The sequence below is a fragment of the Cervus canadensis genome, chromosome 14 (genome assembly GCF_019320065.1).
Source record: "Cervus canadensis isolate Bull #8, Minnesota chromosome 14, ASM1932006v1, whole genome shotgun sequence".
NCBI classification, from domain to species: Eukaryota; Metazoa; Chordata; class Mammalia; order Artiodactyla; family Cervidae; genus Cervus; species Cervus canadensis.
The window spans coordinates 22265349-22337437 of NC_057399.1; positions in this window are offsets into that span (position 1 = coordinate 22265349).

The window sequence follows — 72089 nt, forward strand, 5'->3', positions numbered from 1 at the left end:
GTGGGCAGAGATCTGGAGAGGCAAACAGATGATGCAAGGTATATTCCTGAAAAGGATTAAGCACTCTTTCAAGGCTATATTGACATCGTGTGTCCAACTCTTTGGAACCCCATGGACTGTGGTCTGCCAGGCTCCTCTATTCATTGGATTCTCCAGGCAAGAATACTGGAGTGGGTTGCCATTTCTTCCTCCAGGAGATTTTCCCAACCCAGGAATTGAACCCGAGTCTCTTGCATCTCTGCATGGGCAGGCAGATTCTTTACCACTGTACCACCTGGGAAGCCCATGTATTGATATTACAAGATTACATGATAGTTAAACTATCATGAAAGAAAAGAAAAGAAATGATGTCATTGAGACCAAAGACTTATTTATACAACTGCTCAAATGAGATGGAAATTTATCTCTCATATAATAGTTCTAGAGATAATGGTGATGCATTGCTTAGTTGCTCAGTTGTGTCTGACTCTGCGACCCCATGGACTGTAGCCCACCAGGCTCCTCTTGTCTCTGGGGATTTTCCAGGCAAGAATACTGGAGTGGGTTGCCATGCCCTCCTCCAGGGGATCTTCCCAATCCAGGGATTGAATCCAGGTCTCCTGCATTACAGGCAGAATCTTTACTGTCTGAGCTACCAGGGAAGCCCAGTGGTGATGGAGAGCAGATAGCAGCTCTGTCCCATGAGGGTATCCACTGACTCAGATTCATCCTCTCTTTCTGCACTGTTCAACACCACTCTGTTTGCAGTTGAATCCACAGAAAGGTCAAATTCTGTGGAGGGTAAGTAGTTTCCTCTTAAGGAAGTGACTAAGACATTGCACACATCACTTTCTGTGTAGGATGCTCGTTTTCTGTACCTTCTCAGATTCTCGCAATGTTAGACCCCTCTGTGACTCTTGGTTGTTTGATTCACCTTGGCCACCAGTGGCCTGAGTGGACTCTGGTTGAGTGGCTGTGCCCTTAGGCCTGATCAGTCTTTTGCTCTGGAAAAGCTGGGCTTTCTGCTTGACCCCCATGGGGGAGTTCTATGCATTGAACAGATGCAACTTTCTTGCATCAAGTGACTAGCTGTGTGTCACTGAAATACCATGTGACATCTTGCATGCCTCACTTCCTCTTATACTCATCCTTGGCCCCCTGACTTTACAACTCTCCAAAAAGCATTCTTGCTTCATCCTTGTTTCAGACTTTGTGTTATTGGGATCCTGGGATAAGACATACCTATTCATATCTAGCTGATCAGTCCTGTTCCATGATAAAACTTGAAATAGGAATTTCTTTGAATATAAAAAATTAGAGAAACACAGTTTATGCCAAAAGGAAACAAAATTAAATCAGAATAAGATCAACAAATAAACTAAGACACTAAGATTTTATTAAACTAAGATTTTAATAATAAAATGCATAATATTACCCTTTACACAAATAGAACTAAAGTTCGGTTTTAGCTTTCATAGAAGCTGGCATGAAAAAGAAAACACTGTTCATTCCTATGTTCATGATATCTGGGAGAGAGAGAAAACAAACTTGAATCCTAGGAGAATTCCAAATTCTTGATACGAGGCTCAATAAAAGTTTCTTTTTGAGTCCTGTATCTGTTACTATTAGAAGTCAATAAAAACATCCAAGTAATAATGACTTCATAATAAAGATATTTGATTATCTCACTTAATAAGAAATCTGGAGGGAAGCATCTTAAGGTTTATTTTGCGACCTTTCAATATCATTAAGAACCCAACTTCTTTTCATCCTTCATGCTCTCCCATCCTCAGTATATTGTCTTTGATCTTTTAGCTTATCTTTTCTTGGTGACAAGGACCAAAGACAGAAAGTATGGAAGGAAATACAGGGCAAGAAAGAAGTCTCCTTTCATGTCTCTAAGATTTTATTGGGATAAGGGAAGATATTTCCTGAAGTCCTCCCCTCAAACTTCCAATTATGTCACACTGGCCAGAATTGGGTAATCATGGCCACAAGAACCTGCAAGAGAGGCGGGGATGGCCTTTTGTGAACCTGGAAAACTGGCATAGGGAAAAGAGTTGAGAAAGGCTGATGGGGAGTCAGCGAACAGTGCTTTTGTGGGTTCTCACAAAGAGAACGGCTGTGACATAATGAATAATATCCCAGAGAACAAGTTTCACTGAGCACGGCCCTATTCTCTGTGGCTATATCTTAAGTGCTCTCCACTTTCACTGATAGCATTATACTACCATATGACACAATGCAAATCATTCCTCACGATTGGGACAGAGAGGATGAAATGGGTGCAGGCTAGCTACACAGGCAACTGATCTGACTTAAACATTTTAGAATATGGGATATCATGTTTGGGCTGAATGTTCTGAAAATCTGTCCCTGGATTTTCTCTCTCTCAACTACATATTCAAGGTATAGAAGCTACCTGCAATACAGGAGATGCAGGAGATGTGGGTCCAATCTCTGGGCTAAGAAGATCCCCTGGAGGAGGTCATGGCAACCCACTCCAGTATTCTTGCCTGAAGAATCCCACGGACAGGGGAGCCTGGCAGGCTACGGTCCACGGGGTCACGAAGAGTTGGACATGACTAAAGCGCCTGAGCACATGTACACATAAGGCTAATTTATACAGAACTGAGTTCCGGATTATGCCCCGTGGAAAATGCCCAGGAATGACTCCATGATTTTGCCAATTGTATACTGACCCAGCTACAAGTTAGGAGTAAAGCTACCCGTCTTTGAAAAAAACCAAGATATCTAAAGGGGAATATAGGCATGTTATTTCTGCTTGGATATAATCTTACCAGGGGGCCAGAATTCTGCTCAGAAAATTGTTTTGAATTAGTTTCTGTGTCTGCACAAATGGGCAATAAAGCCACCCAAGATATACTCCATATTGTACCACAGGCATAATTATATCTGAAGAATATTAGGGCAGGTGAAATCATATTTGCCTGGACAAAAGTAAGATATTCAAAGAATATTCATAAAATGCTAAGTTTTCAATAGTGTCATTTCCTGGTGTACCCTCTAAGATATACTGTTAGTGAATATGCACCAAAATAACTAAATGAGGTAATTCGTTGTATGGGGTTGTTATTTATATACCAATTAAAAGTAATAGAATGGCTTCCAAAAATAAGTACTTTCCTTTTAGAATAATTTTTCTGTGCTTCTTTTTGGCAATAATCAGCAAGTAGGATTGTTGATTCAAGCCACTACTAGTATGAAATCATAAAACTATGCCATCTTTATATAATAGAATCTTTGTCTTTTTCTTCCTAAAGGTAAAATGAGCTAACATTTATCAGTTACCTACTTAAGTATCTCAACAACAATGAAGTAGACATTATGTTCAAAATGTTAAGTGACTTACAAAAGTTGTGTCTAAGTTATACAGCTGAAAGTGATGGATCTAGGACAACAGACAGGCTTGAATCTAGCGAGTGCAAAAGTGAACTAGGATCGCTAGGAAATGAGAATGGGAACTGTCCGGAATCTCAGCTTGGCATAGATCTCTGAGTTCAAGATCATATAGCAGGGGAGATACAAAGTGTCCATCTTTTTCTCATACAATAACTATTTCATGAGACAAACCCAAGCAGAGTCATAATGTGAAGCCTTCATAAGTATTTTCACAATCCAGCTCCATCTGGTAAATGAAATTCCCACTCGCATTCCAGCATTTGATTGCTGGTGTTATTGTTATTTTTCACCTTTTTCCTGTTTTTACATGTGCCCCAGTGAAAAGCTGGATAAGACAATGTCAGGCATTGGTAATTAGAAACAGTTTTTAAATTGGAAGTCTTATTTAGTGGATTTTTAAAGTGCACTTTTATTTACTTTTCCCTATATTCTTAAATTCTTATCTCTGTCTTCTAAGGCTGTAACTCTAGTTTTATGTCTTATGTTAGCGTTCAGCACCCCTTCTCCCCCCACACACTTCACAGATAGCAACGACACAGCTCACATGTACAGACTATCATATACCATGCATACACATGATCACACACAGCTGTCTTCTTTTTCATACCTGCAGCTGTCATACACAGTTGGGCAGGAATTAGTGGCACAAAATGGCTCTTAGAGGTATAGTCTTTTGAAGTCAAATATCAGAAGTGAGAGAGGAACAGGGAAAGCTATACTAGCATTGCCTATGGAGAACTAAAGTTTTTCAAGACTTTCATCCATGCAGGATATCAGAGACAGAGACCTCTCTGAGTTCAGTATTCACCCTCTGTTAGGCCATACAGTCCAATGGATGGTGATGTTTTGCGATTAGAATTGCCTGATCTTAGCAACTTCTCCCCCCAACAGCTCAGAGGTCACTAGGTATCTACCCTAGATCGTTGAAATAAAGACTCTTCTCTGTCTCTCTCCATATAAGATTTATTTCTGTTCAGAGTAGATGGTGAGCATTAACAGGTACAACCAAGGAACATGTGTGAAAGCACATCCTGAACTTAGGCTGACAAGAATTGAAGAAGAACAGAGCCCCAGGATAAAGTGAATTGGGAAGGAGTCAAGTTAAAAGGGCACAATATCTCAGATTTATAATAGAAAGAAAAAAAGAAATATATATATATATATATATATATATATAAATGATGGAAGAGAACACAGGTAATTTGAAAGCCTGAGGACAAGAGCATGATCTCTTTATTTCCCCAATTAATAGTTTCTAGAGTTATTTCAGGTTTTACCACCCCATAAGATTGTCTCATATATCTGAAGCAAAGCTGTGCTTTTCCTTATTTTGAAAGATTTCCCTTTATATTCCCCAGGATTTACTGAACGAGTTTTCACTTTGCTGATGAAAGCTGTACATCCAATAATCTAGCAGACAGTAGTGATACTCTTGAAGCAAAATTATGGTGGAATAAATTAAATCCAATTTAGAATACCACATGATGCTTTGTATATGGTGATGATGATTTGGAAAACTGATATCGAAAAGCAGAATAACACAATTTTCAACAATAATTTTACATTTCAAATTATTTTATTTGGATTTTCAGGGCAAGTGTGTTAAGAGAGTGCTAAAACAGTACAAAGTTAGTGCAAAAGTATTGCAATAATAAAAAATATTGAGTATATTGTCCAAATATTTTTTTTGATCTCTTAGCAAAGAGGTCAAAATATATATCATCTTTTCTCTTAAAAGGACACTAATAAAGTCATGGAACCAGTTCTAGTGTAAAATGGTAGGTCTGGGTACAGTGATGAAATAGGATTTAATTCTGCCTAGAATATAGGGTAGTGAAAAGTGCTTTGTAGATGAGATAAAATTTGAACTAGACCTTAGAAGATAGTACTGGGGCTTCTATCTAGTTATGGTGAACTAAGTAATTTGAACCAATCTTTCCCTTAAGGAAGGACTTCCCTGGTGGCTCAGATGGTAAAGAGTCTTCCTGTAATGCAGAAGACCTGGGTTCGATCCCTGGATTGGGAAGATCCCCCAGAGAAGGGAATGGCAACCCACTCCAGTATTCTGGCCTGGAGAACTCCATGGACAGAGGGGTCTGGTGGGCTACAGTCCACGGGGTGGTATGGGGTCACAAAGAGTTGGACAGACTGAGTGACTAACACTTCCCCTTAAGGACAATTTCAAAAGCCTCTCAAAATCTTTTAAAAGACATCCTTAAATAAATCAAGGTGTTTGATGGAGACTTATCAAGTAGGATCTGAGAGGATAAGGGGATGAGCATCACCTTTGACAATCCACAGGCTCTTGGTCCAGGGACCAAGGGCATGAAAATTCCTTATCTTAGGGTAGGAAGCCCAGTAGGCTGTACCCTAGGAGTAAAGGTGAACCAGTAAGCTGCTTCTGGACTTGTATAAAGATGATCCCAGAGTGGTAATGCTCATTAGAACTTGGCAGATGCAATGACACATGCTCTCTGGAGAAAGATATCATCCTAGTTCTCAAATTATTTCCATAAACAGTTTCTATATAAAAGATTCAGTACAAAATAAAAAATGATCAGGCATTCAAGAAGATAAAATAGCGTGAACAAAACCTATAATATATAACAGATGAAAGAAACAGTCTACAAGGTTATTAGGTATAGACTTTAACAATGCTTACCAAATCAAAGGAGACAAAGATTAAAAAATTTAGCAGAGAATCAAATGGAAACTCTTGAAATGAAAAATACAATAATTCAAATTAACTCAATTGATTTAATAGCAAATTAGACACAGCTGAATGGAAGAATTAGTCATCTAAAAGATATGTCAGAAGAAAATTTCTAGACAGGTAATCAGACCACTGTGATGAAAATAAAAATTATAAGGTGATATAGAAGGGAGGTATTATATACATTATTTAGAATCCAGGAAGGAGAGGAGAGAAAGAAAAATGTGTGAGATACATCTTTTTGAAGAGGTAATGGCCTAAATTTTCCAAAACCAAAAACAAATATCAGGGCTATGATTCAAGAAACTATACAAACTGTGGGTAGGGTAAAAATCCACCATTAGACCTATCATAATAAAATTGCTGAAAATCAGAGGTGAAGGGAAAAACAATCTTAAAAGTAATTAGAGAAAAGAGGAAGACTTCTTTCAAAGGAACTGATTTCTCCACAGAAAGAAAGGAGGCCAGAAGAAAACTGAATGATGCCTTTATATTACTAAAAGAAGCCTAAGAATTCATCAGCCAACAAGGGTTGCAGGTGTATTTCTAGCACCATCCAAAGACTACAGTTCACAGAGGAGCAAGGGCAAGGGAAGAACCTTTGCTGGCAATGTTGTCATTTGTATGTGGGGGTTAGAGATGACAGAGGACTGAGAATGTTAATATACTAAGAGATCTTGTCCCTGATATACTTATGGTTGAGGAAAAAAAGGCTTCCTATGATAAAACTTGAATTTCAAGTGTCTTAATTGGTAGAACTCTAACAAATTCTATGGTCCAGATCTGAGAACCAATGAAACTGATGTCTCTCATAGTTTCTGTCCTAGGGGAATCTCATTCACCTCACCATGGACTAATCGCTTTGTTCTCCTATAAGTAAGCACAAGGAAATGTTTACATTTGTAGTCAGTATGACTGTTGTGATTATAATTCATTTGGTCAAAATTCATTTAATTGAGTGCAAATAATATCTGAAATTAAATAGTAGTTCAGGAGGGTAATTTATATTTAATTAGACACACAAAGGTTGTCATGAGCAATGATTAATGGACTTTACCCTTTGTATATATAAAAAATAATTTAAAAAAAACTTTATTATCCATCTACTGCCCACAAGCTTGAGTTATTTTAGTAACTAATAGAAAATGTTTAATCTAGTATATGTAGCAATTTTGTGAACTGTTTTTTAATCACAGGCTATATAGTAGCATACCTAGCCCTTCACTTTTTTATACATTTCTTTTTAAATTTTTCTCTCTTTGATCACAATTTTAATTTAAGCAGTATTGCATGCTCTTCGTATATGGTTAAGTTCATATCCATAGAGCATTTTAATTCCAGGGGTGAGCAGTATTAGTTGATGCAGTACATTTATTTAATGAGACAATAATACAGTTAATTATCTGTAAGAAACTCAGAATCAATATAGCAGGACTTTCTCTTCATAAGGAGAGCTACTACGTATATATTTATACTAGTCTCTGCAGTGTGACTAACACTGTAAAATCACTGTGCTTGTGAAGAAAAACAGTTTAGAGGCCTCTGCTAAGTAGGATTTGCTTTTCTGATCTATTGTTGATGAGAATGTCATCAAGCAATCTTTAGTCATAGGAAGTAGTAAGTACAGGAGGGAACCAAAGGAGTTGAGAGAAATTTTCTCGCCTAGACAGGTTTGCAATTCTAGGTGGTTTTGGGAGAAGCAAGCTGAAAGGAAGAAATATTCAATACAGAACTTAAAAATAATAAATTAAGTCAAGGAACTCATTTGAAATAGAAGATGATTTATTTTGGTTAAATGTATCTAAGATATTAGTGCAAACTTAAGCCTAGTGCACTTTGGAGAAAATATATGATGAAGATTTTTTTTTTTTCCCAGTGTGTAGGAGCAAACTAACAAACTGAAAAATCTGTCTTGCTTCAGAGGTATTACTATAATCCCTGGTGGGCAAGTTATTGTGATAGCAATTACAAATTGCTCAGGGGCCTACGGATCTTAGAAATCTTTAGAAATTATCTGGAGGGGCAAGAGAGGGCTCCAGGAAGAGCTGCTAAGCTTCCTCAGCCCTGTCAATCCAAAATCTACAAAAATACGGCTTCTCAGTTTCAAAGTCTTGAGTAGCAGGACAGCCATCTTAGAAGTGCACTTCTGCCTTCCCCAGTGATGGAAATGTACAGAGCAAAGTGGAGACGAAAACAAGCTGTAGATACACTGATACTAGCAACTGTGCTGGACATAGTCCTAGCACACTCTCAGCTGATGCTGTTAATCTGCAGATCCTCAGAGAAAAGACCACTTCAGCAAGTCACTTTTGACTTTTAAAGTGGTGAACTCATTTGTGAAAGGAGAAGTTATTATTAAGTCAAATTCAGCCATGAATTCATCAGCGATTTAAGGGAAGAAGCCAATATCTTTATTCTAAAGGCATTTCACCCATCCAGCAAGCCAAGTCTGTTTTATACTTAATGATGGTATTAAGGATTGAATGAATGGTTATTGTCACATTATATGGGTATAAAATTAAGGGTGAAGAAAATGAAAAACATACATCTTTTCAGGATCAAGGCTTGATGAATTTTCTTTGCTCCTGATCTGGGGACATTTATGATCTAAAATTCTCTTTGCTCATGAGGTGTTTCACATTACTGATGGTCCCTGCCTGCTGGAGCTTTTACTCCTGCAAATATTACTACTTATAACAGGCTGAAACTTTTGTTTGTAATTTTAGTCACTTTAGCAAATATAAGTAGGTGACTCAGCCTGTTAACAAAGAACATTTGAGAATCCTGTGGAACACAATCCTGTCTTTATGTTATCTCTTATCTCAGTACCCTTTGTGGGGAGGTCAGGAAGAGAAGATGATTAGCACACATCCCAGTCAATCCCATGTGATTATTTGCCTAACACAGAAATGTAAATGGCTTTAGTACAGCATGTTTGACTGTATTCATGGTGATCTTCTACACTTATCATTTCTAAGTTTTACTTAGGCTACAGCAGGTGACAGAGGTTCACACTTTTTTTCTGAAGGAGGGCAGGAACTATAACCCAGTGTCAGTCACACTAGAAATCTAATAGTTAAGAAAGATTCTAGACCTTAACAACCAGGAAGAAACACATAAATCCTAGCTGTGAGTCAAAAGTGACTCAAATCATGATAAGAATTGATTACCCTGTTAACTCACCAGAGAAATGGCATAAATCAGAGATTTAGGAGCTCTTGCGGAGTATCTGATCACAGATCCCACACACTTATTCTATACTGATCATCATCATCGTCATCACCACCATTTTACAATTAAAAAGTGCTATTAATTCTGCAAAGCAGTTTCATATTGATGATGTCTTTGATTCTCACAGATAAGCAGGTGGGTATTACCACAGTTCATTTTGTAGATGAGGAAATCAAGGCACAGGGTCATTAAATAATTTGCTTAATGTCACATAGCTAATTAGTATCAGATTGGAGCCTCTTCACCATCAGACTTGGGCTCTTAATAGTGAAAATTTTCAAATAAGAAATCAACATCCTAATTTTTATCCTATGCAAAGAGTGAGAAATATTATTAGTGACTTCAGCAGAGGTTGTGATAGAAGCTGGGTAATAAAACTGTGTAAAAATAAGTCTATCTTACCTAATTCAGATTGTTTGTAAGGACTATATTTAGAACAATATGTTCATTTGACCCCAAACCTACGGTGGAAGGCAGCAGTGTGGCAGCTCAAGCTTTCAGAACTGTAGAATACTGAACTCGGGTTAAAAAGATATTGTCCATTCAAATCAAATGATAGGTACTTACTGTTTCAGTTTCACTTTTTAAAAGACAGCTTTGAATAGGTAACTAAGTCCTTATCAGAATAGTTTTGGCTTAAGATGAAAAACTTTGTGGGGAAGATGAAGTTCAGTTTAACTTGTGTCAGTCAATGCCATGCTTAAGTAATTGTGAATAAATGTCTTTTGATCATTAAGGACATGTCCACTTGCTAAATTATCTAAATTTTATTTAACCTAAACTATCTGCTCCAGAGTACTTACTCTATCAATTGTGTGATTCAAGAAAATCACTTAATTTCAGTAAGTCTCAATTTCCTCATGGGGCTTTCCCTGGTGGCTCAGTGGTAAAGAATCCAGCTGCCAGTGCAGGAGATGTGGGTTTGATCCCTGGGTCAGGGAGACCCCCTGGAAAGGGAAATGGCAACCCACTCCAGTATTCTTGCCTGGGAAATCCCATGGACAGAGGAGCCTGGAGGGCTACAGTCCATGGGGTCAAAAAGAGTCGGGCATGACTGAGTGACTAAACAGTTTCCTCATATAAATCCAGTGTTGGCTCAGGTGTGTTGCATATTTGAACTTTGTACCAAGTTTGACAAAGAACAGAATCCTCTAGTTTTTCTGTAAAGCATGATTTCATTTTCTTTATTTCTTGTAGGAGGAAAGGTGGGAAAAGTTGTCACAGAATCACTTAATGAGTAATCTATTCTTCCTCCACTTTCATATTTTCAAATAACAACTTGAATATTCTCCTTCATTCCGTCTGATCCTAGGCTAGTTTGCTGTTTTCACTTGTTTCCTAAATGCAGTCATTACAATGGTTTTGTTGCTGTTTATTGGTTTTAGACAAGGTAAGAGGAAACATTGCCAAGAAATTTTCAGGGATGTGCTATAAACTTTAAGCCTAACAATTTTATCTTTATTTTATCCTTAGGAAAGAGAAAAAGAGGAGAGATAAGGAAGAAAAAGAGTTTTTTCCAAATATGTGATGCTTAATAAGATTTTTCTATTTTCCCTCACATCACATTAATTGTTTTTAATTTTTTGAGCTATCTTGGCATTCATGAGATATGACAAACTGAAGGAGCAGAGGGAGACATTTATTTCCAGAAGAGGTCAGAGAGCATAATCAGGGGACAAAACTAGTAAGTAATCAAGCATGCGGTACACACTTTCATTAAGGCCCATGTGTTACCAAACCACAATATTTAAATTTTCTGGTTCCTGCTGTTTAGGCTGAAGAGGTTCTGTTAGGGTTTATTTCAGTTACATTTTGCAAAGGATAAATGTGTGATATTTTCAGTCTTATTAGAGGTGCAATGTTTTATTCTAAGCTTCATCTTCACTTACACGAAAGGAAAAAGCTCCTCGTGATGGTTAAATAATAAAGAAGGCTGATTGCTTACAGAGTCAAGTAACAAGACTCGATTGTGTGCCATGATCCAATCTGTCCTTAAATCTTGAAATTCTTATCCAACTTAATGATGGCATCTGTTGGGAGGAGAAAATTTCCGTGGCACATCTTTGTAACAACCCCAAATCTCATGGAGAGAAGCCAGGAGAAAATTTTAAATGAATGTAATCCCCTAGGAAAGATACACTTAGAAATATTCTCTTAATGGGAACTTTGTTTGCTGACAGTGAATAGTCTACCCAGATAACACCAACAACATCTGCTGCTGTTGGTAAGAACTGACCTCTTAATCATGAGCTACTGACATCAAAATGACTGCAGGCTGTTGCAACAACACAAGTTTTCCTCAAGCCTGTCTCAACAATATCATGCAGACTGAAGGCCAAAATAATATTTTACCTTTTGTTTTACATGCAGTTTGCTAAGACAAGGTAAAGGGAACACATAGAACAGGGAAGAACAACAGATCAATCAATCAGGTGAGATGAAGGCGATTTGATTTGTTTGGCATCCGCTCTGGAAAAGAAATGCTCTGGTATGCCTTTATTTCAACTTAGATTTGTCAATTTGGGGGAATTATCTCTTTTTTTTCCCTTCAGTAAGTCCATCTTTACTGTGACTCTGCCTACTCTTTGTTTTGATTACAGGACATTGGGATACCAGTTTTCTGACCAAAATGTCTGTGAGAAGAGGAAGGATTATGGGGGCAGGGGACCACTGTGCTTTAAAGGTTAAAGGTCCTTACCTCTAAATCTCTGTCTCAGGCCGTTGATGTGACAGAATATGACTTATGTCATATAGTCAGGGATTTGATGGCTGTTTTATTTGTGTGATCCACAGTAGTTCACTTTGTCAGTCTGTTGTCATTTAAGGTAAAGCAGCAAAGTAAAAACATCTGTTGATCCTCGTGGCTAACTTAGAAACTGCATCTCCAGGCATAGTATTTTAGGTTATTTTATGTTATCTAATTCTAGAGTACAATCAAAGAATTTGAAAGGACCATAGAGGTCATCTAGTCCAATTCCATCCTTTCACAATATTCCTGGCAAAAAATCATCATTCTCGCTTGTATATTTCTAGTTACTGTGTAACTAGGAACAAAGCTTTACAACAGTGATGATAGGGAAAAGCCCAAGCCTACCTACCTCTAGATAGTTTCCACAGTAAAAGAAAAAACACCTCAATCTCTAGCCTATAGATCATCTCTTCAGGTAAATAGAGAATAGCAAAACAAGAGAAAACTTAACTATTGCATTCTCCCCACACTTAAGCCATCTTTTCAGGACTGTTGACAGGTAATTCCTCATCTGATGTTGTACGTTGCTAGATCCCGCTCTGTCCTGGCTTCTTTCCTGTGGACGCAACCTAGGGTATCTAGGATTATTTTAAAGTGTGTTACATGCAGAATAGAATAGAATGGAACAGAACAGACCTGACAGAACTAAAGGATTTCAGAATTGAAAGGAATATCCACATTTTTAAAAAGTAGAAATAGGACCCAGAGAAGTTGGGCAAATTGTCCAATGTCACAAATGGGTCTCCTCTTCCCCAAAACAATTCTCTTTTCAGTTATTTTCCCTAAACTGAGCTTTTTTTTTAACCAGATATAATATTTCAGATACTATCTGATCTGCCCAGACCTTGGGAACATATGCATTTGCTTTTTAAACAACCATATTATTTGGTTCTTTATTTTCTATTACTTACATGGTAGTTAAATCAAGTCATATACAATTATGTTTTCCCTCATGTTTTGTCTTTTGAAGTTTAGCAATGTGCAAGTGTCTCAAGATACTATGTTTGAATCCTTTCATCTAATCAGTATCATCTATCCTTCTTTGACTTGTGCAACTATTAATTGTCAGAATCTCTTGGTTCAGATTATTGTTAAAAATATTCAACAGGACAGAGGCAAACCAACAAACAAGCAAAAACAAATCAAAAAATGCAACTTTGTGTCATTATATTGGACTCTAGTTCTAGACTGAAGATTCATTCATCAAGACATTTTGAACCCTTGCTTAACCATGCATGTTTATGCTTAACTGTCTACTTACCCATGTTACAGTCTTCCTTCTTGTCTACAAACATTCTATGAAGGCGTCTTCAGAGATGCCCTACTGGAAGTAAGGCATTGTCTAGGATCTGATAATTTTATTTGAAAAGGAAAAGAGGTTACTGTGAAATGATTTATTCTTACATTCCTCAGTATCACTTAGAGATCTCTTCCTTTTCTATGTGCTCACAAATCTGTTTAGTAACTTGCTTTAGAATTTTTCCAGGAATTAGTGAAAAATCCATACATCTTTGGTATTATTTTTAAAAAAATCTTTTGGTAAATCAGTACCTTTCCCAGGACCTCACCTATTCACGAATTCTCAGAACAGTACAGTGTTTAGGAGATCATATGTGTAAGTGCTTAATAACTTGGTATATGATGTTGTTCAGTTGCCCAGGAGTGTCCTACTCCTTGTGATCCCATGGACTGCAACACTGCGGGTATATAATCGTACTGAGCTTAACTTAAACCTATTTAAAGTTTGTGCTCTGTTAGAAACTAAACCTTGGTGCCAGTTTCCTTTTACTAATGTTCACTGTCTTGGGGAGTACTTCTCAACTAAAAAAGGATATCGACCAGTTTAATAGGATTGTATTATTACTATTAGGATATTCATACAATGTGTGTGTGTGTGTGTGTGTGTGTGTGTGTGTGTGTGTGTGTGTGTGTTCAGTCACTCAGCCATGTCTGACTCTTTGTGACCTATGGACTCTAGTCCACCAGGCTGCTGGGTCCATAGGATTCTCTGTCATTTTTTAAAAAAAATTAAATACTGATTAGATTAAAAGAACCTTTATAAAATATATGTTGTTTATGGAGAAAAGGATATAAAAATACCCATGTACAAACACACAGTTTAATAATTAGAACATTTTCACTTACTGTGAAGTCATTTGGGCCCTCTACCCTAACTACATCTCTTTCCTTCTGCTGTCAGAAAAAAAGTGCTGTAATAATTCCTCCTCGAGTCTCATTTGAAGATGTGATTCTGTTTTTCTCTACGGGCTATCACTTGTATTTTCATACGCTACCTGGCTCTGATATGCAGTTTTCCTTGCAGTCCCTCATTTGGTGGAGTAGTGGTAGTCATATACATATATACATACATATATATATATATTTTTTTTTACAGTTTTGCTGACAGCTTTGAATTTTAGGAATTCAAATTTAAGTGGGTGTGTATATCTCCTATTTGACTTGCCATCTTGGTGTTGGGCCTTTATTTACTTTATTCCTATGCCTCGAGGAGTGTGAAAAAGCTCATTGGAGCTCAGGAAATCCCTCATTTTAGCCAGCAACTGGGTTTCTGCGGGATTTACTTATTTCTCTGGGCTCATGTTTGCTGCTGGTTTTTGACCTCTGTGTAGTTGTTATTTTCCAGGTCAGTGGTACATTTATAAGTATATGTTTTCTATGCCTTAATCAACTTGTCATTTTCAGTAGGAGCATTGATTAGGAAATGAAAGTGTGTTCTATACTTTCCACTTTGAGGTAATTCTTGATGGAGAAGATATGATGAAAAGAGGAGTTGAGTAAATAGTTCTATTATTGACTAATATCACACCACTGTGTGGCCTTATCTTCTGCTTTCAACACAGGTATTGTCTTAGGATCCTTTCCCTAGTCTTTGTTTATTTACTCCTTCTACTTTTGCACTTATCCTCAGTTCAGACCTTTCGTATTTGTATGGGTTATGTTCAATCTGATATTATAATTCCTCTCAGTTTTTGGAAATGTTTCACCTTTAAACTCTTTAGAGATGGAATGATAACTATCTTTACAAAGGTACAACAAAGTCTTAGAAACAGAAAATTTCTAAGAACTTGCATCGAATTAGTTATTTTTCCTGTTTTATGGACCCTCCTTACTTCATGAATCTGTTTCTTTATAAGAATATCTTGATCCCATATATTTTGGGACTTGAAAAACCATAAAGCATTCTCTGGCACATTATATAGCTTGATATTATAAAACATAAGCTGTATTCTTTGAAACCAGTGATTGTTCATTGTCTTAGGGAGTACTTCTCAACTGCAAAAGGATATCAACCAGTTTAATAGGATATTAGTACAATGTGTGTGTGTGAGTCACTTAGCTGTGTCTAACTTTTTGTGACCCATGGACTGTAGCCCACCAGGCTCCTTTGTCCATGGGATTCTAGGCAAAAATACTGGAGTGGGTAGCCATTTCCTCCTGCAGGGGATCTTCCTGACATAGGGATCAAACCGAAGTCTCTTGTGCATCTTGCATTGGCAAGCAGATTTTTTTTTATCTCTAGCACCACCTGTCTGCCCTCTGATGGAGAAGGATAAGAGGCTTATGGAAGCTTCTTGATGGGAGGGACTGACTGAGGGGGAAACTGAGTCTTGTTTTGATGGGCGGGGCAATGCTCAGTTAATCTTTAATCCAATTTTCTGTTGAGGGTGGGGCTATGTTTCCTCCCTGTTGTTTGACCTGAGGCCAAACTAATGGAGGTGATGAAGATAATGGTGACCTCCTTCAAAAGGTCCCATGCTTGCCCTGCTACACTCAGCGCCCCCAGCCCTGCAGCAGGCCGCTGCTGACCCACGCCTCCTTGGAAGAAAAGTTATGACCTAGACCTGGACAGTTTATTAAAAAGCAGAGACATTACTTTGACAACAAAGGTCCGTCTAGTCAAAGCTAAGGTTTTTCCAGTAGTCATATATGGATGTGAGAGTTGGACTATGAAGAAAGCTGAGTGCCAAAGAATTGATGCTTTTGAACTATGGTGTTGGAGAAGACTCTTGAGAGTCTCTTGGACAGCAAGGAGATTCAACCAGTCCATCCCAAAGGAAATCAGTCCTGAATATTCATTGGAAGGACTGATGTTGAAGCTGAAACTCCAATACTTTGGCCACCTGATGCAAAGAGCATTTGAAAAGACCCCAATGCTGGGAAAGATTGAAGGTGGGAGAAGAAGGGGACGACAAAGGATGAGATGGTTGGATGGCATCACCGACTCAATGGACATGAGTCTGAGTAAACTACAGGAGTTGGTGATGGACAGGGAGGCCTGGCGTGCTGCAAAGAGTCGGACACGACTGAGCGACTGAACTGAACTGAACTGAGCGCCACCTGGGAAGCCCATTAGTACAATATAGATAACTAAACTCGTTTCACTTATTAATGTACAGTCTGATTTCATTTGGAATATTTAAAGAATGACTTGGCTTACTCAAAGCTTTTTCTTATTAAAAAAATAAAGGGCTGTTGCTGATTTTCAGTTCTTAGTGCCCTACAAAGACAAGAAAGATGGGATCAGTGGTGTAGTAAGCAGCTGAATTCTGCCTTAATATGATAGAAATGATTCCTGGTATATTTCACCTAGTTCAGATTCTGAATACTACTGGAATACCTATGAGAGATGGGAGAAATTAAAGAAATAGATCAACCTATTATTCATCATATAGTGATCTTTTATAATCATCTCAAATCTTTAGAGTGTTGGTTTTGAACAAAAATTTATACCTTGGTGGTATTTAATCTGGAACTTAGAATGTGGCATTTAGGCTGATTCATCATTTGAGCAACTATCCCTAGTTTCAAAACATTTACTATTTATTATTCAAGCAACTGGCACTATACATTGAATAAGACTTAAAGGAGAGTTGAATTACTGCTGTTTGTAAATGTTTTCTTCATAAACTATATTAAATCTAAAATTTGATTAATTTTAATACTTATAAAACTAGGTGTAGTAAACAAAACTGACACAGGTATATTTTATATCTGTGAATACATGACTTTTATGCAATTCTCACTCTTTCTTACTTTTATAATTATGAATTTATATTTCTTTTAAGCTGGAAGAGTCTGTTGATTGTTTTGCTTTGCAAATCTTGGTCACTATGACTTGAAATTGTACAGAAAAACTGGAACCTAAATTTTCTGCTGTGTAATTTATGAACTCTAGATAATCTTGACTTCCTTGTAAATTTTATTAACTTTGGTAAAAATGTCATTTGTATTAAAGGAGGTTATATACCTTGGGAGAAGGAGAGTGGAAACCCTTAAGATTCTTTCCTTGAACTTAAAGAAAGTTAGGCTCTCCTGAGCCTAACAGGGGAGAAACAAATGGACACAAATGATAAAAGGAACAAGTAGAGAACTCAAATAATGAGAATAAGGACACCTATTTAATCTCATAGTTTGAAACTAAAATAATTGTGTTATGGCTTGGATTACTTTACAGTGCATTTCCCAGTCCCAGTGTGGTGACTTTCCTTGCAGACTAGCTCATGAGAGTGAATCAGATGGAGTGACCTTGGTAAATTATGCTCTAGTGATGTAAGAGATTTTGACATATTTGTTATAAGGTTAAAGAAGGAAAGAAATAATACTTAAAATCTGGTCTTTGCTGGGGCTTCAGCAGAACATAAAACATCCTTCAAAGGCTAAATGGTGAAGGAGCCATGCTTCCTCTCCTCCCCAGTTATTTGCTGTGTCTGGACTCATAGTTTCCATGGATAAGAACAAAATCGCTATCAGTATGGCCACTGTAGTCTCCATGGATATCTTGCATACTTACCATGTACCATTAATGACAGGAACCATGAGTTAAAATAAATCAGGTTCAGTTTAGTTCAGTCGCTAAGTCGTGTCTGACTCTTTGCGACCCCATGAATCGCAGCACGCCAGGCCTCCCTGTCCATAACAAACTCCCGGAGTTTACCCAAACACATGTCCATCGAGTCGGTGATGCCATCCAACCATCTCATCCTCTGTCGTCCCCTTCTCCTCCTGCCCCCAATCCCTCCCAGCATCAGGGTCTTTTCCAGTGAGTCAATTCTTCGCATCAGGTGGCCGAAGTATTGGAGTTTCAGCTTCAGCATCAGTCCTTCCAATGAACACCCAGGACTGATCTCCTTCAGGATAGACTGGTGGAATCTCCTTGCAGTCCAACGGACTCTCAAGAGTCTTCTCCAACACCACAGTTCAAAAGCATCAATTCTTCGGCACTCAGCTTTCTTCACAGTCCAACTCTCACATCCATACCTGACCACTGGAAAAACCATAGCCTTGACTAGACAGACCTTTGTTGGCAAAGTAATGTCTCTGCTTTTTAATATGCTATCTAGGTTGGTCATAAATTTCCTTCCAAGGAGTAAGCGTCTTTTAATTTCATGGCTGCAATCACCATATGCAGTGATTTTGGAGCCCCCCAAAATAAAGTCTGACACTGTTTCCACTGTCTACCTATCTATTTCCCATGAGGTTTTGGGGCCAGATGCCATGATCTTAGTTTTCTGAATGTTGAGCTTTAAGTCAATTTTTTCACTCTCCTCTTTCACTTTCATGAAGAGGCTTTTTAGTTCCTTTTCACTTTCTGCCATAAGGGTGGTATCATCTGCATATCTGAGATTATTGATATTTCTCCCGGCAATCTTGATTCCAGCTTGGGCTTCATCTAGCCCAGCATTTCTCATGATGTACTCTGCATATAAGTTAGATAAGCATGGTGACAATATACAGCCTTGACATACCCCTTTTCCTATTTGGAACCAGTCTGTTGTTCCATGTCCAGTTCTAACTGTTGCTTCCTGACCTGCATACAGGTTTTTCAAGAGGCAGATCAGATGGTCTGGTATGCCCATCTCTTTCAGAATTTTCCACAGTTTATTGTGATCCACACAGTCAAAGGCTTTGGCATAGTCAATAAAGCAGAAATAGATGTTTTTCTGGAACTCTCTTGCTTTTTCAATGATCCAGTGAATGTTGGCAATTTGATCTCTGGTTCCTCTGCCTTTTCTAAAACCAGCTTGAACATCTGGACGTTCACGGTTCACGTATTGCTGAAGCCTGGCTTGGAGAATTTTGAGCATTACTTTACTAGCGTGTGAGATGAGTGCAATTGTGCGGTAGCTTGATCATTCTTTGGGATTGCCTTTCGTTGGGATTGGAATGAAAACTGACCTTTTCTGGTCCTGTGGCCACTGCTGAGTTTTCCAAATTTGCTGGCATATTGAATGCAGCACTTTCACAGTATCATCTTTTAAGATTTGAAATAGCTCAACTGGAATTCCATCACCTCCACTAGCTTTGCTCATAGTGTTGCTTTCTAAGGCCCACTTGACTTCACATTCCAGGATGTCTGGCTCTAGGTGAGTGCCCACACCATCATGATTATCTGGATCGTGAAGATCTTTTTTGTATAGTTCTTATGTGTATTCTTACCACCTCTTCTTAATATCTTCTGCTTCTGTTAGGTCCATACCATTTCTGTCCTTTATTGTGCCCAGCTTTGTATGAAATGTTCGTTGGTATCTCTAATTTTCTTGAAGAGATCTCTAGTCTTTCCCATTCTGTTGCTTTCCTAGACTGCTACAAATATGCAGTAGCATAAATATTTAACATTATTGTATTTTCAGTGGAGTCAAACTTGTAATCCTTGCAAATAATAGTAAATAGGAACCTAAGAGAATTGTGTCTAATAGAAACATGACTTTCAAAGAGAACAAAAAAGTTTTCTGTATTGCAACCAGGAAGACTTTTAATACTTGAGTATTATATATTTAATTTATTATTATATATTTACTATATATTATATATAATATTATATATTGTATATGATATAATTAATATATATTATTATATATATTTAATACTTGAGTTTCTTTTTAATTGATGAATCTATATTGACACATAATGGTCACCCAGAGGCCATAGTTTACATTAGAGTTCACTTTTGGTTTTGTACATGCAATTGGTTTGGACAATGTCTGATGATATGTAGCCATCATAATGGTATCATATAGAGTATTTTCACTGCCCTAAAAGCTCTGTGTTCTATCTATTCATCTTTCCCTCGACAAATTCACTTCTTGGCAACACTAATCTTTCCATGTCTCCACAGTTTTGCTTTTTCAGAATGTCATGTAGTTGGGATGCTATAGTATGTATCATTTTTATATTGCCTTCGTTTAAAGTGGTGTGGTGGTTTAGTCGCTAAGTCATGTCTGACTATTGAGACCCCATGGACTGTAGCCTACCAGGCTCCTCTGTCCATGGGATTCTCCAGGCAAGGATACTGGAGTGGGTTGCTATTTCCTTCTCTAGCTTTTACTAAGTAACATGCTTTTAATGTTCCTTCATGTCTTTTCATGGCTTGATAGCTCATTTATTTTTAGCAATGAATATTATTCTATTGTCTAGATGTACCACAGTTAATTTATCAATTCAACTACTTAAGTATATATCAGTTGCTCCCAATTTGGCAATTATGAATAAAACTGATATAAACATTTGTGGACAGGTTTTTGTGTAAATACAAGTTTTCACCTTAAAAGCATTATTACACAAACAAATAAAAATACTTAGGTATAAATCTAACAAAATATGTAACAATATGATCTACATGAAGAAAACTACAAAATTCTGATCAATAAAATCAAAGAAGAACTAATGGTAGGGCCCAAGTAAACCTAGAACAAAGGTTACTTCAGATCATCCTCAGTGATCATAAAAAGAAACCTGAGGGCTTCCCTGATGGCTCAGTGGTAAAGAATCTGCCTGCCAGTGTATATATAAGATGTGTATAAAGAACACTTGCAGCTCAACAACAAGACAAATCACCTAGTTAAATAATAGGCAAAATATTTGGAAAGCATTTCACAGAAAGATATTTGAATGGTCAAACAAGCACATAAAATATGCTTAATATCACTAGTTATCAGGAAATGCAACATAAACCCACCATGGGATATTATTAAACAACCATTGGAATGACCAAAATTAGAAACACTGACAATACCAAGTGTTGATAGGAATGCTTAGACTTTGCTGGTGGAAGTGTCCAGTGGTCCAATGACTTTGTTAAACAATTTGTACCTTTCTTATAAAGTTGAACATACTCCTAGCATATCGCTTAGGGCTTCCCTGGTGGCTCAGATGATAAAGAATCTGCATACAATGCAGGAGAACTGGGTTCTATCCCTGGGTCAGGAAGATTCCCCTGGAGAAGGGAATGGCTACGCACTCCAGTATTCTTGCCTGGAGAATTCCATGGACAGCGGAGCCTGGTGGGCTACAGTCCATGGGGTCACAGAGAGTCAGACATAACTGAACGACTAACACTTTCACACACACTAGCATGTCACTTAACCTTTCTACTTTCCAGATATTTACCTAAAATAAATGAAAATATATGTCTTCCAAAAGAGGATACACTTTCCTTTAGTCATTTGTTTGTGGTAATTTTGGCATTGATGTTGTTTAGTTGCTAAGTTGTATCTGACACTTTTTGTGATCTCATGGGCTGTAGCCCCTCCAGGCTCTTCTGTCCATGGGATTTCCCAAGCAAAAATACTGGAGTGGATTGCTTTTTCCTTCTCTAGGGGAATCTTCCCGACCCAGGGATCAAACAAGTTTCTCCTGCACTGGCAGGTGGGTTCTTTACCCCTGAGCCATCAGGGAAGCCCAATTTTGGCATATAGAAATGAAAATTTTTAAAAGAGTCACAACAACGACTATGTCTACGCAAAGACTTATACAGGAATATTTCTAATGGATTTCTTTATAATAGCTAAAAACTTCAGAACAACCCAAATTGTTCATGATCACGATAGATAAATTATGATATAATAGCAAAATACTATCTGCAATAAAAAGTAATGAAGTACTGATACATACAACAACATGGATGAATCTCAAAAATATGAAGTTAAAAAGCCAGACAAAAGAGTATATACCATATGATTCCATTTACATGTACTTCTACAAAAGATTAATCTCATTTCAGTAACAGAAAGCAGATTAGTTGCTTGGGGTCAGGGTGAAGGGCTGATGTCAGGATAAGGGAATAATTAACGGACAATGAGCAGGAGAAAACTTTCTTGAATAATGGAATCATCTTGAATATGGTGGTGGTTATAAGGTTTACAGCCAACAAAAGCTATCAGACATACATTCAGAATGGAGCATGAACTATGTACCTTATTACCGACTCAATGAGTGTGTGTCTGAGCAAACTCCAGAAGATGGTGAAGGACAGGGAAACCTGACGCGCTGCAGGCCATGGGGTCGCAAAGAGTTGGACACGATGGAGCAACTGAACAACTATATACCTTGACACAGTTGACTTTTTTTTTAATAAAAGGATACTCTTTCCTCTAGTCATATGTTTGTGGTAATTTTGGCATTGATATTGTTTAGTCGCTAAGCTGTATCTGATTCTTTTTGTGACCCATGGACTGTGGCCCCTCCAGGCTCGTCTGTCCATGGGATTTCCCAAGCAAGAATATTGGAATGGGTTGCTGTTTCTTTCTCTAGGGTATCGTCCTGATCAGGGATCAAATCACGTCTCCTGCATTGGCAGGTGGGTTCTTTACCACTGAGCCACCAGGGAAGCATAATATTGGCATCCAGAAACTTATGTTTTCACACAGTCAAAATATAGTAATCTTTCATTCACAGTTCTTGAGTTTTGTGTCATGTTTTGAAAAACTTTGCTTGAATATTTCATCAAGAGGTCATTTGACAGAATGTTTTATAATGTAGATTCAAACATCAGATAGCCATCAAGAGACTATTCACACTTATGCAAATTAATCTCTATTTTATAATTTCATCATTTAAGAATATGTAGATAAAGTTTTTATTTTAAATGGTAGACAGTGACAAAATGTAGTTAAAATAGAATACTAATAGATACACAGAAAGGCTTAATTAAAACTAGCTATTTTTATTACTATAGTTCCATAGTGTTTATTATTTGAACTATTACACAAATGAAGAGCAGTCCATGGATTATAATGAACACCTGTGTAGACACTATGAACTCTTGTCCAATCTTCATTAACATTCTGACGAATTTGTTTCAGATGTCCTTCCTTTGAGGGCAGCTGGATTCCTCTTTGTACTCTTTGACTCCAGTTTTTCCCCAACTTATATACAATCCCTTTCCTGAAATTGATGTGCATTTTTCTCATCCACAAATATAAAATATATAAAAATAAAAAATAAATATTATTGGAATTTTCAATTTTATATAAATGTTTGCATTATTATATAACTTAATTTTCTTAATCAACTAATACAGTTGAGATTTATCTGTGATTTTACATGTCAAAATAATGCTTCATTTTTATTTTTCACATCTATGTTTTAACCTAGCTGGATTTTATTTCCATAGAAGTTATGATGTAGGCTTGTATTTCAGTGGTTTTGTTAATGGTTGTTTCTGTGTGTGTTAGTCGCCCAGTGGTGTCCGACTCTATGCGACCCCATGGTCTGTAGCCTGCCAGGCTCCTCTGTCCATGGGATTTTCCAGGCAAGAATACTTGAATGGATTGCCGTGGCCTCCTCCAGAGGATCTTCCCAACGCAGGGATTGAATCTAGGTTTCCTATATTGCAGGCAGACTCTTTACCATCTGAGCCACCAGGATGGCCCTTGTTAATGGTTAGCTGGTTTCAAAACTGTGTATAAAATCAAAACCACAATGAGGTACCATTACATGCCAGTCAGGATGGCTGCTATCCAAAAGTCTACAAGCAATAAATGCTGGAGAGGGTGTGGAGAAAAGGGAACCCTCTTACACTGTTGGTGGGAATGCAAACTAGTACAGCCGCTAAGGAGAACAGTGTGGAGATTTCTTAAAAACTGGAAATAGAACTGACATACGACGCAGCAAAACCACTTCTGGGCATACACACTGAGGAAACCAGATCTGAAAGAGACACATGCACCCCAGTGTTCATCGCAGCACTGTCTATAATAGCCAGGACATGGAAGCAACCTAGATGCAGCAAACGAATGGATAAGGAAGCTGTGGTACATACACACCATGGAATATTACTCAGCCATTAAAAAGAATTCATTTGAATCAGTTCTAATGAGATGGATGAAACTGGAGCCCATTATACAGAGTGAAGTAAGCGAGAAAGATAAAGAACATTACAGCATACTAACACATATATATGGAATTTAGAAAGATGGTAATGATAACCCTATATGCAGGACAGAAAAAGAGACACAGATGTACAGAACAGACTTTTGGACTCTGTGGGAGAAGGCGAGGGTGGGATGTTTCGAGAGAACAGCATGTATAATATCTATAGTGAAACAGATCACCAGCCCAGGTGGGATGCATGAGACAAGTGCTCAGGGCTGGTGCACTGGGAAAACCCAGAGGGAGCGGGTGGAGAGGGAGGTGGGAGGGGGGATCGGGATGGGGGATATGTGTAAATCTATGGCTGATTCATGTCAATGTATGACAAAACCCACTACAATATTGTAAAGTGATTAGCCTCCAACTAATAAAAATAAATGAAAAAAAAAAACTGTGTATAGTATTTTGCCTCACATATTTGAAATTATACTTATTGTTGTTTAAATTTTCTTGTTTCAATTTTATGTATAACTTACATACAGTACTGTATAAGTTTTGGGGAAGGAAATGGCAACCCACTCCAGTATTCTTGCCTGGGAAATCCCATGCACGGAGACACCTGGAAGGCTACAGTCCACGGGGTCGCAAAGAGTCAGACACTACTTAGCGACTAAACAACAACTGTATAAGTTTAAGGTGTAAAGCATAATGATTTGACTTATACACATCATGAGATAATTACCACTATAAGTTTAATGAACATTCATCATCTCATATAGATACAAAATTAAAAAAATATATATTTTTCCTTGTGATGAGAACTCAGGATTTACTCTTAACACTTTCATATATAACATACAGCAGTGTTAATTCTATAAATCATGTTGTATATTGCAAACCTAATATTTATTTTATAATTGCAAGTTTGTGTCTTTTGATCACCTTCATCCAATTCCTGCTTCCGTCCACCACTGCCTCTGGTAATCACAAATCTGATCTCTTTTTCTATGAGTTTGTCTATTTGTTTGGTTGTTTTTTTTGAGGTATGATTGACCTACCACACCATGTTATTTCCTGGTGTACAACATAGTGATTCAGTAATTCTATACGTTACAAAATGATCAGTCACTATGCTAAGTCTGGTAACCATCTGTCACCATGCCAAGATACTACCTTGTTATTGACTATATCCCTCACTCTGTACATTTTAATCGTGGGACTTGTTTATTTTGCAACTGGAAGTTTGTAACTCCTGATTTCCCTCAACTATTTTGCTCACTCCTCCCTCCAGCAATCATCTATTTGTATCTCTGTGTTTCTATTTGTTATGCTTATTGTTTTTTGGATTCCACATATAAGTGAAATTTTACAGCATCTGTCTTTCTCTTATTTTACTCGGCATAATAACCTCTAGATCAATCTATGTTGTTGAAATGAGATTTCATTCCCTTTTATTCCATTGTATATATACCACATCTTCTTTACCCATTTATCTATCGAAGGGCCCTTAGGTTGCTTTCACTTCTTGGATATTGTGGATAATACTTCAGTGAACATAGGGGTACATATGTATTTTCAAATTAGGTTTTTGTTTTCTTTGGAAAAATACCCAGAAGTAAAATCATGCCATTTTGTGTACTACTATATATAGACATATGTAATAATATGTTTAAAATGTATTAAGCATATTTGGGTTTAATTTTGTCTTCTGTTATTTTGATCTATATCTTGGATTCTGTGGCAATACCACATATTTCAAATATTTTAGCTTTTTACATAATGATTACAACTTATTACATGTATGTTTGAGTGTGGATATATATGGAATACATATATAATCATAATGCTGTAAATGATGTTAGTTTTTAATTTTTAGATTTATAATGTACAAAGCACAGGAGATAATTATTGCTGCAGAACAGATATAAACACTGTGAATCTTGACAATTTAAAAATAATATTATAAGTAACAACCCTGGAGAAAGGGAAGAGGGAAGACTGGTTGAATAAAGTTTGAGTGCTAAAATCTTAGTCTTTCCAAAGTGGGGAATCAGTAGGTCCTTTATAAGCTTCCTGAACAAGTCCAAATTTATTGTTTAAGTTTAAATGTTAACTATAAACCAAAATTGGGAAGTAGAAAAATAGTGTTAATGTTCTAGACATTTTATCTTTTAAAGGACTGTCAATAGATAACATTCAAGATGGCAAATCAAGATATACGGGCACATATATATTATTTAAGTTATACTGGAAACTTCCAGAAAATCTAGAAATAGAATTTATTAACAGTAATTATTCCTAGAGAACGGATTAGATATTGGGGAATAAATTTTATGTTTTATACCGTCACATGTATTACTTTCACCATAAAAATAATTTAAGAAATTAATTGTCTCCAGGGCTGCTGCTTTGATGGCTCGTTGGTAAAGAACCTACCTGCCAATGCAGGAGATAGGGGTTCGATCCCTGCGTCAGGAAGATCCCCTGGAGAGGGAAATGGCAATCCACTCCAGTATTCTTGCCTGGAAGATTCCTGGACAGAGGAGCCTGGTAGGCTACAGTCTGTGGGGTCACAAAAGAGTTGGATGTGACTTAGTGACTAAATAAACAACAATTGTCTCTAGACTGTATCGCTGGATTTTGGATAAATTATACCAACCGTATGCCACAAGGCAAAGGCAGATGATCCAGGGACTGATGTAGGATTCAGTAGATGAAGTCCCCAAACTAACCATTATAAGGAATCAGGAATTGTTAGATCACAAAAAGGTTTACAGGAAAAATAGCTCTGTAACTAATTAATAATCAAAGTCTTAGAACCAATTTCAAGAGAGTTAGTTGCAAACTATTTAATTAGTAGAATATTTATTTTTTTCTGGCAGTATTAAGAGAAGATTCTCTGGTGATACGGCTTTTCCTCTGATTATGAAGGCTGAAGAGAAGCTGTCTAGAGTAGGTATATCCTATTTTTTTTTTTATTTTTATGGAATCAGTTTTAGTTTGATAGGTGTTCTTGAAATATTTGACTTTCTTAGAAGATGAAGTCTTCAGTGAAGATGCTGATCTCCTTTCAAATTAGAGTCTCCCAAGAGACTCTGAATTAAAAATCAACACTGATTCATGAACATCTTTCATCTGACATTCAAATACCATCATTGAGATGAGAGTTATAGCAAGGCAAGTTGTTGAAGCTTGAGGGCTACCTTGGTAATTCTCTTGATATTATGTCAATTTCCTCTTATTTGATTCTGTCAGTTATAACTGAAAGTGAATTACTTCTTCAGGAACACCATTACCCTACTGAAACATTCAAATTACTGCACATCCACCCATTTTCAAAAGTAATTTCTCCTCTGGCCCTTTACTTGCTGAGAGGTAGGACTCCAAAGTGACATTCTACTTTCCACTACATTTCTGACCTCAAAATTTTCTGACTTCTTTTTCCTACTGAAAATCCTTAGGAAATCTACATTCTCTCACTTAAGCTCTACCACTAATGCTTTGGTTTAGAAAGCCAGTAAATACATCTTCTATCAGGAACTGGTTGGATAAGTTCTATTTTGGTCCAGTTGATCTGCCAGATTGGGATACATCACACAGGGTGCTTTCAGAGCTATATGAAGCAATGACCCTGGCTGATGATGAGCCCAAAAGTAAGAGCTATGAAAGGATATTTTTAGATCTGATAGAATCCCTTGGATCATGCTCCATGGGGACCGAGGATTATTTTAGAAAAACAGCTCATCGGCGTAGATAGAAAGCAACTTTATGTATCATATTTGTGAGAGACTTTAGAATTCTATGCTTGTAGATAAATACTAGTTTGTTTTTAAGGGTTTAGAACTTTTCTCTTTCTGGCCCTTGGGGGGAAAAGGAGTAGGAGTAGAGATAGGAAGGTATTTTGGTGAATTGGCCAAATCTACCCTTCAAAGTTCAGGGGCACTGCTGTCAAGCCCAACTCAAATGATAAGAACTATTTTATTCTGTTTTTTATATAATTCCCTGGCAAGCAGAATATGATATCTGTCTTAACACTTGTATTCTCCCTGCCAAAAGCGCAGGCAGTATGTTTGGACATATGGTCTCATTTTTATGATCTTTTAACCTTTATTTATTCTCCATACCCTATGGCAGAGGTAATCACTTGTGGGACTTGAATTGCTAGGAAAGAGTCCCATCTGGAGCCTCCTTGCTTCTGCACGGGAAAAAATTTAAAGATAAATAGAATCATTTAAATATGATCATTTCAGTTCCATTCTTGATGATCTTACATACTGGTATAATATGTGTGTGTGGCGAGGGGAATCTATGGGAAATTTTGCCTATGTCTCTTTCTGGAGTTTAGCACTATAAAAAAACAATGTAGTAGGATAAGAAACCTGTGCTGCCCACCAGTCTTGGTTAGAAAGAATGTTTTTAAAGCTTGGTCATAGAAATCTTGAACCATTTTCTCCACAAGTGGCTGTATCAGTTAGGATTATGTTTGCCAGAAATAATAGAGAACCCTGAACAACAATGGCTTACAAAAGACAGATACTGAATTTCTTCTCATATAAAACAAGTCCAGAGTTACAACCGTCAGACTTGTGTGATAACAATATGACTTACGCACAGACTCCTTCAGTGTTTCTGTTTCCTATTACTACAGTGTGGTCTTTGTCGAAAAGAGCTTCCAGAGCTCCAGTCATGACATCTGAATCTCAGGCAGTAGGCTGAAGGTGGATGAAGGTTGAGTGATAAGGGTTAACTTGTCCAGACAGAGCTCTTGCAGTAAAATCTTGAATAAAAGCAGTCACTGAGGTCATCTTTTGGGCTTCCCAGGTATCTCTAGTGGTAAAGAACCCACCTGTCAGTGCAAGAGACATAAGAGATGAGGATTCAATCCTTGGGTCTGGGAGATCCCCTAGAGGAGGGCATGGCAACCCACTCCAGTATTCTTGCCTGGAGAATCCCATGGACAGAGGAGCCTGGCGGGCTACAACCCAGAGGGTTGCAAAGAGTTGGACATGACTGGAGCGACTTAGTACAATGTCATCTTTGTCTCATTCCCAATCTTCATACATGTTTCAATCTTTTTGTAAATATATTATGGTTAAAACTGTTTTAAATTTAAAAATCAGGCTGAGGAAGTTCTTTTATTTTTAATTGCTAGTTTAAAAACTCTGAATGGGTGTTGAATTTTATCACGTGCATTTTTCTTGCAATTTTTGAGATGACCAATAGTTTGTCTAAGATATTGATTTGTATGGTGAATACCTCGGTTCTGTTTTTGAAGATTAAATCAGTTTTACACTTATGAGGGAGTAGGAGGAATTGGGAGATTAGGATTGACAGTATACACTATTGATAATATGTACAAAATAGGTAACTCATGAGAACATACTGTATAGCACACGGGACTCCACTTAATGCACTGCGGTTACCTGCTGGGAAGGAAGTCCAAAAGGGAGATGATGTATGTTTATGTGTGGCTGACTCAGTTTTCTGTATGGCAGAAACCAATGCAACATTGCAAAGCAAGTATACTCCAATAAAAACTAATTTAAAAAGTCAACATTTATGGAATAATTACAGCTTAATCATTACTTTAATATATGACTGGATCCAATTTGCTTATATATTGTTTAGAATTGGTATTTATGAGAAAAAGTTGCCTATAGTTATCCTTTATTGTATACTTACCAAGTTTTATTATATTAGTTTAATAGAATGAATTGGGAAGTGACCACTGTTTTTCTCTTTGTTAGAAGAATTCTGTAAGATTGATATTATTTCTGTCTTCTATAGTTAGAGGAATTTACTGCTGAAACCATCTGTAGGCTTTTTCATTTTGGGTGTTGGTAACTCCTGCCTTCTTTTTTCTTGATCAGTATTACTAGAGATTTATTAATTTTGTAAGTCTTTCCAAAGTCAAATAATTGACTTAATTGGTTTTTCTATATTGTACATTTGTTTTCTATTTTATTATTTTTACTCTTATATTCATTACTTAATGCCTCCTATGTTATTTGGATTTTATTTACTGTATTGTTCTAATTTTGGAGACTGCTATTTAGATAATTTAATTTTAGTGTTTCTTATCTAATCCATGCATTTAATACAAACTCCCTTCTAAGCTGTAGTTTTGTTGCATCCCACAAATTTTGATATGTGATACTGTCATTATTATTCAGTTAAAATATTTTATAATTTTTCTTGTAATTGCTTCTTTGACCATGGGTTACTTAGAAATTACTTAGAAATCTATTTGGATATTTTCTAGTTATCTTTTTATTTCTTTCTAGCTTAATTTCTCTGTGGTCAGGGAACATAATACATATTCTTTTAATCTTTTAAAATTTGGCTAGACTTGCTTTGTAGACCAACATATGGTCAAGTTCAGTTCACAAAATAAGTATGCACCTGTGTGAAGCATCCCATAGATGCCCATACATGTTAATCACCTGAATTTAAATTGTTCATATCTTCTGTATCCTGATGATTTTATGTCTACTTGATTTCTCAGTTATTAAGAAAGGAGAATTAAAGTTTTCCACTATGATTGTGTTTCTCTTCCTTATAGTTATGTCATTTTTTTGTTTTATGTATATATTATAGATAGATGTTTGGGTTTCCCAGGTGGCACTAGTGGTAAAGAACCTACCTGCAATAGTGCATATAAATTTAGCATTTTGAACTTCCTTAGACTTGGCCTTTTATCATTATAAAATACTTCTCCACTTCTCTAGTACTGCTTCTTGCATCAAAGTCTATGTTAACTGATATTAGTATAGTTACATTGACTTTCTTTTGTGTAGTGTTTGCATGGCATATCTTTTTTCATTTTACTTTCAATCTTTCTGTTTTCATATATCTAAGGTTTTTCTGTTATAAACAGAATATAATCATATTTTGTTTATTACCTTTGTCTTACAATCTAAACCTTTCAATTAGAGTGTTTAATTTATAAGCAAAATTATACAAATGCAGTTATTTCCAGGGACAAAATTATATCAGACATTACTATTTGCTTCCCTTATATCCTGCAAGTATTTTATTCACTTCACTATTTTATTCACTTCATCACCAAATTGATGGACATGGGTTTGGGTGGACTCCAGGAGTTGGTGATGGACAGGGAGGCCTGGCGTGCTTCTCTTGTATGTGATTTCCAAGGGTTTTATTATGTTATCCCTAGTTGTGATTTTTTTCTCATTTATCCTTTTTGGAATTTCATTCTTTAAATCTGTCTTAATTTTTTCACAAGTTCTAGACTATTCCTGTTTACTCTTTCTTCAAATATGCTTCTGCTTCTTATTCTCTTTCCTTATATTTTGTATTTCCAATTACACATATCTTAGAGCTTTTCACTACATTTCATAGCTCATTTATATTCTTTTTATATCTACTCTATATCTTTTGCTCTGTATTTTTAGCTTGGTTATCTTCTAATATTCTGCCTTCTAGACTACAAACTTTCTCTTCTGATGTGCTCTTTTTGTTATTAAGCTCGTCTATTTATTTTTAAAAATTCAATTGTTGGGTTTATCTTTGATTTCTTGTATAACATAGAGTTGCTTATGAGTATTTGCATCTTGTCTATGTTCATGTACAGATTAATCACACTTAAGGTGCATGATTCAAAATTCTGATATATGAAAAAAAATTCTGATATATGAATTGCATATGGGGTTATCTGAATTATCTGTTTTTTCTCTTGGTCTTTTAATATACCTGGTAAGTTTTTATTAAATACTAGCTATTTTGTATAAAGGTATAGTAGTTATGAGCAACTGAATAACAACAACAACAATAGTAGTTCTAAATTATACTTTTTCCTTAGAGGATAGTTACCCTATTCTCTCATGGAGAGCTTAAATAAGATCAGAATACAATTTTATTCAGAGAGTGAGCTAAGTAGAGGCTTATATTATTTATAAGCTTTGATCAACCTCTGGTTTGTTTCAGCCCCTAAAATGTAGTATTCTTGAATTCCAAACATTGGGCTTAATGTTTAGTAGGGTCTCTATTTTCAAGTCTAATTATTATTAATATTATTTTTTCCTCATCACTGTGAAACTGTTGACAATTATCTTTACTTTTGCGTCTTTCTGTTTGGTTTCTTAGCCTTCTCCCTAATGCAGTCAGTATTCAACAAATACTCAAGTGAAACAGTGTTAAGTGCTGAGCTCAATTCACTGTTAATTCCATTTCTTTTGAATTTTTGCTCTGTACATTCTAGTTTTTTTGAAAGCCCTAAACTTTATGTTTTATCTCCACAGTTCTATGAGAATGTCAAAGCTCTTCTGGATTTTCTATCTCTTAGCAATGTCCTGTTTCCCAGATTCCCAGCCTCCCATCTGCACCAAAAGTATAGAAATGCCTTTAGCAGAAGAGTAGCTAACAGAATATATTAGGTCATCATTCTGTCATTCAACTGTTTCCCTCTCTCTGATATGTGTGCCTGTTAAGTACTGGTTTTTGGAAAGCTGTCTGATGCTTTCAAATAGGTTTTTGTTTCAATACAGATTTTAAAAATATTTTCAATGAATGTATTGGGCTTTCAACAGCCATGGTATCTCAACTGGAAATAAAGTACTTTCCTTAAAAATTAATATTATATTAATCTTTGCTGGAAGCTCAATTAATGAAGAAAGTGACTAGAAGTTAGAGATATTTTACTGGTGGGAAAATTGAGGTTAAATAAAATATTTATGGAGGGCTTACTATGAACAGAGCTTCCCTGACTGCTCAGTTGGTAAAGAATCCACCTGTAATGAGGAAGGCCCTGGTTCAACTCCTGGGTCAGGAAGATCCCCTGGAGAAGGGATAGGCTACCCACTCCAGTGTTTTTGGGCTTCCCTTGTGGCTCATCTGGTAAAGAATCCACCTGCAATGCGGGAAACCTGGGTTCAATCCCTGGGTTGGGAAGATCCCCTGGGGAAGGGAAAGGCCACCCACTCCAGTATTCTGGCCTGGACAATTCTATGGAGGAGTCCATGGGGTTGCAAAGAGTCGGACATGACTGAGCGACTTTCACTTTCACTTACTATGAACAAACGGTGGAATTTATACATTAAATGATATAGTCATTATAATAATTACTTATAATACTGATAATAAAAGGCATAATAAAGTCTTTTTTCTGCTAAAGCTTATAGTTTTATAGGAAACACAAAATTAATCCACTGAACTATTAGAGAAAAATGTCAGAGCATGGTCATATGCAATAAAGTATGTTTATATTCTAGTTGAGGAGTTGGTATAATATAGCCAGAGGGCCAAATCTGTCCCATAGGCTGTTTTTGTAAGTAAAGTTTTGTTGGAACACAGACACAATCATTCTTTTATATATTGCTACAATAGCAGAATAGTTGTAACGGAGATTGTGTGGCCTGAAAAGCCAAAAGTATTTACTAAATCACTGTAAAACAGAAATAATTTGCTTTCTTTTTGTAATTTTAGTATTACTTTGGGACATCAGTTTTTTCTCTTCTAGACCACATAATTTTAGTTGATGGAAAATTCAAAAATACCTCCCCAAATTAAATCATTTCCTTCTTTTGTGGCTATTTTAAAACCATTTATCTTTGCTGGTTCTGTTGTGAGGACTTCAATTCTGTGGTTGTAATCTTGAATTATTACTGTTACTTGGACTGAACCTACAACAGAATTCATTTTGTTTGCAACTGACAAAGACTTCTATCTCCTGTACAAAATTCTTGTGACTTCAGTTGTTGCGTTGCATCTTTTCCTATCCTGGATACCATTTATCTTGCTGAGATTACAACTGAAAAAAAAAAAAAAAGCATTTTGAACTGTTGCCAATTTTGGAGTCAGAAGGCTCAAAGGGGAAAACAATTTCATGTCTGGAGACTTGCCATAAGGCATTTTACTTCTCAAGGACCATCTCTTAGGGAATATTGGGCCAAGTGGAGTATTCCCAGGAGAAAGAGAGGGCTCAAAACAGCTATTATCTATGTAATTGTCAGCTTAGAGTTCTCAATAAGGACAGATTTTCAAACCGTTATTCTTTCCTTTCTGGCATCTTCTCTTCCACACCCACTCACTCCTTCATTTTTATGGTGCTCCTAGAGTGGTAGCACGCTCTATTCTCCCATCCCCATCTTCCAATTTTAAGAGAATTTTTAAAGTGCTGGCTCGTTGATTTGAATTGCTCTTTGGGGCTTCGATCTGTCTTATGTTTTGTAGTAACTGGTACTCATTTTGGCTCTGTGTGTAAATAATTGCAGAGGCCATTAACAGAAGATTAATTGTTGACAGTTTCATTACTCTTCGAATAAATAGAAAGTCCATGAGCTGAGATTGAAGAGGCAACAGAATAGCTTTGAAAATGTAGAAGACAGATTTCCAGAATATAGTTTTGAGGTGCCAATGTCAGACAAATAGATATTCCTAAAATTCCCACCCTAGTGTCCCTAAAATGACATAAATGAATTGATGGGGAAACAGAAGCCTAAAACCAAAGGAGGAAATTGATTTTCAAGGCAGGAGTTCTCTCATTAGTGAATGCAATAGCATATTTGAGGTAAGTGAAAAAAATTCAGTTTGTCAACAAATTGTCTCATCAACATAAAGTCATACTACCAATCCTGATAGATTCCCCCACTAACTGCCCAAGTTGATTGTTTATATTATAATGTGAAGTTAAAATGTCAATTCTTGTCAGTCTTCCACCTGAAGTAGTACCTCCTGATGTTTCTTTGTGGGTGAATTCATCAGGTAGTATTGGTGACCCCCCAAAACCTCAAGTGTGATTTATCAGCTGAAGTTCTAATTGATTATATTGCCAACAGCCTTTGTAGTCAATTATGCAAAACCACAGGGTCAGGTTAATTGATGATAGCACTTCAGTCCAGCATGCTGACATTTCACTCTAATCCAAGAGGAGTAAATACCTACATAAAGATTACCACACTGGTCAGTACAGAATAACCCTAACAGCCCAAATCTTCATAAGTAAGAAGTGGGTATGACCCATCACAATTGATCAGAGTCATTGGTTGACAATCCATGTTATTGACAAGTTCCTCTTGACCACTAAATGACTTCTTATTTCTATTAGATGTGAAGGACTTATAACTCGGGCTTAAACTTGGACATTCTTCTATCTAAAGAACCATTTTGTTACCCTTATATTGCTTTCCTTTCTCACTAAAATGTTGTGATTTGAATGGAAGGCAGTGTTTGCAGTGTTTGAAACAGCTAGTGAAAGGTTTTTAGGGAAAAAAGCATCTAATTACTAGTGGGAAAATTCCTTTAGCTCTCCTCTATTTTTGAAAGATAAATGAAAGAGCTGTAAACGTTTAACTCCAATTATGTTTCCATTTAGTTCATGCTATTGAGGTTGATTTGTATGTAACCACAGTGAGTTGTTCATGTCCAGAATCAGGGTTTTTTCTTGTAATTGTAGAGATCACAGTGGCATTTACACCTGCTAACCATAGGCTTTCATTACAATGATTGATTGCTTGCATTGATTTACTTGATATGTGGGCATTTCTATGGTGTGAGTTTTCACTTTAAAATGTACACAGTTCATCATTTGGGCTCTTCTCTTGCATTGCCATTAAGGAAATTTTGGGCATGTATGCTTCCAAAAGGCTTTCCTTGATTAGGTAAAAATGTATTGCCTTTGAAGGAATAAGATATGAATCACTGAACGCTTTTCTGGGTTGGAGTGGTGGAGGGGACACTTAATGAAAATCATTACTGTTAACATTTAAATGTCTTTTTGACTTGATAGCTGAAGGTTGCCAGTTTATTCAGACATCTGCTCCTCTGGTTGAAAGCAGACTTAAAATCAGAGGAATGTTCAATGTTTACCACTTAAAAGGGTAGCATCAACTCACATTGGTTCTTCCTATGCCCTGGATTATACTCTGAAGCTCCTTTTGAGCTATCATAAATGAGGTCATTGAACTAAATCAATCCCTGCTCACTAGGAAATCCCATTTAAAAAAATCTTTACTAGATTTGTAATCTAGTAAATTGAAATTGTAAGCTAGATTTGTAATCTAGTAAACTCTAATTAGAAAGCGTGAGAAACTTACATACTTACAGTGAGTTGTATTGTGTCCCCCAAAAGACATATCCATGTCCTAACCCAGGTACCTGTCAATGTGACGTTATTTGAAAATGGGGTCCTTGCAGATGTAATTTAGTCATGTTTCTAGAGATGAGATCGTTTTGGATTTAAGAAAGGTCTTTCATCCAACAATTGGTATTCTTCTAAGAGAGGGAGATTTAAAACACACGGGAAAGGAGGCCGTGTGAAGATGGAAACAGAGACTGAGTTACGTTGCCACATTCCAGGATGCCTGGGGTGAGGAACTAGAATGTCGGGAGGTACTAGACGCTGCAAGAAGTAAGGAAAATTCTCCCCTAGGGCCTTTAGAGAAAGTGTGGCCCTACTAACACCTTGATTTGGGACCTTTGGGCTTCCAGAACAGTGAGAAATATTTCTGTTGCTGTAAGCACCAAGTTTGTGGTGATTTGTTGCAGCAACACTAGAAAATGAATACAATGTTCATGTAGTCTGTGTGAACAGCGTCCTCAGATTTGTGTCTTGTACCACCTGTACTACTTGACTGGATAGCCCTGACCTTCATGCTTACAAACTACCCACTGCAAAATTTACTACCAAATATTTGCATTCATGCAACTTGATTCATGGACTCTCTATGTTTATACTTTGATTTATTTTGAAACCTTAGTCAAGAAATTGTAAGACCGTATAAAGTTTTCCTAGGCTTCCCTGGTGGCTCAGTGGTAAAGAATCTGCCTGCCAATGCAGGAGTTGTGGGAGAGGCCAGTTCGATCCCTGGGCCAGGAGTAGAAAATGGCAACCTGCTCCAGTATTCTTGCCTGGGAGATCCCATGGACAGAGGAGCCTGGTGGGCTGCAGTCCATGGGGTTGCAAAAGAGCTGGACGTGACCTAGTGACTAAACAATAACAACAAGGCTTTCCTAGTTAAATTTCAATCGAATTAGTCTTGAGAACTGGGTATTTTACTTAACTTACTTAACAGGTCACTTTATGTTTTCTATGATGGTCTCTTTAACTTTTATACAATGCTTACGAATTTAGCATTTCATATAATTGTATTTTTCATTGTTCTGCCCACAGAGCCAGTATATACAACAACAAAATGAAAACACATACAAGTGAAGTCTCTTGCCCATAAATAAAGAATGACAGGGACTCCGGAAGAGAACTCTCTTCTCAGAACTCTTATTGTCAGTATACTCAGGTGAGCACTTGGCTATGCTAAGATGGGTTTCATCTCAAACTGTTTTTTGGGTATGAATCTTATTGCAACTATGATATAAACTTTCTGATAGAAGCAACTGCCTTAAACCCTTCATATGACCATTGCCCTCCCAGGGTTATTCCGGGTGGTGGTAGTGTTTTAGTCGCTAAATCAGGTCTGACTCTTTTACAGTCCCACAGGCCATAGCCTACCGGGCTCCTCTGTCCATGGGATTTCCCAGCTGGGTTACTATTTCCTTCTCCAGGGAATCTTCCTGACCCAGGGATTGAACCCAGGTCTCCTGTATTGGCAAGGGGATTCTTTACCACTGAGACACCAGGGAAGCCCTATTCCTAATGTAGTTGCTGGATAAATGCTAATCCAACTAAACTGATGTGTGGGCTTCTGACTCAGCGTTGGCACTTTAAATCATTTTCAGAATTTCCTACAGGATGTAAGAATGTATGATAATGAAAAATCATCAAATCCCCCCTCCAAAACCTTTTACTTAATACTTTCAAGTTTTGGTGAAAAAAAAATTAAACATTATACAAACAAGAGATTTTATAACTTTTATCAATTGTTTAGGAGGGTACTAGCCTCAAAAAAGAAATCCACATAACCTACTCCTGGAGGAAGGTAACTTAGGAAGCTACGTTTGTGATAAAGGGTTTTTTTTGGGGGGGGGGAGAAGACAGGAAAGAATAATTTGTAATATTAAAAAAATAGTTGTGTAGACTGAAAATTGGGCAGCTCTTTTAATTCGCAGGAGTGGACAAGATGGGTGACTTTACTCCCGTGAGGGGAAGGGGCAAACTCAGATTGGCCACTCTGTATTGAACCTGAGTATTTCTTATTTTAATTGACAACATTCACATCTTTGAGCTTCTCATTTAGACTTTGATAAAATCAACTTGCAGAGGCAGATGGCAGGCTGTTATTTTTAATTCACAAGCCATGTTAAATGTATGCCATATGTTATAGAACTTTTCAGGCTCAGCCTTTTGAGTGCTACCACAATAAACTCACCAACTTACAGAAAAGGAAATCTGACAGGAAGAATTATGCACTTGCGGGTTACATTTTTGAAAACTGAAGTCAGTTACTTGTCTCTTTGCCTGACTTAAGGAGGGGTAGGTGGGGAAGAAAAACCTCTCAGCAAAATGAGAAACCACACATTGAAATGGTAATATCTGAGTAAAAGATAAGTGGGATTAGGGGCTCTGATTGTAGCTTTGTACTCAGAAGTGATATGTCACATCAACAGTACAACACTTCCCAAGAATAGATGAGCAGGCCATTATAATCCATAAAGGGACTGAAGCATGAGTTCTAATTTGTATACTGCTAACCATACTCAGCAGGGGGCTCAGTTCTCTGGCCCTCAGTATTCATATATCAAAATTTTAAAAGTTGAATTAGATAAATTCTAAAGTTTGTTCTAGAATTTATATAGCGCAGATCACACTATGTTTACTCACAGTTAATCATTACCGCCTTTACAGGGGCTATGTTATTGAAAATTGGTCCTTTTAAAAGAAGCTCTTCACTTGTCAAGACTCTCAATTTCATGGGCCTTTTGCAAATTTCCATTAATGAAGGTCAGCACAGTTGTTACAAAAAGATTTTGAGTTACTTTTATGATATCTGCTTACTTGTTCATCTCTATGTCGAAGACAATCTCTGCCCCTTCTTGGTTTAATATCTGAGACATCTATAGTGGTGATTGAGATACAGCAAAGCTTTTGGTCACCTGCCTCTGTTTGTCTGGATACAAGTCACTTCCCAGAGACATCATTCTAGTTACCTGACCAGAGTGTGGGGAACTCAGGGATCATTATCCAATGATGAGAAACCTTGTGTCTCCCTGTTACAAGATTTAATATGAGAACTGACATTCATCTTAAATATCTATTAAAATGAGTTTTAACTTTTGCTTTTCCTTTTATTCTTACTTAAAATAGGAAATGCTTCTGCTCCAAGAGTAAAAGACAAGGGGGAAATGTCAGACAATATTAGAAATATTTGAACTAGTTGGTTGGAGGTCTAGGAGATGGAGAATGGAGATTGCTTCATATGAGAAACACAAAACAAGGCTATAACTTTCAAAGAACAGTTTATAGGATGCTCTTCCTTGCTTTTCACAAGCTCCTCATCCTTTTATTCTCTTCTTACTCTTGGAACCATGAATGTAACAACCATGTTCAGTAGGAAGCGCAAGAGGTTAAGTCAAGGTCTTCCTGGTGTATTTTGGGAGGGGTAGAGGCAGGCAGAGGAGTGTCTAGTGCTGAGATCTCAAATTCCTTCTTAAAGGATTTATTTGTCTGAATTAAGGTTTTAATTGTCTGTCCTCTATTAAATGTGGGCATTGCACAGGAAATGTACCCCCTTTCATAACTCAGAATTACCCTTGTCTAACACTCAGACTCTTTCCTTATTATAACTTCCTGGTTTCTATCCCAAGGTGCTATGCTAAAGTAGCAGCTCTCTGAGATGATTTTCTTGTTCCTATCTGGCCTGACTTTTGCCACTGCAAACAGCATGTAAAGAGAGCTTTCCCTTACTCCTCCATGCCTACCTCCACTCCTCCATGCCTGCTTCTTCTTTGCTTTCACACTTGTGTGCATGTGCACGCATGCACAAAGCTGTGTTAGGCATCTCATGTTATAGTTACCATCGTGGCCTGCCCGTGTACAGAGTGTACTTCCCTATGCACATTACTTTCATACCCATTTCTTTACATGTTTGCCTTTCCCACTTTTCTGAACCTGAACTCCTCGAGGGCAGCGACCTTGTCCTATTTATCTTTGTTTTCCCCGTATCTAGCTGAATCTGGCATATTAAGAGTAAGGATGCAAGTAGATGTCTGCTGGGTAAAAGAGAGGAATGAAAGTGCAGTAAAGTATGATTTCGTAAACATCTAGTTAGGTCAAGAATTACTTTAATTTCTAGGTCATTTACTCATTCAGTCATTCATTAGACAACCGTTTCGCTGATTATTTTATGAAAGAGGTTGTCATCACTGCTTACTATACAGAGTTTGCTGTTTGTGTATGTGTGAGTGCCTTTAATCTACACATGTATATTTAGAATGAAATTAACTATTAGATTGGAAATTATTCATTTCACAGTGTTAATCATTCCTACTAATCTTTTTGTTGCCTTCAAAGTTTCTAGAACATTTTTATATATAGATATCTGGTCAAAGTGTGCTGCACTGCCAACTGTAGTTGAGATCTGAGAGTCCAGAATAGATGGACCAGATGGGCAGCTTCCCTCACAGCAGAGTTTCCCAAAGTGCATTCAGCAGAATACTTGTTTCATGGGGTGTTAAAGGGATGTTACTAGGTGTGATAAGAAAAGGAACAGAGATAGAGATAGAATTTGAGAGAGAGAGAAATTGAGGAGATTTATATCCTCACATATATTCATGTACATATATATATATGAATATAAAATATATATTCATAGTTCATACGTACATGAAACATTTGGATTCAATGATCTTAAGTAGACTTATTACTTTAAGATTTTTTAGAACTTTTGATTCACTAATGTGCTTTGCAAATAACTAAAAAACAAATTAAGTGTATAATATCTAGCACTTCTCAAATACATTTTTTTCATGAAATTTAAAACTTTTAAAGCATTTTACAATAAATTTTGGTTCTATAAAACTTTAGAAAATAGCTAGATTATTACATTACAGCTCAAGGTCACACTCCTATCTGGTTATGCCACATTTTATGAATCCATAGATTTATGATATATTTGTGAGATCTCAGTTTGTCCTGAATTCTGGTATACATGTCTTTGTAATTTTTCTGGATTTGATTTTATTTTGGAAAAGGAAATGGCAACCCACTCCAGTATTCTTGCCTAGAAAATTCTATGAACAAAGGGGTCTGGCGGGCTACAGTCCATGGGGTTGCAAAGAGTTGGACATGACTGAGCAACTAACACACACGCTGAGAGACCCGATGCTGAAGCTGAAACTCCAATACTTTGACCATCTGATGCGAAGAGCTGACTCATTATAAAAGAACCTGATGCTGGGAAAGATTGAAGGCAGGAGGAGAAGGGGGTGACAGAGAATGAGACGGTTGGATGGTATCACTGACTCAATGGACATGAGTTTGAGCAAACTCCGGGAGATGGTGAAGGAAATGGAAGCCTGGCATGCTGCAGTTCGTGGGGTCACAAAGAATTGTACATGACTTAATGACTGAACAACAACCAACTAGCTTTTGGATACAGTACTAATTGTTTCCATTCATTTCCTTGGCCCCCATACTTCCTCCTCTTTATTAGGCAGTATCCTATTAGGAAATCAGAAATGTCTCAAGATACTTCAAGCAGAATGGACTCAATTTAGGGTATTGCTTAAAAGGTTTTGGAAAATCTTGGAAAGCAAACAGAAGTAGAGAGGGACTGGAGCAAACCAAAGAAGGGTTTTCTCATTTTTAAATTCAAGATCTGTAGCCACTAAATAATCCTAGGCTGGAGCCACCCTGTCTTTCATACTGAATTGCTGGAGGTGCTGCCGTAATTGGAACCATGCTGATGTTACTGAGTTGGACCTATCCAGGGAGCCAGAACCCACTGCTGCTGCTGAGCCTCCATGCACAGAGCTAAAGCCCAAAGTCAACTGTGGTTACTGCCATTTGCCCACGGATGCTACTGCTGTTACTGAAAGAAGAATGGGCTAAAAGAAAAAAATGGGCTAAAAGAAGAAAAAAAATGGCATCTCCTTTCTCCCTAATTTCAAAATCTCCAACTATTGCCTTCCATTGACAAACCTATCAGGAACTCGACTGGCAAGAGGATTTTAGAAATGCAGCATGTGGGCTTTCAGTCCTCGTGGGATGGAGAATACAGAAAGGCAAGCATGGGGATGAAAACAGCAGACACTGTTGAGCACTGTCCACTCCTTTGGATACCTGGCATCCATAAATGCGTTTCTATTCATATTTAAGCTTTCATACAAGAACAAGAGGCACTGAACCTCTACTTAACAAGATATACTACCACCTTTATCAAGAGACCCTAAAATTGAAACACTGGTAAAATTATTTGACTTCATAAAATTATGTGCTATACTGGCCCAGGGTAAAAGCCTCTGCTGACCTTCATTTGCCTTATATAGCTTACATTCTAAGTTCATTATTATTACAAAATTTCTCTACTTCTCAGCCTTTCTCTATGTTCCTTAGTAAACCTCAATCCTAGATGAACCCAAATCAGCTAACTTTTTCTGTACCTATTCCCTATTGCAGATTAGCGTTACTGGAGAAAATCATGTAAATTAGCTGACTTGTATCAAAATGAGTTAAAATCCCCAGCCTCAAGTGAGCATTCAGTATTGCCCAGGACTTTTTCACTAAAGCTTGTCCTCTCTTCCTTGTAGTAATTATCTCAGACTTTGTGCTCCTTTCCCCACATTCTTACCATGATACTGGGAAAAAGAAACCAACAGCTGTGAGTTCTGTCATCTTCCCAAGAGAAACTCTTACATAAATCTGCACCTTTATGTCACTGACCTTTCATCCCTCTGCCACAAGAAAGGAACGACCTTCATTCTCTTGAATCTGTTGCCTTCTGGAACCCAACATTTCTGTTTCTCAGGATCTCTGCTTTTCTTTAAAAGCATATTTATACCATTATTTCAATATCTGCCTTTGCATTATTCCCATCACCGGATAAACCTGACCTAGAATTTTAAATCACAAAAAAGTTAGACAATCCTTCATTGTCTTCTTTTACCTTTTATCTTTTTCTCTGTTACATTTCTGAAGTTGTCTAATTGAACTGCATCTTCTTCCTCATTTTCCAGCGACTCTTTTTGTACCCAAGTTTGGCTTCTGTTACCAACACTCAGACTGCTCAAGTAAGCAATGAACTCCATTTAAGAAAAATAAGTGGACAGCCTCTTTCATGGTCATTTTACTTGGCCCAGTTGACTTTCTCCATCTTGAAATTGACTTTTATTTTGTTGATTATTTCTCAATGCAGTCTCTCGCTGAAAAAGTACTTCTCTGTGTTGACGATCTTCAGGCCATATCTTAGGAAGATGTTGTCTTTCTTTATACTCTTTTCATAAAAGAATTCATTAATTCCCAAGGCTCTTGATGACTCTAAAATCCCATCTCCAGCCAAGAGCATGCCTCTGAACTCCACTCTTGTTTACATAACAAAATTCTTCAAAATTCCACTTAAATATCTCTAAAGCATCTCAAACTAAAAATCTCTAAAATTGAATCCATTGGTTTCTCTTCCAGATCTTTTTCTGTCACAGCCTTCCTCATCTCAGAAAAGGATCCTATCCATGTGCAAAACAAGACATTTGGAAATTATCTTTTATTATTTTGTTTTTATCTTCCTCATTTTTACCAGTATGATCTGTGAGTTCTACAGAAATCTGTTTCTCTCCAGCTTTACTGCTACCCAACTTGTCCAGGGCTCCCAATTAGATTAAAATCCAACATCTTACCATGTTTTACAAGGCGGAGCATGATACAGTCTTGATACATCTCTCTGACTTCATTTCCAGTCTTACTCTTCTCCTCATTTACTGCCTTCCAGCATCTAAATAGAAACACCTCTGGTTCCTCAAATACACCCACTTCTTCTCTGCTTTAGGATCTTTTGTACTTCTGTCTTCCCTTCCTGGAGCTCCCTTCCTCTAGTACTTCATATGGTGGCATTTTCTTGTCCTTTATAATAGTCAATGATGTTTACCCATTGCCTTAGTTAGCTCCTACAAGTACCTTCTTACAGCATTTATTTCACTTCCATTTGAGCACCTATTTCAATATCTAATTATCTAGTTTGGGTTTTATTATTGAATCCCTTTCTAGGTTGCAAGCTCCATAAGGCAGAAACCTTGTCAATTCAATCTAGTATTAATAATAGTAAGTCCAGATGGCTGGATGGCATCACCGACTCAATGGACATGAGTTTGAGTAATCTCTGGGAGTTGGTGATGGACAGGGAGGCCTGGCGTGCTGCTATTCATGGGGTCGCAGAGTCGGACACGACTGAGCGACTGGACCAAACTGAACTGAAGTCTAGTACTTAGAAATAGTAGGTACTCAACAGAATTTGATGTAAGAATGAAAGCATGAAGCTCAGTCACTCAGTCATATCTGACTCTTTTAGACCCCATGGAATTGAAGCCTGCCAGGCTCCTCTGAAAGCATGAAGATTGATATCTATATGAAATTGTAGAAGGATCTTGGTAAAAGAGTATGGTTATTTTAATTTCATCTGTTGAGGTCTAGCAAGAAGTACAGAGGGAGAACTCTTTGCTTTGGAAGATTAAATAGAGGGAAATAAGATTTTTCCACTAAAATTTGGACATTAAAACTATTTGTGACCAATATCAAGCCTGTCCTCATAGAAGAAGTTGCTTGTCAGTCTTCTGACAAGAGGCTCTGAAGGTAATTGTGGGCCAAGCCCCCAGAGACATACCATCATAAAATTGTTGGCAAGTGTCTAGTAGGAGTACTAGTTTCTCTTAAAATACCTTGGCTTTTGCATGTAGTTTTATATGCACAGAATTCTGATTTGTATCACTTTGTCTTGTAACAGAGGTCTAGAACATTTGATATTACTGAAAGCATTAAGGAGAAATCAAAACAAATTCCATTTTGAATTGTCTGTTTCTCTTTTCTCATGAAGTGGAAACTGAATAGAAAAAAAGGATGCCCGAGAGGTAACAAAATATATTATTCTCCTTGGCCTGACAATTCTTGGGGCTGGGCGGAGGTTGGGTACTGTTCTTCTGTTAACATGAGAAGATGAAGGACTGTATGAAAACTTTCCTTTCACTTTATTCTATCAATACTCCTTCAGTTTCCATGGAAATAAGAACTGAAAGGCCAGTGAGAGAGTGAGTTCTTCCTGGCGTTCTTTGGCTGCTTACAGTCAAGGGCTTGTAGGAAGTGTCAACTACCAATTTAAAGAAGATTTAACTTTTTGTATTTTGCCCATTTTTTTTAAACTGTGAAGTTTCCCTCACATCATTAACAAAAACAGAAATAGGAAATAAAAGATAAGAAACAAAATTTGAACAGGATCTTTCCATGACTGTAATTTGGGGACATTTGTTTGGGTCTGAACATCTAGACTCGATTCCTTTAAAACCAAAGGGACTTGTTTGAGTTCTGCTTTTGGGGACAGTGAGAAAAGGCTGAAGAATTTGGAAGACTGATTTACACTTTGCAGTCTGTTTTAAAAAGCGATGAGAGCCACTCCTAGCATCTCCCCCACACTTCCATAAGAGATGGAATGAGTGGTAGTTTGAATGATAAAAAGAAAATGAGGCCAAAATTTGAAGTCAGTGGTCTTGCAGGAAAAAAGAATGAGCAGAGAATGGGTTGAGAAGTGACCCAGGAGGTATGAACACTGTGAGGCTCACTGGGTCTCTACTATTTATTGCATTTATTTTTTATGTCATAGCTTTTACACTTTCTCTTGAGAGTCTTTGCAAAATGTGAACCTGAAAACTCTAGAATGCACTTATTCAGGGAAAATGGGATCTGGTTTTCAAATTATCAGAGTACAGTTTATCCATGTCTTATTATTTGTTTCTCATTTGTTTCCCCAATTGAGGCTCATCATTGACACCAGGAATTGAAGATCACTGCATTTTTCCCTGTGGATGAAACATCCATTATTATTAAACTATAACCAACCAGGAATGTTTAGAGACTATCTTAACTATCTCAAACATGGCCCTTTTTCATCTCAATTAATGAGTCCCTTCTTTTTCCTACAGTATTGTGTGAAGTATAGAGTTTGGGTCAGAACACTAAATGCAGACCACAGGTGCCTATACTAATGCTGGTTCTGAGTTCCTCAGCCTTCAGAGTAATGGTGTTATTGGTATTAAAAGACACAGAGTTCTAAAGAGTAAAGAGTAAAGATTGTCAATTGCTCAGAAGAAATAAAGAATTATTTTTTGGTCCTAGGAACCCAAAGCAGTGTATCCTCAGGATTTTACACAAAGTATACACTCTGTAATAGAGACAAATATATCCGCAATACCCTTTCTATATTCCATCTGGCAGGGAGTTGTATATGCAGAATCGTTCAATGTCCTTCAATATATTTTGGCTACATCATGCTAAAGTAAGACTGCTTGCTTGCTTAGTCACTAAGTTGTGTCTGACTTTTTGCAACCCCATGGACTGTAGTCCACCATGCTCCTCTGTCCCTGGGATTTTCCAGGCAGCAGTACTGAAGTGGGTTGCCCTTGCTTTCTTCAGGGGATCTTCCTGACCCAGGGATCAAAACCATGTCTCCTGCACTGGCAAGCAGATTCTTCACCACTGAGCCACCAAGGAAGCCCAAATTAAGACTGAGTACAGAATAGAAACCCCAGAGATAAATCCACGAACCTATGGACACCTTATCTTTGACAAAGGAGGCAAGGATATACAATGGAAAAAAGACAACCTCTTTAACAAGTGGTGCTGGGAAAACTGGTCAACCACTTGTAAAGGAATGAAACTAGAACACTTTCTAACACCATGCACAAAAATAAACTCAAAATGGATTAAAGATCTAAATGTAAGACCAGAAACTATAAAACTCCTAGAGGAGAACATAGGCAAAACACTCTCCGACATAATCACAGCAGGATCCTCTATGACCCACCTCCCAGAATATTGGAAATAAAAGCAAAAATAAACAAATGGGGCCTAATGAAACTTAAAAGCTTTTGCACAACAAAGGAAACTATAAGCAAGGTGAAAAGACAGCCCTCAGATTGGGAGAAAATAATAGCAAACGAAGAAACAGACAAAGGATTAATCTCAAAAATATACAAGCAACTCCTGCAGCTCAATTCCAGAAAAATAAATGACCCAATCAAAAAATGGGCCAAAGAACTAAACAGACATTTCTCCAAAGAAGACATACAGATGGCTAACAAACACATGAAAAGATGCTCAACATCACTCATTATCAGAGAAATGCAAATCAAAACCACAATGAGGTACCATTACACGCCAGTCAGGATGGCTGCTATCCAAAAGTCTACAAGCAATAAATGCTGGAGAGGGTGTGGAGAAAAGGGAACCCTCTTACACTGTTGGTGGGAATGCAAACTAGTACAGCCACTATGGAGAACAGTGTGGAGATTCCTTAAAAAACTGGAAATAGAACTGCCCTATGACCCAGCAATTCCACTTCTGGGCATACACACTGAGGAAACCAGATCTGAAAGAGACACGTGCACCCCATTATTCATCACAGCACTGTTTATAATAGCCAGGACATAGAAGCAACCTAGATGCCCATCAGCAGATGAATGGATAAGGAAGCTGTGGTACATATACACAATGGAATATTACTCAGCCATTAAAAAGAATTCATTTGAATCAGTCCTAATGAGATGGATGAAACTGGAGCCCATTATACAGAGTGAAGTAAGCCAGAAAGATAAAGACCATTACAATATACTAACACATATCTATGGAATTTAGAAAGATGGTAATGATAACCCTATATGCAAAACAGAAAAAGAGACAGATGTACAGAACAGACTTTTGGACTCTGTGGGAGAAGGTGAGGGTGGGATGTTTTGAGAGAACAGCATTGAAACATGTATATTATCAAGGGTGAAACAGATCCCCAGCCCAGGTGGGATGCATGAGACAAGTGCTCGGGCCTGGTGCACTGGGAAGACCCAGAGGGATCGGGTAGAGAGGGAGGTGGGAGGGGGGATCGGGATGGGAAATACGTGTAAATCCATGGCTGATTCATGTCAATGTATGACAAAAACCACTACAATATTGTAAAGTAATTAGCCTCCAACTAATAAAAATAAATGAAAAAAAATAATAAGACTGAGTAATGCCAAATATATGGAGGGCGAAAGAATGTGGTCCAAGAAATACTCAATTGATTTAATAATAAAAATATACAATACCTAGGAAAGTGCATCATATATTAGAAACACTATGATATAATACCAGAAAGAAAAAGTAATTCTCTTTTATTCCACTAGAAGATGTTCAAATAGTAATTTGGACTATATTTTTAGCATTTTTTGGGCAGAATTTGGAGGCAATATGGACTTCCCTTGTGACTCAGCTGGTAAAGAATCTGCCTGCTATGCAGGAGACCTGGGTTCAATCCCTGGGTTGGGAAGATCCCCTGGAGAAGGGAAAGGCTGCTCACTCCAGTATTCTGGGCTGAAGAATTCCATGGACCGTTTAGTGCATGGGGTCACAAAGAGTCAGACATGACTGAATGACTTTCACTTTCATTTTCACTTGAGGCAATATTGACTCCTTATTGCTTGAGATGCTAACAAAGCAAAAGAATTTTTTTGGTAAGATTAGTTTATAATTGTCTTATTTAAGAAAACAAATATAAATATTACTATAAGGATCATTTTCTGACTCCAATGATAATGCATTTGAAAACACAACACACATACATACACAGCCACAGAGAATTGCCAATTGATGCTAAACTAAATTTTTAAAATTTTAGATTATAATTGAAAGAATTTTACTTACAAGTTAAATAAGGAGTATTGTTATCAAAGAATTATTTTTCTCTGTATGTTTTGGTAAATACCAGAATTCCCTTTAGGAATGAAATGTAGCTGGAGATCCATCCATTTTCTCTTTTATAATGGAGATATATTTTAGTCTCTGTAAATCTCACATAACCCTTAAAAATCATGAAAATGGATAGACTCTATTATAATATTTGTAGGAATTGACTAGAGAAAAGGTTTTCTTTGAAGAACTCCTAGTAAGACATGCTGGGCTTCCTGAAGTTACTTCATATCCATTTTAACTTGGATTGTGATATATCATCTTAAGTATTATTAAGGCTTTATTCACTAGATCAAAATATAATTGAGCCAAATATAAAATTTTTACATTCAGTTCATATTAAGGATTTCCTGTTACCATGAAACATCATAGCATAGCATTGATTTTCCATCTTACCCAATTTTAGTAAAAATTTAGTACTAATGATACAGCTTAGAGCTTGGTTATCTCCAAGTGATAGTATAGTTAGATGGTCTGGACATATCTAAATCCTCCTACCTGTGAGATTTCTAAGGCAGTTGTGATAATGTGAATGGAAATATATCACTCATTCAAAACTTTTCATCAAATATCTACTTCATGTCAGGCACCGATTTTGGAGTGAGCAAAAGTGACAGAAATGCCTCATTAGAGCTTACATTTTAGTAACCAAATCAATAAAACATGGAACATGTTAGACTGACTTAAAAAACAACAACCATCTAGACGATTTCTTAAATGTCTTATTCCAAAGCAGATCCCTGTGTGAGGACTAGACCGAGCATGTGGCTCAGGCTCTTCTTTTTCTTTACCTTCCCTGCTCCCCATCTGACCACTGTGCTTACAGTGATGAATGTACTCCGCCCACAGCACAGAGGAGAGGAAAAGCTGAGAGGTTTTATCGCAGATCTTGCCCACCATTATACAGTCCCTATGCTATCAAAGTTGGACCAGTCAACTTTTCAACTCCTTGGGACAGAACTGGTATATTGTAGAGGCGGAGATTCTGGCTAAGAGGTCATGTGAGGAGAGCACTGCCCACCCTTCCCTGTTGCATAAGAACACATGCATTGCCCCTCTTGTGCAAAGACTTCTTAGTCGTGTAAACAAAAGGATTCCTCCTATCCGGGCCACACTTCTCCACGGGCACACACAGAGCTGGTAACTATGGTCTAGTAATGTCCCACATCCATAAAATATGGATGCCCACAGCCAAAGATAGCTTGCCTGTGGATGCTCTGTATCAAGAGACCCTCCCTTCAATGCACTCTCACAGCTGTGGTTTTTCTTTTTAATTTTGATAATAAATTTATTATTATTAATATGAAGTGATGAGAATAAGGTTTTTATTCCTCTAAGATTACCGTTGGGTAAAAAAATTTCTTAGTATACATGGTGATTATTTTAGGAATATATAATTTCTCTCAAATTGGCTGCTCCTGGTACACTGATTCAGAAGGCATTAACTCATCCACAAATAGGATCATTAGAAGCCAAGCCAAAGAGGTAGCTGATTTGCTTGGTACGGTATATAGAGGCTGCTTCAGGAGTTCTTTCTCTCTGTCTCTCTCTCTCTCCTCCTTTCTTGCTCTTTGCTCTCTCATTTATTCCATTTCATGGCTGCTGCAGCAGGTAAGGCATTTTTTACTCTCATCTCATTAATCACTTGTGGGTTGCTGAGGAGAGCTCTATTAATACCTGGTCAAAAGACAGGATAATCCATAACATCTTCCAGCAGCAGCAGAGCCAGCTGTGGAAGCAATGTGTTCCTATGTAACCAGGCTGAAGTGATTTATGCAAACTAACATGACACATCTCTAAAGGAAACCTGCTTGCTCAAACCAGGAGAGACATGATTACTTTAACCCTTGCTGCATGACTGGCCCTCTGCAGAACTGTAACAGATCAAAGTTGACTTTTGGACTTGGAACACTTTTTTTTATGTGTCTTCTCTCTCTTCTACCTCTTCCAGACACTACAGGATCCTATGATTTCCACTAACTGCTCTCTCAAATTTTTGATTCAGATTTTTCTTTAAATGTATTACTCCTTCCGTAATTTTTTAAAATTATGGCTAAATTTTCAGTTTAGATGTTGGAATCTGAAGGTGAAATCATATTAGTGTTATTTGAAACCTGTGAAAAGCCATATAGACTACTGCTTTTTTAACCAGCTCAACACCAAAATCTTCCATGATCCTCACAAAAAGCTGTAGGTATCGAGCATTAATGCATTTTATAATTTAAAAAAAATTTTTTTATTTTTTATTTTTTTATTAGAAAACCCTAAAGACTCTACCAGAAAATTACTAGAGCTAATCAACAAATATAGTAAAGTTGCAGGATATAAAATTAACACACAGAAATCCCTTGCATTCCTATACACTAACAAGGAGAAAACAGAAAGAGAAATTAAGGAAACAATACCACTTACCATTGCAACAATAATTTTTTTAAAAAAAATCACAGACATGATAAAATTGCTCTTGGATTATTTGATGCAGGAGATCAACATTCCAGCTAAAAGCAAAGCATGTTATCACTTAGGTTAATTTTTACGAACTTCTTAGCGGAGAAGGCAATGGCAACCCACTCCAGTACTCTTGCCTGGAAAATCCCATGGATGGTGGGGCCTGGTAGGCTGCAGTCCATGGGGTCGCTGGGAGTCAGACACGACTGAGCGACTTCCCTTTCACTTTTCACTTTCATGCATTAGAGAAGGAAATGGCAGCCCACTCCAGTGTCCTTGCCTGGAGAATCCCGGGGACAGGGGAGCCTGGTGGGCTGCCATCTATGGGGTCGCACAGAGTCGGACACAACTGAAGTGACTTAGCAGCAGCAGGGGAAATGGAAGGATGTACTAGATATGAATGTTGAAAATTGCTTTGAGGTCCCCATGACTAGCTTCATGGATCTCTGCAATATATGGAAGCTTACAGTAAAGCCCAGGCTTCACACCCGCCAGAGAACCAAAGGTGCAGCTCTAACATGGAAGAGCTTCCATTTTGGAAAGTTGGACAAATGGTGTTTCACGTTGTTACTAAAGGAACTGTGACTGAAGTATTAAGAGACTAATACGGATTAAGGTGTACGGCTGGGTTATCTTGAATGGAGTAGTTAGAACAAGTTCCACAGCTATATACATATTTGTACATTTAAAAAACTTAAATATTACTAGAATTTGAATATGACTATGGTTAGAAAGTCGGAAGTTAATGGCTGCATACTGACTGGTGTCAATTTTCCTGCAGTTCCGCTTATTAAAGCTATGCTATAGCATATTTGTCCTAAAACCTGCATGCCACCCACAGTCTGGGGCCACGGTTTCCCACTGAAATTCACTATACGTGGTGTGCTTAATCTTTGAGGTGCCATAGACTACTGTGGCACCCTGGTGAAGCCCAAGAACCACCAAATACTACTGTGATTTTATTACTTCTCACAGACTTAACTGAAGGAAATGATAACTTTTAGAGGCTAGTTGAAAATAAGAGTATTATTTTTCCCCATCTCAATACTTGGACTTCCTCAACTCTATTTTAGATTAAGAACCTCTGCAAGTGTAATCCATTTTCATGAGTTATTGAAGCACAGTGAAAACTGGGTATGCATTAAGTTGCATATAGAAAGATAATGCTGAAGATTTTTTAAGCTGTTAAGTCCACTCCATGATTGCATAACCAGAGATACAGAGAAGCAGCTCTCTAATGCTTCCTCAGCCTTTACCGTGCGGTTTCCATTCTGTATTCTGACTTGTCCTGGATCTATCTGATTGTTAACTCTTTTTACAGTTAATATATGACCACTGTCCCTCAGATTAGGAACTCCATAATGATTTCTTTGTTAAAAAAAATATCCCTTCCCTTTGTGATCCCCATTTTCCTTTGAATTCCCTGCATGTGGACATTTAGTCTGTCTCTGGGCCACTTTCCATAGCTCTACCTCTCACAAATGGCCCATCTCCAACCCCACAGAGGAATTTAGACAAATGAGAAGAGAAGCAGTTTCTTATATTAATTAGGGGAGGTAGAAGCTTAATGAAAATTTGACACAGTACTTTGCCTTTTGCTATGACTTTGTTTTGGCAGACAGAGTTAAGCAGTGAATAATTTTAACTATATCAAGGATTGATGCAATTTACAATACCATGTTCACTTATATTTTGGAATGCAATAGAGAGGTTCTAATGCGGTTCAGGTCATCATCTCCATTGCAATTTCTGCAGTGGCTCCTAATTACGAGGATATAGCAGTGAACCAAAGTCTAGCACCCTGAAGTGATCTGACTCCATGTTGCACTTAGTTGGCAGATAATATATGAGTTAGTTTGTTTACTTTTGAGACAACAGACCCCACCCCCCACCTTCCTTGAATCAAATTTACTTTCTTGAACATATTCCATGTGTCTCTCTAAGTTTTCCAAAATTTTATTTAGGGTAATATACATATTAGTTGATTACAGTGGATTTATAACTAACCTGGTTTAGGTGGTAGAACCTCTGTAATTGAGAGCAATTTGTAAGACCCTCTGTAATTGAATAACAATCTTCTGCATTATTCAGATGCACAGTGACCAAACCAATGATGATAAATGTCCTATACACTCCAGGATTATCTGTCCATGCTTGTATAAGGATGATAAGAAGGCATATAGGGGAAAGGGACATGATGGACCTGGAAACTGTACCACAGGTAAAATGTTTGAGGGAACTGGGCTGTTTATCTTGGGACACAATAGTAACATTTAAGAATCAGAATAACTGTCTTTTTAGAAAATGTTTTTATTTATTTTATTTTTGGCTGTGCTGGGTCTTTGTTGCTGTGTGGGCTTTTCTCTAGTTGTGGTGAATGGGCTTCTCATCGTGGTGGCTTACTTGTTGCAAAGCACAGGCTATGCAGCATATAGGCTTTGATAGTTATGGCTCCTGCGCTCTGGAATACAGGCTCAATAGTGCGGTGTACAGTCTTAGTTGAACTTCAGCATGTAGGATCTTCCTGGACCAGGGATTAAACCTGTGTCTCCTGCATTGGCAGGTGGATTCTTTACCACTGAGCCATCAAGGAAGCCCAGGAATCAGAATAACTGTCTTGGGTAAGTGGGCTTCAATCCTGAAGGACTCATTGCACAAATTTAAAATAGGATGATGATGCAAACTGCACGCATGATCAGTCACCCAATTGTGTCCGAATCTTTGTGGTCTCACGGACTATAACCCACCAGGCTCCTCTGTTCATGGGATTTCCCACACAAGAATACTAGAGTGGACTGCCATTTCCTTCTCCAGAGGATCTTCTTGAGCCAGGGATCCAACCCACATCTCCTGTGTCTCCTGCCCTGGCAGCAGATTCTTTACCACTGCACCACCTGGGGATCCCCAGTGTGAACGGCGTTAGGTCTCTATTGCTTTCTAAACTAAAAGCAAATATGGTGTTGAAAACTGCATCAACCCACAATAAAATTATTCGCTTCTTAATTCTGTTTGTCTTGAAGTAGAAGACAGAACAGAACCAGAACCACCAAGCAAAGTTAAGGAGGGCATATTTTAGCTTGATAGAGGAAAGAGATGTCTATTATTAATTAGATCTTTTTAAAAATTAATTTTTTAATTGAAGGGTAATTGCTTTACCGAATTTTTCTGTTTTCTGTCAAACCTCAACATGAATCAGCCATGGACATACATACATCCCCTCCCTTTTGAAACTCCCTCTCATCTCCCTCCCCATCCCACCCCTCTAGGTTGATACAGGGCCCCTGTTTTCCGAGCGATACAGCGAAGTTCCATTGGCTGTTTATTTTACATAGGGTAATGTAAGTGTCCATGCTTTCTTTCCATACATCTCACCCTCTCCTCCCCTCTCCCCATGTCCATGAGTCTATTCTCTATGTCTGTTTCTCCACTGCTGCCCTGTAAAGAAGTTCTTCAGCACCATTCTTCTAGATTCCGTATATATGTGTTAGAATACAGTATTTATCTTTCTCCTTCTGACTCACTTCACTCTGTGTGACTCATCATCAGAACTGACTCAAATGCATTCCTTTCTATGGCTAAGTAATATTCCATTGTGTATATGTACCACAACTTCTTTATTCATTCATCTGTCGATGGACATCTAGGTTGCTTCCATGTTCTAGTCATTGCAAATAGTGCTGCAATGAACAGTGGGATACATGTGTCTTTTCAACCCTGGTTCCTCAGGGTATATGCCTAGGAGTGGGATTGCTGGGTCATATGGTGGTTTTATTCCTTGTTTTTTAAGGAATCTCCATATTGTCTCGCAGCATAGGAGCGGTGGCTGGGCGGTGCAGGAGTGGCAGAGAGGAGCTACCCCATGTCCAAGGTCAGGAGGGGCGGCCGTGAGGAGATACCCCACGTCCAATGTAAGGAACAGCAGCTGCCCTTTGCTGGAGCAGCCATGAAGAGATACCCCACATCCAAGGTAAGAGAAAACCAAGTAAGACGGTAGGTGCTGAGAGAGGGCATCAGAGGGCTGATGGACTGAAACAATCACAGAAAACTAGCCAATATGATCACACGGACCACAGTCTTATCTAACTCAATGAAACTAAGCCATGCTATGTGGGGCCACCCAAGACAGACGGGTCATCGTGGAGAGGTCTGACAGAATGTGGTCCACTGGAGAAGGGAATGGCAAACCACTTCAGTATTCTTGCCTTGAGAACTCCATGAACAGTATGAAAAGGCAAAAAGAAAGGACACTGAAAGATGAGCTCCCCAGGTCGATAGGCACCCAATATGCTACTGGAGCTCAGTGGAGAAATAACTCCAGAAATAATGAAGGGATGGAACCAAAGCAAAAGCAACACCCAGTTGTGGATATGACTGGTGATAGAAGCAAGGTTCGATGCTGTCAAGAGCAATATTGCATAGGAACCTGGAATGTTAGGTCCATGAATCATGGCAAATTGGAAGTGGTCAAACAGGAGATGGCAAGAGTGAACATCAACATTCTAGGAATCAGTGAACTAAAATGGACTGGAATGGGTGAATTTAACTCAGATGACCATTATATCTACTACTGTGGGCAGGAATCCCTTAGAAGAAATGGAGTAGCTATCATGGTTAACAAAAGAGTCCAAATACAGTACTTGGATGCAATCTCAAAAACGGCAGAATGATCTCTGGTCATTTCCAAGGCAAACCTTTCAATATGACGGTAATCCAATCTATGCCTCAACCAGTAACATTGAAGAAGCTGAAGTTGAATGGTTCTGTGAAGACCTACAAGACCTTCTAGAAGTAACACCAAAAAAAAAAAAAAAAAGTCCTTTTTAATATAGGGGACTGGAATGCAAAAGTGGGAAGTCAAGAAACAGCTGGAATAACAGGCAAATTTGGCCTTGGAGTACAGAATGAAGCAGGGCAAAGGCTAATAGAGTTTTGCCAAAGAACACACTGGTCATAGCAAACACCCTCTTTCAACTACACAGGAGAAGACTCTACACATGGACATCACCAGGTAGACAACACTGAAATCAGATTGATTATATTCTTTGCAGCCAAAGATGGAGAAGCTCTATACAGTCAGCAAAAACAAGACCAGGAGCTGACTGTGGCTCAGATCATGAACTCCTTATTGCCAAGTCAGATTTAATTGAAGAAGTGGGGAAAACCACTAGACCATTCAGCTACAACCTAAATCAAATCCCTTACAATTATACAGTGGAAGCGAGAAATAGATTTAAGGGACTAGATATGATAGACAGAGTGCCAGATGAACTATGGACAGAGGGTCATGACATTGTACAGGAGACAGGGATCAAGACCATCGCCAAGAAAAAGAAATGCAAAAAGGCAAAATGGTTGTCTGAGGAGGCCTTACAAATAGCTGTGAAAAAAAGAGAAGTGAAAAGCCAAGGAGAAAAGGAAAGATATAAACATCTGCATGCAGAGTTCCAAAGAATAGCAAGGAGAGATAAGAAAGCCTTCCTTAGCAATCAATGAAAAGAAATAGAGGAAAACAATAGAATGGGAAAGGCTAGAGATCTCTTGAAGAAAATTAGAGCTACCAAGGGAACATTTCATGCAAAGATGGGCTCAGTAAAGGACAGAAATGGGATGGACCTAACAGAAGCAGAAGATATTACAAAGAGGTGGCAAGAATACACAGAAGAACTGTACAAAACAGATCTTCATGAACCAGATGATCACAATGCTGTGATCACTCACCTAGAGCCAGACATCCTGGAATGTGAAGTCAAGTGGGCCTTAGGAAGCATTACTACGAACAAAGCTAGTGGAGGTGATGGGCTGTGAAAGTCTGGCACTCAATATGCCTGCAAATTTGGAAACTCAGCAGTGGCCACAGGACTGGAAAAGGTCAGTTTTCATTACAATCCCAAAGAAAGGCAATGCCAAAGAATGCTCAAACTACTGCACAAATGCACTCATCTCACACGCTATTGAAGTAATGCTCAAAATTCTCCAAGCCAGGCTTCAGCAATATGTGAACCCTGAACTTCCAGATGTTCAAATTGGTTTTAGAAAAGGCAGAGGAACCAGAGATCAAATTGCAAACATCCATCCGCTGGATCATCGAAAAAGCAAGAGTTCCAGAAAAACATTGATTTCTGCTTTATTGACTATGTCAAAACCTTCGACTGTGTGGATCACAATAAACTGTGGGAAATTCTGAAAAAGATGGGCATACCAGACCACCTGACCTGCCTCTTGAGAAACCTGTATGCAGGTCAGGAAGCAACAGTTAGAACTGGACATGGAACAACAGACTGGTTCCCAATAGGAAAAGGAGTACCTCAATGCTGTATATTGTCACTCTGCTTATTTAAATTGTATGCAGAGTACATCATGAGAAGCGCAGGGCTGGAAGAAGCACAAGCTGGAATCAAGCCTGCCGGGAGAAATACCAATAATCTCAGATATGCAGATGACACCACCCTTATGGCAGAAAGTGAAGAAGGACTAAAGAGCCTCTTGATGAAAGTGAAAGAGGAGAGTGAAAAAGTTGGCTTAAAACTCAACATTCAGAAAACTAAGATCATGGCATCAGTTCCACCACTGATTGGTTCCATCACTTCAGGGCAAATAGATGGGGAAAGAGTGGAAACAGTGGCTGACTTTATTTTTTTGGGCTCCAAAATCACTGCAGATGGTGATTGCAGCCACGAAATTAAAAGACACTTACTCCTTGGAAGGAAAGTTATGACCAACTGAGACAGCATATTAAAAAACAGAGACATGACTTTGTCAACAAAGGTCCATCTAGTCAAAGCTATGGTTTTTCCAGTAGTCATGTATGGATATGAGAGTTGGAGTGTAAAGAAAGCTGAGCACCGAAGACTTAATGCTTTTGAACTGTGGTGTTGGAGAAAACTCCCTTGGAGAGAGACCCTTGGACTGCAAGGAGATCCAATCAGTCCATCCTAAAGGAGATCAGTCCCGGGTGTTCATTGGAAGGACTGATGCTGAAGCTGAAACTCCACTTTGGCCACCTGATGCGAAGACCTGACTCACTGGAAAAGACCCTGATGCTGGGAAAGGTTGAGGGCAGGAGGAGAAGGGGATCACAGAGGATGAGATAGTTGGATGGCATCACCGACTCGATGGACATGGGTTTGAGTAAACTCCGGAAGTTGGTGATGGACAGGGAGGCCTGGTGTGCTGTGATTCACGGAGTCGCAAAGAGTCGGACACGCCTGAGCGACTGAACTGAACTGAACTGATCCTGGAGAATATTCCATATGCACCTGAGAAGAAGGTGTGCTTCTGCCTTTGGATGGAATGTCCTGAAGATATCAATGAGATCCATCTCATCTAATGTATCATTTAAGACCTGTGTTTCCATATTAATTTTCTTTTTGATAATCTGTCCATTGGTGTGAGTAGGGTGTTAAAGTCTTCTACTATTATTGTGTTACTGTCAATTTCTCCTTTTATGTCTATTAGTGTTTGTCTTAGATTTTGAGGTGCTCCTATGTAGGGTGCATAGATATTTACAATTGTTATGTCTTCCTCTTGGATTGATCCCTTGATCATTATGTAGTGTCCTTCCTTATCTCTTGTAATTTTCTTTGTTTTAAGGTCTATTTTGTGTGATATGAGGATTCCTACTCCAGCTTTCTTTTACTTCCCATTTGTATGGAATATATTTTTCCATCCTCTCACTTTCAGTCTACATGTGTCTTGAGGTCTGAAGTGGACTTCTTGAAGACAGCATATATATGGATCTTGTTTTAGTATCCATTTAGCCAGTCTGTGTCTTTTGGTTGGAGCACTTCATCCATGTACATTTAAAATAATTATTGATATATATGTCCTTATTGTCATTTTCTTAATTGTTTGTGGTTGATTTTGTAGATCTTTTTTCTTCTCTTGTATTTCTTGACCATATAAGTCCATTTAACATTTATTGTAAAGCTGGTTTGGTGGTACTTAGTTCTCTTAACTTTTGCTTGTCTGAAAAGCTTCTTATTTCTCCATCAATTTTGAATGAGATCCTTGCTGGGTCCAGTAATCTTGGTTGTAGATTTTTCCCGTTCAGTACTTTAAATATATCCTGCCATTCCCTTCTGGCCTGCAGAGTTTCTGCTGACAGATCAGCTGTTAAGCGTATGGGGTTTCCCTTGTACTTTACTTGTTGCTTCTCCCTTGCTCTTTTTGATATTCTTTCTTTGTCTTTAGTCTTTGTCAGTTTGATTAGTATGTGTCTTGGTGTGTTTCTCCTTGAGTTTATCCTGTATGGGACTCTTTGTGCCTCTTGGACTTGATTGACTATTTCCTTTTCCATGTTGGGGAAATTTTCAAATCTCTTCAGAAATTTTCTCATACCCTTTCTTTTTCTCTTCTTCTTCTGGGACCCCTATAATCGAATGTTGGGGTGTTTGATATTGTCCCAGAAGTCTCTGAGACTATCCTCAGTTCTTTTCATTCTTTTTGTTTTATTCTGCTTTTCAGAATTTATTTCCACCATTTTATTTTCCAGCTCAGATTTGTTCTTCTGCTTCAGATATTCTGCTATTGATTCCTTCTGGTATATTTTTAATGTCAGTAATTGTGTTCTTTGTGTATGTTTATTCTTTAGTTCTTCTAGGTCTTTGTTAATTGATTCTTGCATTTTCCCCATTTTGTTTTCAAGGTTTTTCATCATCTTTACTATCGTTGTTCTAAATTCTTTTTCAGGTAGTTTGCTTATTTCCTCTTCATTCATTTGGACTTCTGTGTCTCTAGTTTGTTCCTTAATTTGTGCAGTGTTTCTCTGACTTTTTATTTTTGTTTTTTTTAAGTTATTGTGTTTGAGGTCTTCTTTTCCCATGTTTCACAGAAAGCTGAATTCTTTCCTTGAGAAGTTTGAATTCTTTCTTCCTTTTGTTTTCTGCTCTCCTAAGGCCGTGAACTTTAGATGTTCAAGCTGGTTTTAGAAAAGGCAGAGGAACGAGAGAATAAATTGCCAACATCGGCTGGAGCATTGAAAAAGCAAGAGAGTTCCAGAAAAACATCTATTTTTGCTTTATTGACTATGCCAAAACCTTTGACTGTGTGGATCACAATAAACTGTGGAAAATTATGAAAAAGGTGGGCATACCAGACCACCTGACCTGCCTCTTGAGAAACCTATATGCAGGTCAGGAAGCAACAGTTAGAACTGGACATGGAACAACAGACTGGTTCCCAATAGGAAAAGGAGTACGTCAAGGCTGTATATTGTCACCCTCCTTATTTAACTTATATGCAGAGTACATCATGAGAAACACTGGGCTGGAAGAAGCCCAAGCTGGAATCAAGATTGCTGGGAGAAACATCAATAACCTCAGATATGCAGATGACACCACCCTTATGGCAGAAAGTGAAGAGGAACTAAAAAGTCTCTTGATGAAAGTGAAAGAGGAGAGTGAAGAGTTGGCTTAAAGCTCAACATTAAGAAAACTAAGATCATGGCATCTGGTCCCATCACTTCATGGCAAATAGATGGGGAACAGTGGAAATTATGTCAGACTTTATTTTTTTGGGCTCCAAAATCACTGCAGATGGTGATTGCAGCCATGAAATTAAAAGATGCTTACTCCTTGGAAGGAAAGTTATGACCAACCTAGATAGCATATTAAAAAGCAGAGACATTACTTTGCCAACAAAAGTCCGTCTAGTCAAGGCTATGGTTTTTCCAGTGGTCATGTATGGATGTGAGAGTTGGACTGTGAAGAAAGCTGAGTGCCGAAGAATTGATGCTTTTGAACTGTGGTGTTGGAGAAGACTCTTGACAGTCCCTTGGACCGCCAGGAGATCCAACCAGTCCATCCTAAAGGAGATCAGTCCTGGTTGTTCATTGGAAGGACTGATGCTGAAGCTGAAACTCCAATACTTTGGCCACCTCATGTGAAGAGTTGACTCATTAGGAAAGACCCTGATGCTGGGAGAGACTGGGGGCAGGAGGAGAAGGGGACGACAGAGGATGAGATGGCTGGATGGCATCACTGACTCGATGGACATGGGTTTAGGTGGACTCCAGGAGTTGGTGATGAACAGGGAGGCCTGGCGTGCTGTGATTCATGGGGTCGCAAACAGTCAGACACGACAGCAACTGAAATGAACTTAACTGAAGGCTGGTCCAGTGGTTTGTCTGAGTTTTGTCCTGAGTATATTTTGAGATATGTCCTGAGTTTTTGTTTGTTTGTTTGTTTTTCCTCTGAGGTGGTAATCCTGTCTGCTGATGATTTGGTTTGTATTTTAGCTTTGTTTGTTTAGATGAGGCATCCTGCACAGGGTGCTACTGGTGATTGGGTGATGCCAGGTCTTGTATTCATGTGGTTTTCTTTGTATGAATTCTCACTATTTGATACTCCCTAGTGTCAGTTCTCTGGTAGTCTAGAGTCTTGGAGTCAGTGCTCCTACTCCAAAGGCTCAGGGCTTGATCTCTTACATTCAGACTCTTTCAGTTACTCCAGCAACGATTATCTGGTTGGTGATATTCCGTGGCCTCTCCACACCTACTGCTGTCCTTTAGGCCTGTCCCTCTCTCTGTTAGTACCTTCAAATGCTTATTATAATTCGGTAAGTTCTGAACATATGCTATGAAAATTTTCAAGAAGAATATACGCAGTGGATCCTCTGTTTAATTTCCAAGTGTATCAAGACTGGCCAAGGAGACTTTTGAGGTGGACACCAGAAACACCATTGAGAAGGGAGGACACTAACGCTGAAGCCTCTGGGTTTCTGATTACCTCTTCAGCCCCCAGGGGGCTCACGCCCCTCCCTGGTGCAAGGTGGGCAGTGAGCACTGCTCACGAAGGTCTCTGGCTGCAGCGGCATAGGTGGGAGTCCAGGGCATGGGGACAAGCGGTGAGCCACGCCAGGCCATGGCGTTCCTCCTGCAGTCCTGGTTGCAGTTGGTCCAGTGGTTTCAGATGACCCGAGCTTTGGCTGCATGGAGAGTTATTAATTAGATCTTTAAACAGAATATCCAAAACAAAAACAGAAGGCAGTGACGTCTTAATTCTTTGAAGTGTTAGTGGTTGGGAGAAGTTGGAGGGATGAGAGGGAGAGTGCATGAGCTTCTGTTTTTTTAGATGCTGGAGGAAGCTTTGTGTCATTGATAGGGATGGGTGGAAAAGTATATGGTTTCCAAGGGCCCATCCAACTCTTGTAATTATGATTCTGTGATTTGAGAGGGGGTCATGAGATGAAGCCTTCATTCTGCAAGTGACTCAATGATGCACACTGACGTTCTAGTCCATTATTCATATTTCTGACATCTGTGTGTCTACTCTCCTATGCACAACTTCCTGTTGGCTGTAGCTATAACTGTAATTAACATAGAATTTTATTTCTGCAAGTCTAGCAAAAAAAAAAAAAAGAACATATTAGATGTTTATGCTATTTGTCTCCAACTACTAAGTCACAGGATCAGGGATAAACAATCTTTTTGTTACTTTATAGGATAATCTGGGCATTTCATAGAAACTATGAATGCTATTCCCATAAAAATGTACACATACACCAGTACATGACTTCTGCACACAATTCTAGCTGTATGTGCAAAGTCTGAAGCCAAACTGTAGAATCTTAATTAAGATCCTTGATGTTAGAGATTTTTGGCTGGTTTATTGCAATGACATGAGCACCAGCAAGAAACAATAGCACAGCTTGTGTTTTTTTGGTTTCTCATTTGCTCCTTTTAGTTTTCTCCTGTACAATGCAGCAGGGACCTCAGGTGGTGATCTAGATCATTCCTGTGCTACTTTTTCATCAGGAATTTATTTATTTATTTATTTATTTTTTATTAGTTGGAGGCTAATTACTTCACAACATTTCAGTGGGTTTTGTCATACATTGATATGAATCAGCCATAGATTTACACGTATTCCCCATCCCGATCCCCCCTCCCACCTCCCTCTCCACCCGATTCCTCTGGGTCTTCCAGTGCACCAGGCCCGAGCACTTGTCTCATGCATCCCACCTGGGCTGGTGATCTGTTTCACCATAGATAGTATACATGCTGTTCTTTTGAAACATCCCACCCTCACCTTCTCCCACAGAGTTCAAAAGTCTGTTCTGTATTTCTGTGTCTCTTTTTCTGTTTTGCAAATAGGGTTATCATTACCATCTTTCTAAATTCCATATATATGTGTTAGTATGCTGTAATGTTCTTTATCTTTCTGGCTTACTTCACTCTGTATAATGGGCTCCAGTTTCATCCATCTCATTAGAACTGATTCAAATGAATTCTTTTTAATGGCTGAGTAATATTGCATGGTGTATATGTACCACAGCTTCCTTATCCATTCATCTGCTGATGGGCATCTAGGTTGCTTCCATGTCCTGGCTATTATAAACAGTGCTGCGATGAACATTGGGGTGCATGTGTCTCTTTCAGATCTGGTTTCCTCAGTGTGTATGCCCAGAAGTGGGATTGCTGGGTCATAGGGCAGTTCTATTTCCAGTTTTTTAAGAAATCTCCACACTGTTCTCCATAGCGGCTGTACTAGTTTGCATTCCCACCAACAGTGTAAGAGGGTTCCCTTTTCTCCACACCCTCTCCAGCATTTATTGCTTGTAGACTTTTGGATAGCAGCCATCCTGACTGGCGTGTAATGGTACCTCATTGTGGTTTTGATTTGCATTTCTCTGATAATGAGTGATGTTGAGCATCTTTTCATGTGTTTGTTAGCCATCTGTATGTCTTCTTTGGAGAAATGTCTGTTTAGTTCTTTGGCCCATTTTTTGATTGGGTCATTTATTTTTCTGGAATTGAGCTGCAGGAGTTGCTTGTATATTTTTGAGATTAATCCTTTGTCTGTTTCTTCATTTGCTATTATTTTCTCCCAATCTGAGGGCTGTCTTTTCACCTTACTTATAGTTTCCTTTGTAGTGCAAAAGCTTTTAAGTTTCATTAGGTCCCATTTGTTTAGTTTTGCTTTTATTTCCAATATTCTGGGAGGTGGGTCATAGAGGATCTTGCTGTGATTTATGTCGGAGAGTGTTTTGCCTATGTTCTCCTCTAGGAGTTTTATAGTTTCTGGTCTTACATTTAGATCTTTAATCCATTTTGAGTTTATTTTTGTGTATGGTGTTAGAAAGTGTTCTAGTTTCATTCTTTTACAAGTGGTTGACCAGTTTTCCCAGCACCACTTGTTAAAGAGGTTGTCTTTTTTCCATTGTATATCCTTGCCTCCTTTGTCAAAGATAAGGTGTCCATAGGTTCGTGGATTTATCTCTGGGCTTTCTATTCTGTTCCGTTGATCTATATTTCTGTCTTTGTGGCAGTACCATACTGTCTTGATGACTGTGGCTTTGTAGTAGAGTCTGAAGTCAGGCAGGTTGATTCCTCCAGTTCCATTCTTCTTTCTCAAGATTACTTTGGCTATTCGAGGTTTTCTGTACTTCCATACAAATTGTGAAATTCTTTGGTCTAGTTCTGTGAAAAATACCGTTGGTAGCTTGATAGGGATTGCATTGAATCTATAGATTGCTTTGGGTAGAATAGCCATTTTGACAATATTGATTCTTCCAATCCATTTCATCAGGACTTAGAAGGACTGTACATGTGCTTCCCAGAATACTGCACTGCAAAACTCCCAAAGAGGATTCCATGATTTATGCATTTATTAACTATAAAAGATTGTTTTATGTGCTTTGTTGGGTCTTAAGCTAAAGGAATCTTTTAGCTGTCTTGTCAAGCATAAAATTCTTAGTTTGGTTTCCTTTGAAAGCAGATCACTTGACCAGATATAAATTGGTTAGTTGGAAAGTTTGGCAAGTAGAGGAAAGGGGAATTGATACAGGAAAGAAAATAAAGTGAGAGAGACTATGGCCAAGCCAGCAAACTGCTGGGCAATAGAAGCTCACCACCTACCCCTCATCCACCATGTTGGGAAGCTTTGGAAACCTTTATAGACTACACACTTTTGTGTTCTCTTACCTAAAGGATGAGAAAGCTGGGGTATATGGAACACAGTCCACATCAGTCATTCTTTGAGGGCTGCTAGAGGTAGGTAGGTGTTACTTCTGGTCTATTAAACAGGTAGTAAAGAGGCCTTCAGTGGCCAGAAAAAGTTCTTCTGGATAATACATTTAGGCACTGGAGTTGGGAAGTTGGACTGGTCTTTCCTGAAGTGGTGAGGTGGGTGTGGATACTGGGTGTCACACCTGAAGCATGCCCTGTAAGACTTTTCTATGGCCTTGTGCTTGAGGTTTTCTTTCAATGCATATTGGGACAAACTTAATAATATATAGAATAAGACAAATTTGTTAATCTTATTAAACAATACCATTGTTTTTAGATCCTTTCTTCCCTAAAAGTGTATACTGTTGTGACTAGGACTATATTGTTGCTTCAATTTAGTGGAGCTAAATAATGAAAGCTGAGTGCCACTGAAGAATTGATGCTTTTAAACTGTGGTGTTGGAGAAGACTCTTGAGAGTCCCTTGGACTACAAGGAGATCAAACCAGTCAATCCTAAACGAAATCAGTTCTGAATATTCATTGGAAGGACTGATGCTGAAGCTTAAGCTCCAATACTTTGGCCACCTGATGCAAAGAACTGCTGCTGCTGCTGCTGCTAAGTCGCTTCAGTCGTGTCTGACTCTGTGCGACCCCATAAACATCAGCCCACCAGGCTTCTCTGTCCCTGGGATTCTCCAGGCAAGAATACTGGAGTGGGTTGCCATTTCCTTCTCGGATGCAAAGAATGGACTCATTGGAAAAGATGCTGATGCTGGGAAAGGTTGAAGGCAGGAGGAGAAGGGAACGATAGAAGATGAAATAGTTGGATGACATCATGAAGTCTTTAGACATGAGTTTGAACAAGCTCTGGGAGTTAGTGAAGGACAGGCAAGCCTGGCATGCTATAGTCCATGGGGTCACAAGAGTCGGACGTGACTGAGCGACTGAACTGACTGAAATTAGTTTGCAAGATATCTGTAAGTCATTTTGCTCATAAGTTCAACTTGTGTTAAATACCTTTCCAGAGTTCCTATTTGTAGAAAACATGATGGCTGTGAGTTTTATGTCCCTCTATTCTTTTCATATTTCCTAAGAAAAGAATGCTTTTGTTCTCATGGCAGATAAACTTTAGTTATAAAATGAGTTGTGAAATGTCCTTCCTTTTTAATTTTTGGAAAGTGTTTGTACAGATACAGTTAAATCTTTAGATTTTTCTTTGAATTTCACCATCGAAGACACCAGTGCCTTGGATTTTTCTTTGTGTGTTGTGTTTTGATTACTAATTCAGTCTCCTGTTGTTTAGGTCTACTCAGATTATCTGTTTCTTCTTGAGTTAGTTTTAGTAGTTCGCATCTATATAAGAGTTTGTCCACTTCATCTAAGTTATCTAACTAGTTGGCATACAATAATTCATAGTATTCATTTAAAATCCTTTCTTGTTTTTCAGTAAGGTCCTGTCACCACTTTTATTTCTGAATCTAGTAATTTGGGTTTGTTCTCCCTCTCTCTCTTTCTCTTCCTCCTGCCTTCACATCCTTTCTCTCTTCCCCACCCTGTCAATCTAACTAAAAAGTCAGTTTTGTTCATCTTTTTTAAAAAACAGCTTTTGGCTTCATTGATTTTTTCAAATATTTTTCTCTATTCCATTAATTCCCACTTTAATCTTTATTATGTTTTCCTTCACTTGCTTTAGATTTGGTGCTTGGTTCTTTTTCCCATGTTAGTTTAAGTTATTGATTTAAAATCTTTTGTGTTTCTTAATGTAGACATTTACAGCCATGAATTCCCTCTAAACACTGATTTAGCTGCATCTCATAATTTTTTGTATATTATGTTTTTCTTTTCAGTCTTCTCAAAGTATTTTCTGGTTTAATTTTAATTTTATGACACATTGATTATGTGTATTGTTCAATTTCTACTTGTTTGTTAGTTTTCCAAAATTTCCCCTGCTTTTGTTTTTTAATTTTATTACATTGTGGTCACAGAATACACTTTTACTTCTTTCTGTCTTTTTAAGTCCATTAAAGTCTGTTTTATGGTCTAGTCTTTTTTAGAGAATGTTTCATGTACTCTTGAGAAAAACTGCATACTCTGTTGTGAAGTGTTCTATACATGTCTGTTAACTTTCACGGGCTTACCATTGTTATTCAAGTCTTCTTTTTCTTCATTGCTATTTTTGTCTGGTTTCTCTACTTATTATTGAAAGTGGAAACCATCCATTATTGATTTAGCTTTTTTTTTCTTAAAACATTGCCAGCTCTATTATTTGAGTTGTGATCATAAAATTTGGTTCTAGTTTCTCAGGGGAGAAAACGCTATTAATTAATTCAAAAGTAACTGTTGAGTTTTGGTATTCCTATCTTCAAAATGGAATAGTAATCTCTGCAGTGCTTCTTATCAGAGGATGGTATTTAGATTCAGCTCAGTCGCTAGTCGTGTCTGACTCTTTGCGACCCCATGGACTGTAGCACTCCACACCTCCCTGTCCATCACCAACTCCCGAAATTTACTCAAACTCATGTCCATTGAGTCAGTGATGCCATCCAACCATCTCATTCTCTTCTTCTCCCACCTTCAATCTTTCCCAACATCAAGGTCTTTTCAAATGAGTCAGTTCTTCCCATCAGGTGGTCAAAGTACTGGAGTTTCAGCTTCAGCATCAGTCCTTCCAATGAATATTCAAAACTGATTTCCTTTAGGATGGACTGGTTGAATCTCCTTGCAGTCTAAAGAACTCTCAAGAGCCTTCTACAATACCACAGTTCAAAAGCATCACTTCTTTGGCGTTCAGCTTTCTTTATAGTCCAACACTCACATCCATACATGACTGCTGGAAAAACCATAGCTTTGACTAGACAGACCTTTGTTGGCAAAGTATTGTGTCTGCTTTTTAATATGCAGTCTAGGTTGGTCTAACTTTTCCTCCAAGGAGCAAGTGTCTTTTAATTTCTTGGCTGCAGTCACCATCTGCAGTGATTTTGGAGCCCAAAAAGATGAAGTCTGTCACTGTTTCCACTGTTTCCCCATCTATTTGCCATGAAGTAATGGGACCAGATGCCATGATCTTAGTTTTCTGAATGTTGAGCTTTAAGCCAAAATTTTTCACTCTCCTGTTTCACTTTCATCACGAGGCTTTTTGTTTTTTTCTGCTTTCTGCCGTGTGAAATAATCTGCATACCTGAGGTTATTGATATTCTCCTGGAAATATTGATTCCAGCTTGTGCTTCATCCAGTCTGGCATTTCTCATGATGTACTCTGCATATAAGTTAAATAAGCAGGGTGACAATATACAGCCTTGATGTACTCCTTTTCCTATTTGGAACCAGTCTGTTGTTCCATGTCCAGTTCTGTTGCTTCCTGACCTGCATACAGATTTCTCAGGAGGTAGGTCAGGTGGTCTGGTATTCCCATCTCTTGAAGAATTTTCCACAGTTTGTTGTGATCCACAGAGTCAAAGGCTTTGGCATAGTTAATAAAGCAGAAATAGATGTTTTTCTGGAACTCTCTTGCTTTTTCGAAGATCCAACGGATGTTGGCAATTTGATCTCTGGTTCCTCTGCTTTTTCTAAAACCAGTTTGAACATCTGGAAGTTCATGGTTCATGTACTGTTGAAGCATGGCTTGGAAAATTTTGAGTATACTTTACTAGTGTGTGAGATGACTGCAATTATGTCGTAGTTTGAGCATTGTTTGGCATTGCCTTTTTTTGGGATTGGAATGAAAACTGACCTGTTACAGTCCTGTGGACTCTGCTGAGTTTTCCAAATTTCTGGCATGTTGAATGCAGCACTTTCATAGCATCATCTTTTAGGATTTGAAATAGCTCAACTGGAATTCCATTACCTCCACTAGCTTTCTTCATAGTGATGGTTCCTAAGGCCTACATGACTTCTCATTCCAGGATGTCTGGCTCCAGGTGAGTGATCACAGCATTGTGATCATCTGGTTCATGAAGATCTGTTTTGTACAGTTCTTCTGTGTATTCTTGCCACCTCTTTGTAATATCTTCTGCTTCTGTTAAATTGATATCATTTCTGTCCTTTATTGAGCCCATCTTTGCATGAAAAGTTCCCTTGGCATCTCTAATTTTCTTGATGAGATCTCTAGTCTTTCCCATTCTATTGCTTTCCTCTATTTCTTTCCATGATCACTGAATAAGGCTTTTTTATCTCTCCTCACTATGCTTTGGAGCACTGCATTCAAATGGGATTATCTTTCTTTTCCCCCTTTGCCTTTTGCTCCTCTTCTTTCCATAGCTCTTTGTAAGGCCTCCTCAGACAACCCTTTTGCCTTTTTGCATTTCTTTTTCTTGGGGATGGTCTTGGGCTCCTGTACAATGTCACGAACCTCCATCTATAGTTCTTCAGGCACTCTGTCTATCATATCTAATCCCTTGAATCTATTTCTCACTTCACTGTTCTGACAAAACGTGGTCCACTGGAGAAGGGAATGCAAACCACTTCAGTATTCTTGCCTTGAGAACCCCATGAACAGTGTGAAAAGGCAAAAAGATAGGACACTGAAAGATCAAATCCCCAGGTCAGTAGGTGCACAGTATGCTACTGTAGAGCAGTGGAGAAATAACTCCAGAAAGAATGAAGGGATGGAGCCAAAGCAAAAACAACACCCAGTTGTGGATGTGACTAGTGATGGAAGTAAAGGCCAATGCTATAAAGAGCAATATTGCATAGGAACCTGGAATGTTAGATCCATCAATCAAGGCAAACTGGAAGTGGTCAAACAGGAGGTGGCAAGAGTGAACCTTGACATTTTAGGAATCAGTGAAATAAAATGGAGTAGAATGGGTGAATTTAAATCAGATGACCATTATATCTACTACTGTGCGTAAGAATCCCTTGGAAGGAATGGAGTCGCCAACACAGGCAACAAGAGTCCAAAATGCAGTACTTGAATGAAATCTCAGAAATGACAGAATGATCTCTGCACATTCCCAAGACAAACCATTTGCTATTACGGTAATCCAAGTATGCCTTGACCAATAGTGCTGAAGAAGCTGAAGTTGAAAAGTTCTATGAAGACCTACAAGACCTTCTAGAACTAATACCAAAAAAAGATGTCCTTTTCATTATCAGTATCAGTTCAGTCGCTCTGTCCTGTCTGACTCTATGCAACCTCATGTACTGCAGCACGCCAGGCTTCCCTGTCCATCACCAACTCCTAGAGTTTATCGAAATTCATGTCCATTGAATCGGTGATGCCATCTAACCATGTCATCCTCTGTTGTCCCCTTCTCCTCCTGCCTTCAGTCTTAAAAGAACTGCATGTATACTATCTATGGTGAAACAGATCCCCAGCCCAGGTGGGATGCATGAGACAAGTGCTCGGGCCTGGTGCACTGGGAAGACCCAGAGGAATCGGGTGGAGAGGGAGGTGGGAGGGGGGATCGGGATGGGGAATACGTGTAAATCTATGGCTGATTCATATCAATGTATGACAAAACCCCCCCCAAAAAAAACAAAAAAACATAAGGGTCTTTTCAAAAGAGTCAGCTCTTTGCATCTGGCAGCCAAAATATTGGAGTTTCAGCTTTAACATCAGTCCTTCCAAAGAACACCCAGGACTGATTTCCTTTAGGATGAACTGGTTGGATCTCCTTGCAGTCCAAGGGACTCTCAAGAGTCTTCTCCAACACCACAGTTCAAAAGCGTCAATTCTTCGGTGCTCAGCTTTCATTATATCCAACTCTCACATCCATACATGACTACTGGAAAAACCCTAGCCTTGACTAGATGGACCTTTGTTGACAAAGTAATGTCTCTGCTTTTTAATAGCCTGTCCAGTTTGGTCCTAACTTCCCTTCCAAGAAGTAAGCATCTTTTAATTTCATGGCTGCCGTCACCATCTGCAGTGATTTTGGAGCCCAAAGAAATAAAGTCAGCCACTGTTTGCACTGTTTGCCCATCTATTTGCCATGAAGCGATGGGACCAGATGCCATGATCTTAGTTTTCTGAATGTTGAGCTTTAAGCCAACTTCTTCACTCTCCTCTTTCACTTTCATCAAGAGGCTCTTTAGTTCTTCTTCGCTTTCTGCCATATGGGTGGTGTCATCTGCATATCTGAGGTTATTGATATTTCTCCCAGCAATCTTAATTCCAGCTTGTGCTTCATCCAGCCCAAAGTTTCTCATGATGTACTCTGCATATAAGTTAAATAAACAGGATGACAATATACAGCTTTGATGAACTCCTTTCCCAACATGGAACCAGTCTGTTGTTCCATGTCTAGTTTTAACTGTTGCTTCCTGATCTGCATACAGATTTCTCAAGAGGCAGGTCAGGTGGTCTGGTATTCCCATCTCTTTCAGAATTTTCCACAATCCTGAAAGATGATGCTGTGAAAGTGCTGCATTCAATATGCCAGCAAATTTGGAAAACTCAGCAGTGGCCACAGGACTGGAAAAGTTCAATTTTTATTTCAATCCCAAAGAAAGGCTATGCCAAGGAATGCTCAAACTACTGCACAGTTGTACTCATTTCACACACTAGTAAAGTAATGCTCAAAATTCTCCAAGCCAGGCTTCAGCAGTACATGTACCGTGAAATTCCAGATGTTCAATCTGGTTTTAGAAAAGACAGAGGAACCAGAGATCATTGACAGCATTCGCTGGATCATCAGAAATGCAAGAGAGTTCCAGAAAA